Here is a 72,089-nt window from a genome sequence, read left to right as displayed (position 1 = left end):
TTAGTTCCAACTGTATTTCTTAGAGGTCTCCCTTCAGGGGTTAGTGTTCTCAGCATTGTCTGAACATACTCTGATGCTCTTCAGTCTGTTGGAAAACATTCATTTTGCCTTGAATGTCCTCTACTAAAAATTGCCTAATAGATGTAGCCTACCTAGCTCTCAGTAGGTAGAACTGAGATTTTTTTATACTGTCTAATTATGAAGCACATTTAATTCTCTATAACCATTGACCCCTATGCAATGTATCTGTGTTTATATCTATCTCCTGGTCTAAACTGTAACCCAGAGAAGGAAGGGCCAATTTTCAATTATCTTTTTATATTTCCCAAGCATCTTATTCAATGCCAATCACCTAGTTGGTTTTTAGAAAGTATTTGTAGGATTATTTCAAGTGGAATCAATAGATAATATCAATAACTTAGTCTTAGTAATAAAAAATAAGAAATATGTCTTACTAGTTATTTGCTTCTAAAATAAAACACCTATATGCATTTGCTATGAATTTAGATTGCTATTTATAGCTCGTCCAGTGCCTCTAGCTTTAGAAATAAGTTAACATTAGAAAAGATTTCATGGACATTCAGGGTCATTTTCCTGGAAAAATGATCTCGTGATGACCTTAGGAGGTATTATTTGAGAACTCTCTAGTTATGTGTTTTTATATCTCAATTATTTTATTTTATCTTAACTCAGATGGAAAGCCCTCAGGGAAGTAACTGAGTCATATTTTGTGAGTTATGAGGCACAAAAGACACCCATGGAAATTCACACATAAATAAGTCATCATTATCATAGTTGCCCCTGACGAGTCTGTTACATTTCAGTAACAACATAAAAATTCATGTTATTTGCAATGATGGCTTTATGAAGTTCCCCTTTAGCCTAGTTTTATCTTTCATGGAGCTTCATACAAATCTGAGAATTCTCTCCCTTGAAAATCCACAGTAAAGTAGAGTAGAAATGTGGCTCCCTTAGGCTTTATCGACAATATATTCCCTAAGGTTTTAAGTCTCCGGAGCTGTTCAGATGGAAAATAAAATACCAGTGGGACATATTTTGTAAAAATTTGTTTTTAAAGATTTTATTTATTTATTTTAGAGAGAGAGGGAGTGCACCTGAGTGGAGGGAGGGGCAGAGGGAGAGAATCTCAAGCAGATTCCCTACCAAGCCAGTAATAGACGACCTGGAACTTGATCTCAGAACCCATGAGATTATAACCTGAGCTGAAACCAAGAGTCTTCACTCAGCTGACTGAGCCACTGAGGCACCCCACTTAGTACAAATTTCTATAATACTTCTTTTTAGCAATTAATTAGCTGGTGTTCTCAATCTCTCAGTAACTTTACATTTTTATAGATGATATAAAACTTTATAATTTACATTGTAGTTTCACATATCAATAAATTCTCATTTTAGATGTAACCCTTTACATTTCACACTGTTATCTAACTTTTAAGTGAATGCCATTGTAGCTTATGTAATACTCATACAAACTTAAAACATAGACAGTACACAAAATATTTCTTTTATCAACAGTGATGATGAAGATGGCAACAGTAATGGTGATGACCTGGTGGCAATGATGCCAGCTAATACATTTTCACATGTTAATTGCCATACAATGAATTAAATGCTTTCATAAATTAGCTTATTTAATCTCCTCAGTCAGTCCAGGCAGTAACTAATAGCATACCACATTCTAAAATTAAGAAACTAAGCTTTAGAGATGTTAACAGATTTGTCCAAAATAGCTTGTAGCAGACAGAGCATTGAAGCTAATTGAGACTGACTCCAAAGCCAAAAAGGCTAATGATAGCATATTTGAATTTTTATTTTCCTCAAATGTCAAGATACGTGTTTAATTAATTTGAGTTAATAAAGCAGAATTCCTTGTAGAATTCTCCCATGCAAACATTAGGTTTTTAGGCCACTGGTTTGAACACATTTAAAAATTATCCTTTATAACATCAAGATATATTTTATGTGAAACATTTTGTTTTTAAAGAACTGCTTCTTATGGGCACCTTGGTGGCTTAGTCAGATAAGCGGCTATCTTTGACTCAGGTCATGATGCCAGGGTCCTGGGATCCAGCTCTGCATTAGGCTCCCTGCTCAGTGCAGAGCCTGCTTCTCCTTTTCCCTCTGCCCTCCTGCTTGTGTTTTCTCTCTCTCTCAAATAAATTAAATAATAATAATAATAATAATAATAATGAAGGACTGTTTCTTAATACACATAAAATAACAACCAGTCTACATTATTAGTTCCTTTTTTAAATTTAGTTTAATGGCCTATTACCTTAACCCTCACATTCTTTTCTGAATCTAAAATCTACTTTGGTTAATAATATGTATAATTGAAAAATAATTTTTCAGACTAGCTGTTGTACTTAGAGATAAAGGTGACAAAAGGAGGATAAAGCTAAGCATCAATGAAAATAAAATATATATTTTTTGAAAATGTAATTAGAAGAATTATTCATTAGTGAGTTTTTTCTTACTATCTCAAAGCCCTTGTTTCCATCTGTGAAATGATTATAATAATATTCATCTCATTTAATAGCAAAAGGAGTAACAGTTTTATAATAACTATTATTGACTGAATTATCTCCCTTCAGAGTTCTTTGTTGAAGGCCCAACCCTCAGTATCTCAGAAGGATATAAAAGGTACCTATTAAGGAATTTATTAATTATTTAAGGTATATTATAAAAACTTCCAGAGCAGTAATCCTTACTGGGTTACTATAGTAGCTGGCACAGAATTGAACAGAGAATGGACACTAATTGTATTACAGAATTCTTGTTTCTCTAATGGGAATCTATCTAGTTTGAAAGTTATTTTAAGTCAAGTTTATTGAGGTATAATTTAAGACAGTAAAAAGGTTGGTATGTGAGGTGACAGATGTGTTATTTAACTGAATTGTGGGAATCATTTTACAGTGTATACATATATTAAATCATCCGATTTTGCACTTTAAATATCTTATAATTTTGTCAATTATACCTCAATAAAGCTGGGGGAAAAAAGAATTGAATGCATATATAGTTTCCTCTAAGCTTTAGTTTCAATCCTAAAAATTTTTTCTGTTTATATTAATTCAAATATATTATAACTTCTCTTTAATTTTTTAAAAAGATTTACATATTTATTTGAGAGAGAGAGAGAGTGCATGGGGGGTGCAGAGGGAGTGGAGAAGCAGCAGGAAGCCTAACACAGGGCCTGATCCCATGACCCTGAGATCATGACCTGAGCCAAAACCAAGAGTTGGATGCTTAATCAGCTGAGCCATCCAGGTGCTCCCCTTTTTAAATGTTGTATGTGAATATAGTTGACATGCAATGTTACATTAGTTTCAAGTGTACAACACAGTGATTCAACAACTCTTACATTATTTTATGCTCACAAGTGTAGCTACCATCTGTCACCATACAATGCTATTACTGTTATCTTTTATATTCTACAAGTATTGGTGAGGATATGAAGAAAAATAAACCTCATGCACTATTGCTGGGAATGTAAATTGGTGCAGTCACTATGGCAAACAGTATGGAGGTTCCTCAAAAAATTACAAATAGATATATCATAGGATTCAATAATTTCACCAAAGGGCATTTACTGAAAGAAAACAAAACACTAATTAAAAAATATTTATGTACCCTATGTATATTGCAGCATTATTTACAATAGCCAAGATAAAAAAGCTACCCAGTGTCTATTGATAGATAAATGGAAAAGAAAGATGTTATATATATAATACACACACACAAACACACACACACAATGAAATATTACACAGTCGTAAAGAAGGTGAGATCTAATTTCCCTTTTGATTTTTTCTTTGTCTCACTGATTGCTTGAAAATATGTTTTTATTAATTTCCAAAAATTTGGGATATTTACAGATATCTTTCTGCTACTGATACTCATTTAATTTTATTACACTCACAGAATATTTAAATATTTTTAATTTATTGAGACTGTTTTTATGGTGTAGTACATGATCCATATTGGTTATTCTCTATACATACTTTTAAAAGAATGTATATTCTGGATTCAGTTACCTATAAATATTAATTAGTTCAAGTTGGCTTATAATGTTATTCAGGTATTCTATATCATTACTTCCTTGAGCTTACTAATTTCATCAGTAACTGAGAGAAGTGTTGAAGTCTCAGTTTACAATTGTTAATTTTGTTTTGACTTTCAATTCTCTCAATTTTTGGTTTCAGTAAGATGAGGCTCTGTTGTTAAATACAGACGAATTTCAGATTGTTACGTATTCTTGAATTGACACACTAATCATTATAAAATGTGCCCCCCTTCATCCCTTCCTTGTTCTGAGATCTAACTGTCTGATATTAATATGGCACCTCCAGCTTTGGTTTTCTCAAAATTTCACAGTTCATCTTTTTTGTCCTTTTGCTTTAGACCCACTTGTGTCTTTATGTGTAATGTAGGTTTTTTATAGGCAGCATGTCTTCGGATCTTGCTTGTAAATCTGACAAACTATCTTTTAATTGGTTCATTTGAACCATTTGCTTTCAATATAATTATTGATATTGTTGGATTTAAGAATACAATTTTTTCTATATATTTTTCTACTTTTTTTTTCTCCTCCTACCCCTTTCCTGAATTCTTTAAGAGTATTTTTTTTTTTAATCTAATTTCACTCCACTATTGGCTTTGTAGCTCCACATCCTTAAAAAGTTAGCAGTTTCTCTAAATTTTTAAAGACATGCCATTAACCTGTTACATCTCCTTCAAAAATAGTAGCATACCACAAAACATATGTAAAAAATTACACCAGGTTATCCATGTGTTATTCTTCACACATTACTTATTTAAATGCTACAAATCCAACAATTTATTTTATTACTTGGCTTTTAGACAGTTGATTATTTTTAAAAGAGGTTAAATATAAGAAAGAAATGCCTTTATTTGTACCATCTCTGGCACTCATTATTTATATCTAGGTCTTAAGTTTCCCTCAATTCTCATACCCCTGACTGAACGGATGTTTTCAAACATTTTTTCTGGTATAAGTCTATTGGTAAGATTTCCCTCAACTCCTTCCTCTTTTCCCCAAAACTCTTCATTTTAGCTTAATTTTTTGAAATTTTTTTACTCAATAAAAAGTTTCTGGTTGACAGAATTTTAAATTCTTTTCTGACTTTGAAAGATGTGACTCCATTGAATTCTTACATAGCTTAAGCCAAGAAGTGGGTTGCAATTCTTATCTTTGTTTCTGTGTATATTTCTTTTTTCTTCTTCTGTCACAATTTCCTTTTTATCTTTTTTTGTTTGGTTGGTTGGTTTTTTAGCAGTTTTACCAAGAAGTATCTAGGGGTGTGTATGTGTGTATATTTGATTGGATTCTCTTGAGTTTCTTGCATCTGAGTCTTGTTATCTTTCATTAATTTTGTAAATGCTATATTTTCCTACCAAATACTTTTTTTCCTTCCTATTCTTTTGTTTCCTTTCCTTATTCTTTCTCCATCTGAGATTCCATTGACACTTATATTAAACCATATAATATTGTCCTCCATGTTGTGGAAATTCTGGTGTTTGTTTTGATTTGGTTTTTAGCACCTTTTTTTAAATGATTTTTTTTTTTTTTTTTTTTTGACAAAGAGAGACACAGCGGGAGAGGGAACACAAGCAGGGGAGTGGGAAGGGGAGAAGCAGGCTTACCGCTGAGCAGGGAGCCCAATGCGGGGCTCCATCCCAGGATGCTGAGATCAGGACCTGAGCTGAAGGCAGACGCTTAACAACTGAGCCACCCAGGCGCCCCAGCACTTTTTTTTTTGAAGATTTTATTTATTTACTTGAAAGAGAGTGAGAGAGAAAGAGCACAAGAAGGGGGAAAGTCAGAGGGAGAAGCAGACTCCCTGCCAAGCAGGTAGCACAAAATGGGGCTTGATTTCAGGACCCTGAGATCATGACCCAAGCCAAAGACAGACATTTAACCAACTGAACCACCCAGGCACCCCTGGTTTTTAGCACTTTTTGTTCTTCTGGTTTCTGTTTGAATTATTTCTATTAATCTTTCTTTTAAGTTTAGTAGTTCTTTATTCTTTTATAGCTAGTATGCTGATAAGTCTCTAAAAAGAACTGTTCACCTCTGATACCATTTTTTTAATTTGTGGCATTTCTATTGGACTTTTTCTTATAGTTCTATTTGCTGAAATCTATATGCATATTTTACATCCTTTCTACTATTATCTTTCCACTTAACAGTCATAGTCATTTTAAATTCACAGATCTCTGTATCTAGTTCTGTTGCCTCTTTATCTGCTAACAATGGGGTGCTTATTCTTGCTCTTTTGTGTATCTAATTATGTCAGCCATTAGTATGGGGATGGAGCCAAACATAATCATTTGTTGAGTTGGTTTCAAGACTTAATGTTGCTAGAACTTCTTCGGAACACCACAAGCTCCCAGTTTTCCCAGCACCTGGCTGCTGGTGTCCTGTGCTTAGCGCTACACCTATTGTCAAAGATGTCTCTCAGAGTTCTTGCTCCACCCTCGGTTTTCAGTGGGACCTGCATACCTGAAACACAGAGATTCTCTCCACAAATTTTTCGCTTCCTCATTGGTTGACTACTGTGACATCTCATCTGGTAAACTTCTGGTGGGAGCAAAGGATGACAGTTCTTTGTTCTCCTGGCCCAGTCTTGGTCTTGGTCACATGCTGTGTACCGGGTCATAAAAACCTCGTTGTTTTCCTTACTTCATCCAAATGCTTCCTTGTAGTGTTTTGAGACAAAATTTTCTATCTCTTTCTCAGTCATAGAAGAACTGGTTATTATCAGTGCAACATTCTTGGTCCAAACTCTGTCCTCTGGATGAGACAGCTTATGCTATTCCCTTGGTGGCAATGAACCTTTGCCTGAGACCCTGCTCTGAAGGATTTCTTAGTCTTTCCACAACTGTTGATTACTGTTTCTTCCTATTCACTGCATGGCTTGTGGTGGGCCATAGGGCTTTCTCTACATCTCTCAAGAGGAGACAGGTTTTGTTTCTATTCCTCCTGCAAAACAGATGACTTGCTTCTAACTTTCCCCTATGAATAACAGATCTTTCCTGGGTTCAGGTCTCAAGTTGCTTGAAGATTTTGCTTCATATAATGGAAAGGCTCAAAACATGGGCAAGATTTTTTTGCCCAGGTACTACTGAGGGTAGCTCTTTCCTGCCCTGCCCCTAATCTTTCTCAAGTATCCAGTGGAAGCCTATGAAAAAGCGATGGAAAGTGAATGCACACCCCCCATTAGGTCTGGAGTTCCCAGAGGTTCTAAACTTTCATGTTAGCCCCAACCTAGCCTTTAACAGTATATTAAACTGTGACTATTTTCTCTTTACTTGATTTTATAGTGGCTGTCTCTTCATCTTATGTCCTGCCAAAGAGGAAATAATTCGTGTCATCATTCCTCAGAAGGGCCTACCACTCTGGAATTTAGTCTACCAGCTTACCTTGAGACCTCAGCTCCGATAATTTTTAAAAATTGCTTTAATTTTGAAGATTAGCCTTTTCTTCTTATTAAGGAGTAACATTCCTTGCAGATTTTTATATCCCAAGTAGAAGTACTAATTCCTATTGAAGATCTTTTGAGGAGTTTCCAAATACAGTATGAGTACCTGGTATATTGAGATAGTTAAATGTAGAAGTAGGAAAAAAAAAGGTAGTTTTCATGGATAAATTCCGTAAATCTATTTAATATAGGTTATATCTTATACTTGAAATTTATAATTCTTTATGTTATATCTCTCAATGATTATGTTAAAAGTCCTTTTAAAAGATAGAAAAATATAAGTTTTAAAACTATTTTTACTTGATCTAGAATCATTTATTTCATTGTCATACTTCTGGTACAAACTCATCATATTACAAATTGAGTTTGCATTATAAGGAGACATCAGAGAATCAAGACTTAAGTTTTTTAATGTAAGAATATGTAAGAATAAGATTTCTAATCCCAAGAGTGTCTCCAATACACTCTGAAATTTACCAGATAGCCAGAAGGAAGATATAGCATCACACTTCTAAAACTACAAACAGAAAATGGAATAAATTCCATTGCACAATTAGATGTATAACCCTAGAGAATACATTTTTTAAAAACCATAGTGTTAAAGGAATAGAATTTGGCACCCTGAATGTTAGATCTATAAACCTATTGTATCCCTCTCCTAGAGAAATACATAATGAGGAAATCAAACAACAAAAGCATCAATTTCTCAAGCAAGAGCAAGTCTGAGGAAAGGAGGAAATCCGGCATATACGTAACAAGGAGTTACTAGTAGTTTGAGAAATTTCAGGAAGCCAATGTAAAGAATGTTCTCTTACCAAACTTTACACTGAAAATGTTCCTATGGGAAGATCAAGGATAGGTGATTACTGCATATTTTAAAATCTCAATGCAAGGACTGACCATCTGCTCTCCCAAGCAGTCCTTTTTGGTTCACTAGGGGTTGGCATGATTGCAATAAAGTATTATGTTACAATACCAAAAAAAGAAGATCTGGGATCCAGGGGGATAGAAAATGTCAGATTGTTCAGAATGCACTAATTTCCTGGAATTTTTATGAAAGCTTCCAAATATCTTCACAACAACTCTTTAATATGACTTTTCAGTAACATGTGTATAACCACAAATCAACAAATATGTTAGTATTATCATGTTGCTAAATATTCCTAATTCAGTCTTTCTTAAAATGAGGATAGGAGAATAGGAAATTTATATTCCTCCAACTTCTTTGCCACCTCATGAATTTCAGTAAGATAGAAATCAGACTTTTCTGGACACATTTTAGGGAAAACTAGCCTTTCTTCTATAGTCCATTCTGACAACATGAAAAAAAAAAACCAAAAGAAAATGAAAAACACCTACTTTCTCTCTTACTCTAATGATACTACCAAAGGTCAATTTACTTACAAGAACATAATACTAATGGTAAACTGCAAAAGGTAACTAGACCCCTAAGATAAGCAACTATTACATAGCTCATTGCTCTGCTATTGTGTGTCTGGGTGCATAATCTCTGTTCAGTTCCATTTTGTGATCTCCCCAGTCAGCTGCTAGTGATGTCATAGTTGTTTCATTATAAAAAGGTAGATAGAGGATTTCAACCATATAATCATATTGACACTTAACAATCCTTTTTCATAAATACAATATAGTCTCTAGCCTGGATTGATTCCAAACCTTAAGTGTTTGAGAGGAGAATGTGTTTGGAAAGAATGGATTTTCTTTAATAGTCTTAACAGCCACAGTTCTATTTCTCAAGCCCTAGACACTGTGGTTGTGTGTGCCTCTTAAGGACTTCCCTCACCAGGTACAGTGTTAAAATAGGTACTATAGAACATTTCATGTAAAATGAAATTATCCCTGAGAAGGATAAATCCAATATTATTCAATCCAATTTGGAATATTTTTAGAAGACTCATATATGACCGTAAGTTTTGTCCATTAGGCACTGGTTGCATGCTATTTTGATATATCACTGAAGAGATAATTTGATTCTATATTAAAATATCAGTTCAGTTTTTTGTTTTGTTTTGGGAAAGAGACTATGTGTGCACAAGGTGTGCATGAGTGTGTGAGCAGTGGGGGGAGTAGGGTGGGTGCAGGGGCAGGAAGGAGCAGAGGGAGAAAGAATCTCAAGCAGGCTCCATGCTCAGTTCAAAGCCCTATACAGGTCTTGACCTCACAGTCCTGAGATCATGACCTGAGCCAAAAATCAAGAGTCAGACACTCAACTAACTGAGCAACCCAGGTGCGAGCTCAGGATTTAAATAATAGTTTACATTTGTGCAACAAGTATTTTCTTTTTTCTAAATTTGGAGAGGTATTAAGAATAAATGGAGCAAAGTTGGTGTAGTATATCCACACTTTTTTGTGCCCTTTTAATTATATATGCATAGTAGCAATGAGTAAAACATGAAAGGGAAAAGCAAAAGAACAAACTATACTATAGTAAGATAAACTTTTTTGTAAATTGGAAATGAATTAAGTACAAAGCAGTGAGGAGAATGAAGCCAAAGTCTTACTAAATCTCAGGTTGAAGTAAAAGTAGTAGTAGACTGAAACATACTTACAGGGGGTTAACAGGGACCAGAAGAGCCTTTCGTATTCCTGAGGTCTCACTTGAAAAAGAAGCTAAGATCAACTGCTGCTGATGGCCACCCGTGGCTAGGGCTCAAAGAAACATGTGGGCTGAAGCAATAGGAGGATATAAACTCCATTTCATAAATAATAAATAAATCAGGTCTGGCTCTGTAACAAGCTGGATTCACAATATCAACAAGGTAAAAAAAAATGATAAACCTGATTTAGATGCTGATTCTTATGAAACATGGCATTAGAGAAAAATCACATAGTAGGACGAAGGGGGGGGTGGGTAGAGAGAGAAAGAGAGAATCCTTTCCAATCAAAATGAACCTACAGGGGCACCTGGGTGGCTCAGTCAGTTAAATGTCTGTCTTCAGCTTAGGTCATGGTCCCAGGGTTCTGGGATGGAGCCCCACATCTGGGTCCCTGCTCCATGAGAAGACTTTTCTCCCTCTCCCACTCCCCCCACTTGTGTTCCTTCTCTCACTGTGAATCTGTCAAATAAATAAATAAAATCTTTAAAACAAACAAAAAAAATGAACCTACAGACCAAAATTTTAAATTGTTGGAAGAAAGATGCACACATCAGTAAAAAAGCAATGGAAAATCCACAGCTGGAACATAAATTCAATGTACATGAAGTCAAATTATAGGTGTTGATTGGCGGCTCTAATACAGTGAAGAAACTATAAGTATTAAATAGAAAACAATGAGAAACTATTCATTGTGTCTGGAAAGATGGGGATCAATGATTCACAACCATTGACAAAACATAAGCCTTTAATAACTGGAAAGATAGAAAGTGTCCCCAATGAACTAACAGGTCTGGCCAAAAAAATATGCAAGCATAATGTTGAAATTGACAACTGGCTTTCTGTGTCTGTCTATGATAAATATGGGATGAGAGTGAGCTAAAGAGAGAAAAATTCACCTGGCAAGCAGAATTTAAAGGAAATATAAAGAATTTAGACATGCTGGATTACAAATAAAACCATTTCATATTTCTATACTTTCCAGCTCTGGTCTTACAATAAAGATCAAATCAAGTGTGTGGCTGTAAGATCTTTAGTTAAGAGCACAGAGAGATTTATGGGAGTGCCCAGTAAACCTTTATAGGAAGACAAGGACATTCTAAGAATCTTAAGAGTACTATCTAAAAACAACCTCCCATATAGCTCAAAGTAAATAGAGGTCTGTTTCTAAAGAATTATGGATGTGGCTTTTGGTACATTAAGGACATCTCAATTAGATTTATAAACAGTCCAAAATATTTTTAAGGAAGTTATAACAGGCCCAACTATGAAGAATAGAGATAGTTCAAAATAAAAAGAAGCCTCCAGGATCTCAAATTTCTATAGTCAGTAAGTTGACCAAGAATGCCTTTCAGAAAAGCATTTGACAAAATCCAGCATCCGTTCCTGATGAAAACGCTTCAAAGTATAGGGATAGAGGGAACATTCCTGAACTTCATAAAATCTATCTATGAAAGACCCACAGCAAATATCATCCTCAATGGGAAAAAGCTTGCAGCCTTCCCGTTGAGATCAGGAACACGACAAGGATGCCCACTCTCACCACTCTTGTTCAAAATAGTATTAGAAGTTCTAGCAAAGGCAATCAGACAACAAAGAGAAATAAAAGGTATCCAAATTGGCAAGGAAGAAGTCAAACTCTCTCTCTTCGCAGATGACATGATTCTTTATATGGAAAACCCCAAAGACTCCACCCCCAAACTACTAGAACTCATACAGCAATTCAGTAATGTGGCAGGATACAAAGTCAATGTATATAAATCAGTGGCTTTCTTATACACTAACAATGAAAATACAGAAAGGGATATTAGAGAATCGATTCCATTTACTATAGCACCAAGAACCATAAGATACCTGGGAATAAACCTAACCAAAGAGGTAAAGGACCTGTACTCGAGGAACTACAGAACACTCATGAAAGAAATTGAAGAAGACACAAAGAGATGGAAGACCATTCCATGCTCTTGGATTGGAAGAATAAACATTGTTAAAATGTCTATACTGCCTAGAGCAATCTATACTTTTAGTGCCATTCCGATCAAAATTCCACCAGTATTTTTCAAAGAGCTGGAGCAAATAATCCTAAAATTTGTATGGAATCAGAAGAGACCCCAAATTGCTAAGGAAATGTTGAAAAACAGAAACAAAACTGGCGGCATCACGTTACCCGATTTCAAGCTTTACTACAAAGCTGTGATCACCAAGACAGTGTCGTACTGGCAGAAAAACAGACACATAGACCAGTGGAATAGAGTGGAGAGCCCAGATATGGACCCTCAACTCTATGGTGAAATAATCTTCGACAAAACAGGAAAAAATATTTAATGGAAAAAAGACAGTCTCTTCAATAAATGGTGCTGAGAAAACTGGACAGCGATATGTAGAAGAATGAAACTCAACCATTCTCTTACACCGTACACAAAGATAAACTCAAAATGGATAAAAGACCTCAACATGAGACAGGAATCAGAATCCTAGAGAACATAGGTAGTAACCTCTTCGATATCAGCTACAGCAACTTCTTTCAAGATATGTCTCCAAAGGCCAAGGAAACAAAAGCAAAATAAACTTTTGGGACTTCATCAAGATCAAAAGTTTCTGCACAGCAAAGGAAACAGTCAACAAAACAAAAAGGCAACCCACGGAATGGGAGAAGATATTTGCAAATGACAGTACAGACAAAAGGTTGATATCCAGGATCTATAAAGAACTTCTCAAACTCAACACACACAAAACAGATAATCATATTGAAAAATGGGCAGAAGATATGAACAGACACTTCTCCAATGAAGACATACAAATGGCTATCAGACACATGAAAAAATGTTCATCATCACTAGCCATCAGGGAGATTCAAATTAAAACAACATTGAGATACCACCTGACACCACTTAGAATGGCCAAAATTAGCAAGACAGGAAACAACGTGTGTTGGAGAGGATGTGGAGAAAGGGGAACCCTCTTCCACTGTTGGTGGGAATGCAAGTTAGTGCAGCCACTTTGGAGAACAGTGTGGAGACTCCTGAAGAAATTAAGAATAGAGCTTCCCTATGACCCTGCAATTGCACTGCTGGGTATTTACCCCAAAGATACAGATGTAGTGAAAAGAAGGGCCATCTGTATCCCAATGTTTATTGCAGCAATGGCTACGGTCACCAAACTGTGGAAAGAACCAAGATGCCCTTCAACGGATGAATGGATAAGGAAGATGTGGTACATATACACAATGGAGTATTATGCCTCCATCAGAAAGGATGAATACCCAACTTTTGTAGCAACATGGACGGGACTGGAAGAAATTATGCTGAGCGAAATAAGTCAAGCAGAGAGAGTCAAGTATCATATGGTCTCACTTATTTGTGGAGCATAACAAATAACGTGGAGGACATGGGGAGATGGAGAGGAGAGGGAGTTGAGGGAAACTGGAAGGGGAGATGAACCATGAGAGACTATGGACTCTGAAAAACAACCAGAGGGTTTTGAAGGGATGGGGCGGTGGTGGGGGGGGGGGTGGGAGGCTGAGGAACCAGGTGGTGGGTAATAGGGAGGGCACGTACTGCATGGAGCACTGGGTGTGATGCAAAACAATGAACACTGTTATGCTGTAAATAAACAAATAAACGAATAAAAAAAATGAGAAAAAAAAAAAAAAGAATGCCTTTCAGAGAATAACTGGACCCTTACTTAGGTTCATGTCCTTACTTTGGAAAAGGAGACTCTGACAACACATGTTTGGCTGGATTTCAGAATTGTTGTAAACTAGTGATTACTATATGCCCCATCCCATTTTTCCCTTTTTTGATTCGGTTTGGCTATTGTAATTATTCTGTCCTTGTCTTAATATTTTATGTTCAGTGTATAGTGTATGAGGAACTAGTCTTTTTTCTTTATAAGTCTCTGGATCATAAGTGGCTCTACCTGAAGAGCTATATATGAGGAATCTCAGTTATCACCTAACTTGTTGCAGATAATAATGTCATGATCAGATAATATTGTGAGATAAGAGGGAGAGACTAAGCATATTTTGCATGTGGGAAAATATGAGCTATTTGGTCTAATTGACAGGTACTACAAGAGACTGCTTCCAAATGACACTTGTCTCTCTCTCCACACTCTTCTGAAATATCTTTGTAACTTCTCCCATTTACATGTGGAATCTAGTTTTCCACCACCCTGATTCTGGGCTGGCTCTGTTCTTTCTTAACTAATAAACTGTGGGGGAAATTGTATAAATTTGAAGTCTAGGCCTTAAGAGACCTGCAACTTCTGCTTTCAACCTTTTCAACTGATTGCTACATATATGGGCAAGTCAAACATAACCTAGTAGAGGATGAGAGGCTACATAGCTGAAGAACAGGGCACCCAACAACAGTCATCAACTACCAGAAAGATCAATGAGAGGCACTGAGGCACACTTCCCAGCTGGACCAACAGAACGTGCAAGAATGAGTCCAGGTAAGATTAGTGGAAGAATCACCCAGTGAAGTACAAGCCAAACTGAAGGATCATGAAGAAGTAAGTGATGGTTTTCATCATAAAGTTTGGGGGACAAAGGAATGGATAAATGCTTCCTAAAATTATTAGATAAACTAAAATCTAGCCAGAACCCAAAGTGAATTAGTGAATGGAAACACAACGCAGGACATTCATTCAGTACAAATCACAAAGAGATAAGTAATTGTTTTTAATATGAGAGAAGTATAAGATGTGTAAATCAGTTTGCGAGAGGCATCCAATTGACTAATAGGGGTTCCAGAAGAAGATAATGAAGGGAATGGAAGAGCAGAAATATACAAAGAGATAACTTTTGAGAACCAAGTTATGAGACTAGACTCTGTGTACCAGGGGGGTATATAAACAAACCTAAACTTTGAGCACATTGCAGTAAGACTATAGCACATAAGTTTTAAAGAGAATGCATTTTTAAATGTCAGAAAGAAAAGACACATTACCTATAGAAGAACATCAAAACAACAAAAAACTCTTTTAACTACCACAATAGGTACCAAAAAATAATGAAGCAGTATCATCAAAATAGTCAAGAAAAATAATTTCAGTATAGAATTTAATATCCACCTAAATTATCTTTTAAGAATTAAGGCAAAATCAAGAAATGCTTCAGAAACACAAAATGTTAAAAGAGTTTACAACTCATAGAATATCACCAAACAAGTAAAGTATATATTTAATTTTATGTAAAGTTAATGTGGATGAAAGACATAAAATATAAGAATATCATGGTGTACAGAAATAAATCATTTAAATAACTACAAAGTAAAAATTAGCTGAATTTTGCCATTTCTATGAGAATGCAAGTCCTATGATGATTTTGTTTATCTCTGGGATGTAAGCTTTAGTGTTTGTAACGTAGTAAGGTTCAATAAGTATTTATTAAATAAGGACTATAGGTCCTTAGTCATGGCAATAAAAGGTACAGCATAGGGAATATATCAATGGCATTATAATAGCATTGTATGGTGACAGATGGTGGCTATAATCTGTGGTGAGCAAAAGGTATGAACTTATCAAATCACTATGTTGTTCATTTGAAACTAATATAACATATGTGTTAACTAAACTTCAATAGAAAAGAGGATATCCTTGAAGAGGATAAAACTATTCAAAATCTAGACTTAGCAGAGAAAACAGATAGCTATGCATTTAAATAATTAAAAATTCGACTAAAAATATAAATAAAACCTACAGAGTTCAATAGAAGGCAGAAAAGGAAGGGGAAATGCAAAAAAAAATGTTAGTAAAGAGAAACATTAAATTCAAGCAGTAGAATTAAAATATATCAATTACCATAATTAATGAAAATATTTGAAACTCATCAACTATATGATCAAGATTATAAAATTAGAGGAAATGAACAACAGTCTGATGTTTGTTACAAGAAAAATAACTAAAACCAGTATATAAGAAAGTTGAAAATAAAAAAAAAACATAGAAAATATGACATCAATAGGTAACCAAAACAAAAATTAATAAAATAGTATTTAAAAAACCATTAGTATCAGTAAAGCAGTAGAATATGTAGCAGCCATTCATTTTCAACCTCTTTGTGCTTTGCTGCAAATCAGTAACATCTACCTTCCTTGGTGGCTTGCCTTTGATGACTGTAGCAATTAACTTTTTTTTTTTAATTTGTTTATTTACAGCATAACAGTGTTCGTTGTTTTGGCATCACACCCAGTGCTCCATGCAGTAGCAATTAACTTTTACAGAGAATCAGAAGTGGTTGGTGGTATGTGTTCTACCCCAAGGATGCCTTCAGCTAGTGCTCAACTGTTATTAGACTATTAAAAACTGTTATTAGACTATTTGCCATAAATCAGTATGCCCACTAAACTACAATTTATGCTACAGAGTTCAACAAATGATCAAGCTGAGATGTCACCAAAATTGTATCATTTCTGGGCTTCTTCCTTTTCCTGTTTCCTCCATATTCCTACTTGTTCTTTCTGCAGGTACTTAGGAAATCACCTGTATTTGAATCTTTGGCTCATTCTCCACATCTGCAGAAACCTAACCTAGGACAACTATAGAATATTAGTTTAAGAAGTAACTGGAGATTCACTTATGCCTATGATGTGGAAAGTTGGAAAAAATATTGTTCCCACACTAATAAGATGAAAATGCCAGATAAACTATAAAGTCATGACTTATCTTGAACCTGTCAGAGATCTCAGGGCAACCAATTATCTTGGAATCTCAGGAAAGATGTCTCCACACAGAGAGGGCATAGGGACTAAAACACACATGGCAGAGACATGAGAAAAAGAGACACCAGTGCCATACAAGTGGCTAAAAATAACTTAACTATTTTTAAAATGAATTTATAAAATCTGAGTATGGGCTAGCATTAAAGTATAGAACCCCTGGGAGCCACAGACACAGGGGCATTCATACTACTTACAGGCTGTCCTCCACAGACCTCTGCTAGGGCTCAAAGAAGAAATGGGGCATGTTGGGAATAAGAGAAACTCTCTCATGATTGTGCAGGTTTAGGTAAGGAGAGTATCCAACACTAGAGGAAAGGCATAAATTCCCGTTTAAAACTTTCTCCTCTGCAGAACAAAAGACTTAAGTTGCTGGGAAGTTGTAGCACAAATCACCACTCCAGGCACTCTTAAAGATGAAGCTGGGGAGCACCTGGGTGGCTCAGTGGGTTAAGCCTCTGCCTTCAGCTCAGGTCATGATCCCAGGATCCTGGGATCAAGCCCCTCATCAGGCTCTCTGCTCGACGGGGAGCCTGTTTCCCACTCTCTCTCTGCCTGTCTCTCTGCCTACTTGTGATCTCTTTCTGTCAAATAAATAAATAAAATCTTAAAAAAAAAAAAAAAGATGATGCTGGGGAAATGTTCTGGAGTAGGAATAGGAAATTGTCTTGAGACCAGACCATTAAAGGTCTCCTACCACTAGGGGAGGGGCAGGAAACTCTCATACGAGACCTACTAATGATCCATAGCAGAGTTTGGCTTACATGGGTAGCAAAGCAGATTACTAAGGAAATCCTAAATTTGAGACCAAGCTCACCGAAATTTTAGACTGGACCAAAACAAGAGAAAATTTCCCTGCCCCATAAATCAGGATAACAACACAAAGTAATAAATACTGACAATCTACCACTGGAGAGAACAAGGACATAGGAAGACCCCGTATCAGGTACAAGAGCAAAAGGGAAGGATAAAACCTGAGGATGGATAAGGAGAATTAAGAAAAACACTTTGGTTCACCAGAGTGTTTTTTTTTTTCTTAATTCTCCTTATCCACTAAAATTTTTATGGAATCACGGAAGATTCCAAACCACCAAAGTAGTTCTGAGAAAGAACAAAGCTGGAGGTATCACAATCCCAGAATTCAAGATAGACTACAAAGCTGTAGTAAACAGAACAGTATGGTGCTGGTGCAAAAAGGGACACATAGATCAATGGAATAGAACAGAGAGCCCAGAAATAAATCCATAATTATATGACCAATTAATCTATGACAAAAGAGGCCAGAATATACAATGGAGAAAAGACAGTCTCTTCAATAAATGGTGCTGGGAAAACTGGACAACTACATGCAAAAGAACAAAACTGAGCCACTTTCTAACACCATACACAAAAATAAACTAAAAATGGATTAAAGACCTAACTGTGAGACCTGGAACCACGAAAATCCTAAAAGAGGAGACATGGAGTGATTTCTCTGAGATTGGCTGTTGTAGCATTTTTCTAGATACATCTCCTAAGGCAAAGGAAAAAAAGCAAACTTAAAGTATTGGGGCTACATTGAAACAAAAAGCTTCTGCACAGCAAAGAAACCATCAACAAAACAAAAAGGCAATATACCGAATGGGAGAAAATATTTGTAAATAATATACCCAATTAGAGGTTGATATCCAAAATATATAAAGAACTTATTCAATTCAACATCAAAAAACCCACAAATAATCCAATTTAAAATGCGGAGAGGCACTGAACAAACATTTTTTTCCAAAATGACATGTAGACAGCCAACAGACACATGAAAAGAGGCTCAACATCACTAATTGTCAGGAAAATGCAAATCAAAACCACAATAAGATCAATTTACACCTGCTAGAATCACTAAAATCAAAATGCTAATAAATAACAAGTGTTGGCAAGGATCTGAGCAAAAGAAACCCTTGTGCACTGTTGGTGGGAATACAAATTGGTATAGCCACTATGGAAAATAATACGGAGGTTCCTCAAAAAATTAAAAATAGAAATACCATATGATTCAATAACTCTACTACTGGGTATTTACCCAAAGAAAACAAAAACAATTTACATATATATAATACATATGTATATAAATATATGTATATACATACACACACACACAATTATAGACATTGGGCAAAACGGATGAAGCAGTATGGAAGATACAGGTTTCCACTTATGGGATGAGTAAGTCATGGGAATAAAAGCCACTGCATAAAGAATATAGTCAATAATATTGTAATAGCAATGTAACAGGACAAGATGGTAGCTACACTTGCAGTAAACACAGCATAATGTACAAACTTGTCAGATCACTAAGTTGTACACATAAAACTAACGTAGCATTGTGTGTCAAATACACTCAAATTAAAAAAAAAAAATTAAAGAAAAACACTATGACATCCAGGCTACCCTAAGGTATTTCTAGAAGAATGTAGAAGTGGTGAAACACTGATGATAACCATAGCAACAACATAACCCCACCTAAACCCATGACTAGATTGACACAAGTCTCCACATTAACAGTCTGGCAGAAGAGATACACACACTTCTATGCAAAAATGGCTATTTACCTCAATCTGTATTGTGCTGCCTTGAATGTCCAGAATCAATAAAAATAAAATTTTAAATTCTAAGTGTAGTTTCCTCATCTTCAAAATGGAGAGTTTATTTTGTTTTTGCTTTTGTTTTCCATTTTGTGGTTTTTTGTTTTGTTTTGTTTTTTTAAATGTTTTTTTTTTTTTTATTTTACTTATTTATTTGACAGAGAGAGAGACAGATCACAGGTAGGCAGGGAGGCAGAGAGAGGAGGAAGCAGGATCTCCGAGGAGCAGAGAGCCCGATGTGGGGCTCGATCCCAGGACCCTGGGATCATGACCTGAGCCGAAGGCAGAGGCTTTAACCCACTGAGCCACCCAGGTGCCCCCGTTTTGTGTTTTTTTAATGAACACATACCATTACCTCTATAATCCATTGGTTAGAGCATCACGAGGCTCCTCCACTCAACTGAAGGTGGTGTGTGTGTGGAGGGGGCAGGAGGTGTCAGGACTAATCATTTTCCCATGTGTCTGGAAATGGAGAAAGACTGAGAAGGGTGAGCACTAGCAGTTTTTGCCATAGATGGTGATAAAAAAAAATGTCCTTTAAAAATATATTTCTTGGGGCACCTGGGTGGTTCAGTGGATTAAAGCCTCTGCCTTCGGCTCAGGTCATGATCCCGGGGTCCTGGGATCGATCCCCGCATCGGGCTCCCTGCTCAGCAGGGAGCCTCCTTCCTCCTCTCTCTCTGCCTGCCTCTCTGCCTACTTGTGATCTCTGTCAAATAAATAAATAAAATCTTAATTATATATATATATATATTTCTTAAAGAAAAATGAAGTCATTTGAAGAAAACATGACTTTAAAGAGCAGCATAGAGGGCTTATGCTTTTGGCAAAAATAGGGAAGGTGGTGCAAGAGCAGATTCTCCAGCCTGCAAATCCGTCATCCTATGCTCCTATGAATTGTCAGATTTGGTAACAAAGGCCACAGGTCTCTTCCGGCAGAGATGTGTAGGATTCATATGGGTTTTGTGCAGATTTAAGGAGATAATGGTATTAGGTGCATATTCAACAAACTTCCCAACATAGAGCAAGGATTTAGTAAAAAGAGAGTAGTTGTCATCACTATTACCTTAGACACTTAATTAAAAGTTTTTTAGGTTTGTTGCAAAGATTCCTAAGAATATGTATAAGCCTTACCTTTCCCACTCCAAGCTGATGACCACCACCCTCTTGCTTCTTTTTTTACAGGTTTTTCATCAGGAAGGTGAGATCAAATTGCAGCTATTGGTAACTCTCCCACTTCTCTACTCAGAAACACTGAGAAGCCTTTCCCTCACAAAAAAGTCAGAAACCCCACTGTAGTTTATATCTGTGTTTTCATCATAGAACTCAAAATTCAATTTTCTACTTTTTATCTTATTTCTATTTGTCCCTACCATAAAACCAAATAGGCTAGATAGCATCACATACCAATTTAAAATATTATTTGCAATACACCTTGAATCTTTCCCTTGAAATCTATATCGCTTTTACAAGTGAATTTCAATTAAAAGTCTGTTTTCATACTAATCAGAGATACCCACTTGCAATGATGAATATTGTGCCTAAAAATTCAAGACTATTATTCAACAGGCAGAATCCCCATATTACAGAATCAACTTTCTTCCACCAATACTTTCAGAATTTATAGCTCTCTTTTATTTTTATACTGCTTGAGTTCTCTTGATAGATAGTATCCCTTGAATATAGTCTTCAATTAGGAAAATATATAGGATTCAAGCAACTGAATGTGTCCATTTGCGCTAACCTTAGATTCTCGCTATTGTAAGCAGACAGCATGTATTATGTGATGTCATTCACCAGCTATTGGTAACAGCAGAGATGCTGAGTATTTCTAACATATGGCACCTTCATAGTTGCTGTGGTTCTTTCAAAGATGATTTATCAAAATTAAAGTTATGCACATATACTCAATTTTCCCTAGCTACTTTACTCTGGTCTCCTCTTTAAATTAGGATGACTTTTTGAAAGAATAATTATTTCAAGAAGGCTAAACCCAGAACTGTTGATATCATACAGTTCACTGCCCTCATTTAAAGAGAGTAAGTGACCTCCCTGCATCAATGGCAAAAGTAGGATTGCAAACCCAGGTCATGGGACTTGAGTCTAGACAATTCTCCCATGCTGCCTTCTCAATATTCTCCAGGTAGACAACTCTGCCACGAATTGGATGACCTTGGAAAGCCACTTAATTTCTCCAACACATAGCTTCCTCACATGGAAAATGGGACTAATAATAGTGGCTCTCTCACAGTGTCATTGTGAGAATTAAATGAGTTGCTATTTCAAAGCACGTACAACAGTGCTTGACACACTGTAAGTACCATAAATGTGCTGGCTAAAATAAATTCTGTTACTCTGAAAACCACCCTTGAGTTATCTTACTGACATCACTTAACATTTTGATAAGGTAGCTTTAAAATTCCTAGTGCAAATTATAGTTAAGTAAAAGAATAATTAGTCTAGGACTGGAGTATATTAGAACACTGCCATGAAATCCCCTTGCAGTTGTCTGATCACTTGCCTGAAAATACCAAATAAGCACACAGCTACTCAAATCCTTGTAAAAGAAAACATATTCATTATTCAGTGACATTAATTATGATAGCTAGTATTTACTGGACATTTACTAGGCACTATTTTAAGTATTAATTATTAATTCTAATTGCCAGAATAACCCTATGGAATAGGTATCTCTGTTATGCCCATTTTACAGAACAGGTGCAGAAAAGTAGTTTTTACAAGTTCACACAGCTAAAAACTGGTAAAGCTGAGATGGAAGAAATGGTCTTGTCCTGAGCACTTCCCAGCTTAGTCAGTCCTCCATTCTTCCCTTGCCCCAGAGTGGCAGAATTCCGCTGAGAAATATAAACAAAGAATATATAAAGGAAATAAATATATATAGTTTCTAAAATGTAGTCTCCTCACTGCCTGGTGGTAAGACATTATAAATGGACAGTTCTATTGAAAGTGACCAAGTTCAGGAAGTGACTGAACCTTAGTTGCTTCCTCAACCTCAGTGAAAAGCCTGAGATTGTTTATGGTACTGAGGTTTCCCTGGGTATGAGAGAGCTGAGGGTTTTGAACAGAGCAAAGATAAAGAAGTTGAGTGTGTAATCTGCAAAAAGGATGACACCTTATGAAAGCATTAGCCAATCTTGTAAGTTAAGAGCATTAACCAATCTTATCAACCAATTTTAACATGTGGTTAAGAGTTACCACCCTCTTTGCCATCCAACCACTTCTAAATTTTTCTGCTTCTAGAGGAAAAGAGCTATGTATTCTGAGCGGGCGGAGGGAGGGCAGTTCCTAAGAAAGTATCTAGAATCTAGAAAATAATTTTATGGATCAATGATGTGCACATGATTACAAAACATGGTGACTCTGAATGTATTTGTAGATGTGAGTTGAACAAACTTGTCCAACAACCCAGGCTTTGTCTACCAGAGAGGGTGTGTGGCCCACATGTACTTTACAGTTGGGAAGAACTGATCATGGAGACATAGTCAGCTCCTTTCCACTTTTAAGAGTCATAAATGGAGGAAATGGAGAGAATTTTGGCCACTGGCTCCATGTTGTTTGCCCCAGTATTTTGTATTCCCCAACATTTTCTATTATACTGGCAATATGATTTTTTAAAGAATCCTCACACATTTTTCTCTAAACAGGCAAACAGACTATGGCAACGTGTTTTTAAGGGTATGGATGGGTTATAAATAGGCAGACAGCAGCATTCTTCCCCAGAGGAATGAGGCCTTGGCAAGAACTTTAGGGAGAAATGGTAAGATGAAAGATGCCAGGATAGGCAGACTTCGATAAATTGCTGATGAGCAGGCTTTCGCATGATTGGGTTGGAGACCCATCTACTTATCCCAGGTGATAAAAAGAGGAATGTCTCCAGTTGGTGGAAGAAATGATGTAGGGTATAGAGAAGTTAGTGGAATACATACCTTTACACTACCAGGATACCACTCTACAACCCTTGCATGGACAAATGGAAAAACAGAGGCCTTGACACTGTCCTTTTCAAGACTGTGTATTGAAAATAAATAGGTATTTATTGAGAATTCATAATATGCTAGGCATGGCTCATACACTGGTCAACTAGAAAGATAGTTTCCTGTCCCCAAGGAGCTGATAGAGTAGAGGGGAATAATTGCCAATTAATTATTACTGTAATGAGCATACAAAGAAGTATAGATCATTATGGGAACCCATAATAGAAAACCTAACCTTAGTCAAACAAACCATAAGAGGCATTTAAGCCGAGGACTCAAGAATGGATAAGCTTCAGCTTTTCTATGGGGGGATGATAGGGAGAAGTGGATGAGGAGATTTTAGACAAGGGAAAAAAGAAACATAACTCTGATGGCTCAGTCACAAGGCTGAATTTATGCTTTAAAATATTTATCTTTTTCGATCCAGAACCAGGTAAGAATTGAGGAAGGCAGAATGAGAATATAAAAAGCATACATATGATATGTTTTTTATGGGCCTCCAAAATGCTAAGTCCTTCCTGTTTGATACCTTATTTCCTCCAAGCAGCAGCCCTATGAGGAAAGTGCTATCATTCTTTCCATTTTATACAGGACAAAATGAAAGATCAAAGAGTTTATACTGAATATAAATTTAAAGCCAGGAATTTAAATACAGGTCTCCCTGACACACACCCTAAACTCTTTCCACAACATCTCTGCACATTTGTTAGAGGGAAACAGAAACAAAAAAGTCATACTCAGCTCAAGCAGAAAATATCCTGAGGAAGAAGAATGAGGGGAGGAATGCTCCTGTCTGCCTATTTGTAATCTATCTATATCCTCAAAAACACATTCCCAGAGTCTATTTGCCTGTTTAGAGAAAAATGCTTGGAGATTCTTCAAGAATCAGTACCAGGAGGCACCACTGGGCGGCCTGTTACAGATAACCAAGATTTACTACAGAGTCTGACTCTTCTGTTCTCTCTGTTCTCTCGTATGGTGTCTGTCTACTCAAAGTGCAATGTACTTCATTTCCAACATAAAGGACATTTTTCCAAGGTGAAGTTGAAGGTGATCCTTCTCAAAATACATGTCATATAGGAGACATCTAGCTTTCTCTTGAGTGATGTTATATCACTGCTTCCAATAGTCATATTGTACAAAACAGTTCTCTTAAAGTCCAAAGTTGTTTTTATGTTTGGAAAGGAAAGAGAGAGAAAAAGAGTGGGGCAGGGGGAAGGAAAGGGGGAAAAGGGACTATTAAAGAGGAAAAAGTTTCATAAAGATCAAAACATAACACACAATACTATCAGTAAATTTCAGTGAAAAGAAAGCTTCAAAATTCACACAAAAACATCAAATGATCATACTGTCAGAACACTTAACTTCTATTATATCACTCAAGGAGACAGGACTGATGATTCTCAGAATGTACTATTCACAGAAAAGAAGCCCACGAATTCACTCTTCTTAAGAGTTGTCAACTTTGTGTTTTAAAACTCATTTCAAACACATAAAAATAAGGCATTTTCTGCATCTTTTAGTAAGTCAAAAGAAAGACAAACAAATCAATACATGTTTTTCCAAACCAAAAAATATGTTTTCATTACTGAGAAAAGTTAAAAAAAAAAAATCTTCTAACAGTAATAGTGATATTAAACTGCAACACCTCTCTTTTTCATTTATTGGTAAAATATTTTTTCTTACATACCATATAAAATGTTTACAGGAGTTTTTTTCCATTTTTACTAAGTCTTCATAATAATCTCCCTGGGACTGAGTTCTAAACTCTCTAGAAACTACTGATATATTAATTGGCTTTTCAAATTCTCTTAAAATTATAAATTTCACTTAATTGCCACATATGGCTTTTCCTTTAAATATTAATGACTCTTCAACAAGAAATATCTACAAATAAAGTGAGACTTTAGAAGCTGTCTCTCATAGGGGAATGAAAATCTGGTAGATTTTGCTTATCTGCCATAGCTGAAAAACCAGTGCAGAGTTGAGGAAATGTCATTTTGTTCTAGAGAGTATAAATAAACAGAACAAAGTGGATGTGTGCTTCGGCGGTCACTGCTAAAAAAACAGCACAGAGGAGAGAAAACAAGGTCAAATAATCTTGTCTCCAATTCAGAAGCTAGGAAAAGACCAATGGTTGTCATTAGAAGGAGAAACTGTTCTAAGAGTTGAGGGAGAGGGACGAACAAAAACTAGCCTAGTCCTCTCACTTAAGTGATACAGAAGCAGAAGAATGGAAGGTCACGTTATACAACCAGGCAGATAAACATAGATATTTAGCATTCTGCTCTTCTTAAAGCCTTTCTGTTTTATTCCATAGGTAGCATCATCCCAAATTCACAGATAAAACAAAAACAGGGACACTAAATGACTTCACTGAGACCTCACAAGCAAATGAGTAGAATGGCACTAAAACTTGGGACCAGTGTTTACAGTAAGTCTCCTGGATGAGGTCTTGAGTTGTATAGTACACATTTATGGAACTCTAACTTCTTCCATCCATCTGTCCATCCATCCATCCATCCATCCATCCATCCATCCATCCATCCATTTATACTGTTCTGCGTTTCAGATTGAAAGCTCCCAGGTGTGTTCCTTCAGGGTATTTGCATCATAAAGAGGACTTTGATCTTCAATTACCAGTATGACCAAAGTTATTTACAGGGGTCAATGAGTCATTGATTATTCAATAACTAAATGGGGGGAAAAGCCACAACTTAAATTCCCTGAATATAACATTTTCTGAATATAAATTGGAAACACTGTTACTCTAGCAAGAATAATTCAGTAAAAGCAAGTAGATAAATTATAAACTTTGTCCAAATATGAATATGAGACTGACTAGTCTGTTAAGTGGCTTTCCAGTAACACAACAGGATAAATTCTATCATGCTGGATAAGCAAGTGTTAAGAAAGTCAGATTTAGTGTTGTCTGTTCTATTCTGGCCAAACCTGACTCCATCATTAATTTCTAATAATTTCAATGATCTCTCACCTCCCACGTAAACAATGAGGTGTCATCCCAGTCCACAACATATCTCAGGTTCATTTACACCCATCACAAACTCTCAATAAACATGAGTGTGGCTTTTTTTTGCTATATCTTTCACTTAACAGATTTCTGTATCTTTCAACTCCATTAGTTCCATGTGTAGTCATAAATCACGGCTAAAATGTTTATTTTTTTCTTGCCTACATATTTCTCCCATACTCTATTACTTTTGTTACTCTGCTATTAAATGATAGATTAGGGATGGAAAAAATATGGTGAAAATACATAAAAAGGGTTTTGTACAGATCTTTATGAAAATACTCTAAAATTGGAGTTTCAGTGAGTATGGGTACATCTTGTAACTTTCAGATAAGTAACTAAAATAAAGATTTAAAAAAGTTTTTGAAAATTTCACAAATATTAAGATTTTTAAAGTACTATAGACCAAATTGTTTGGGTTTTATACAAAAAAGGCTTAACGAACTAAAAAATATTTTATTTAACAAAAAGATTTCAAATATAAGTTAATTTCTCCTTTCTTCCATGTTCTCATTCTCCCCCCATTCTGATTCCTAGTTTTAATTCTAGTTTTATAAATTTATCCCATTCATGATTTATAACTGGAAATGAACCTCATTGAACACTATGCACTTTTGTGTTCCTGCTGCATTCTTTATACCGCATTCAGGATAACATCCTGAAATATGTGTTCATATTCACCAGCTCCTCTTTCTCACCTGTCATGCACCCAATCCCTTTAATCAACCTTTTATCCCCACCATTCCACAGATACAAGTGAATTTACTTCTTTATCAGATAGAGAAGAGACAGAGCACAATTAGGGGGAGAGGCAGGCAGAGGGGGAAGCAGGCTCCCCACTGAGCAAGGAACCCAAAGTGGGACTTGATCCCATGACCCTGGGATCATGACCTGAGCCAAAGACAGATGTTAACCAACTGAGCCACCCAGGCATCCCTAGGCTTTACTTTTTTAGACAATGTTAGGTTCAAAGCAAAATTGAGGGGAACATGCAGACATTTCCCGTATACATCCTATTCCCACAAGTGTATAACCTCCTCTATTATCAACACGTTCCCACCAGAATGGTATATTTATGATTGGTGAACCTACACTGACACATCATAATCACTGAAAGGCCATAGTTTACATTATGATTCACTCTTGGTGTTGTATATTCTATGGGTTTGGACAAATGTATAATGACACATCTACCCTTACAGTAACACAGAGTGCATTTTCACTGGGCTAAAAATCTTCTGAGATATCTCTAGTCATCCCTTTCTTCCCAACCCCTGGCAATCACTAATCTCTTTATTGTCTCCATAGTTTTGCCTTTTCCAGAATATCACAAACTGTATGTTGAAATCATACAGTATGTAGACTTTTCAAATTGGCTCCTTTCACTAGTAATATGCATTTAAGATTCTCAATGTGTATTCATGGCTTGATAGTTCTTTTCTTTTTAGCACCAGCATTTCCCTGTTGTCCTTGTTCCAGGTTCTGGCCATTCTAATATGTTTGAGTGGCATCTCATTGTTGTTTAACTTCCATTTCCTTCATGAGATAGGACATTGAACATCTTTTCATGTGCTTATTTGCCATCTTTATCTCTTCTTTGGTGAGATGTCTATTAAGGTCTTTGGACCATTTTTTAAATCAGATTGTTTTCTTATTGCTGGGTTTTAAAAGCTTTTTATGTATTTTGTATGATGGTCTTTTTTTTTTTCCTTTTCAAGATTTATTTAATTCCTAGTTAGTGGGGCACCTGGATGACTCAGTCAGTTGACTCTGACTCTTTATTTCAGCTCAGGTATAATCTCAGGGTCCTGAGATGGAGTCCCAGGGAGTCTGCTTCCTCTCTGCACCACCACCTCCCATTCATATGTACTCTCTCTCTCAAATAAATAAATCTTTTAAAAAATTCTAGTTGATTACCATATAAGGTAGTATTAGTTTCAGAGGTAGAATTTAGTGATTCACCCTTCCATATAACACCCTATGCTCATCCCAGCAAGTGCCTTCCTTAATACCTCCCCCTTTACCCCATCCTTCCACTTACCTCCTCTCCAGCAACCCTGTTTGTTCTCTGTTGTTAAGAGTCTCTTGTGGTTTGCCTCCCTCTCTGTTTTTACCTTATTTTTCCTTCCCTTCCCCTCTGTTCATCTGTTTTGAAGTCTCCTCACAGATGAGTGATGGCTTAGTAATATTCCATTATATACACGTTTGAAGATGTGGTATATTTTGAATAACAGCCCTTTATCTGATGGCTTTTGCAAATATTTTCTCCCAGGCTGCAGCTTGCCATTTTATTCTCGTGACCATTTCTCAAAGAGCAAAAGTTTATTTTAATTAAATCCAGCTTATCAGTTCTTTCTTTCATGATCTTGCTTTTTGGCATATTATCTAAAAAGGTAACACCAGTCCCAGGACATCTAGTTCTACCCTTTTCTTACCCCGTCTCTTAACAGCTTGCAACACAGTTGACCAGTTTCTCATGCCCTCTTTATTGAAACACTCCCATTTTTGCTTCTTTGTCCTACTCACTGCTTGCTGTAGTCACTTTGCTCACTGTGTCTCCTTTGTTTGAGCTTCAAATGTTAGAGTGTATCTCCATTCACCTCTAACTTTCCTCTCATCTGGTCCCATAGCCTTACATTTCATTTTTATTCCTGCTATTCTACATGTGTATCATGACCCTCTTGTTGACCTTCAGACTACTAAAACCAGTTGCATACTTGACCTCTCCACACAGATATTCAATAGTCATGGAAAACATGGTCACATTAGAATTATTGATCTCCTAGATTCATTCCTGTCTAGTCAGCTGTATCTCAGTAAATGGAAAACCACCCATTCAGTGGCTTAAACCAAGAACTAAAAGGTCCTCCCTGGGGTGCCTAAGTGGCTCAGTTGGTTAAGCATCTAACTCTTGATTTCAGCTCAGATCATGGGATCGAGCCTCACATAGGACTACACACTCAGTACACAGTCTGTTTATCCCTGCCCCTGCTCCCCCCATTCACGTGCTCACTCTTTCTCAAAAAAATCCTTGATTTTTTCCTCAGATCATTCATTCAAGCTCCAGAATTCTATAATTCTACATCTAAAATCTCTCTTGAATCCGTCTTTTTTCCATTTTTTTTTCATTTTCAGTCCTAATACCCCAGTTTTACCATCAGTATCTCGTTACTGAACTACTGTGATCATCTCGGAACTTCTTCCTGTCTCCCTCCCTATAATCCATTACCCACAGAATAACCTAAATGATTTCATAAAATGTAAACCATATCATGCCTAAACCTCCAACGGTTTCCTTTTGTATATAGTACAAAATCCAAATCCTTTAATATGTCTCACAAGGCCTTTTATCATTTAAATCCCGACTCCTCCGTGGATGTCCCTCCTTGCCACTATACTTCTTAGTCACCTGATAGTTATCTTTATTGTCTTTTATTTCCTTAGACATACCCAACCTCAATCCTGCTTTAGTTTCTTAATTCTTGTTCTTCCTTCTACCAAAAATGCTCTGAAGATTTTCTCACAACTGTTTATTTGTTATTAAACTCTGATTTCAAATGTAATCTCCTCAGAGAGGTCTCCCACATCATCCACCCCACCCAGAAGCACAGTGATTCTTTTTTTGCATAACCTTTGTTTTCTTCATAGCTCTTACAATGATCTAAAATGATCTTAATTAGTGCTATTGTTATTATTTATTGTCTGTCTCTGTGCCTCTACTACAATGTGAGTTCCAGAGGGACAAGTACTTCATCTGACTTGTCTTATTATGGTTGTTTGTCTGGCTTCGGGAATAGTGTTTGGCACATTATGGGGACTCAACATTATTATTTTTTAAATGAATAAATGAATTCACTGAATAGGCAAATTGGTAAGGGGCCACAAACTCTATGATCCTTGTGTTTGTAGTGAATCAGATCTAGCTGAGTTGCATAGGGTCATAAATCAAAGCATCTGAAAGATCTTTATGTCTGTTTGCACACAGATTTGACTTTTTATAGAATTTACAGCCTTAATTAAACTGTGAGACAACAGATACTAGGAAATTGTATTTACTTGATTTTGCAAATGAGCATATTGACATCTATAGTGAGAAGAGAGAACTCTTTAATGAAGTCAGATTTCTGAAGTGCTAACAGTGTTGTGCTACTATGCTTTTTCTAGAATGTGGCCATATCCACTGAAATGACACCCATCTCAGTGCAATATCCAGGAACTATAATCAAAAGCTAAGTTACTGATACATAAGATAGTCCAGGAGTATAGGCTAAATTAGAAGAAGATATATCATTATTTCTAAAACATTGCTTTGATTTTATTATTCCCTCCTCCTCAATCCACAGCAGAATCTACTGACCTCCCTGACTTTGTCAACTGGCATATGCAGGAATTAAGGTTTATAAAAAGTAGTTATTTAATAGATATTTGTAAACAATTTGTAAAAGATTATGACAACATTTATAACTCTATCCCATCTTCAGTTCCAAACACAAGGTGAAAATTAAAAATGTTGAACAAATTAATTTCGGCTTGGCAATGCTTTTCAATGACTGAAACAATTCTGAACTATAAATAAGTGTTTTCCATGTCTTACAATTTTTTTTCTAACTAGAACACATTTCAAAAAAATTATTAGTGTTCTTCACACATTCCTAGAGCATACTATATAGAATTGATCATCTCAGAAACAACCCAGTGAATATTAGCATCTGGAAATTCCATTATCTGCCCTTAAGACTTATTATTAATCATGGTGACACAGGTGCTTGCTAAGAAATGCAAACACTTGGGGGAAAAAAAGTAGGTCTAGAGAATTAGTTGTATCACAGGGAGAAAACAGAGTGTGCTTTAGTGTTCTCAGTTGAAAACATTGAGGGAATGACATCTGGTGCTTACCACCAGGAACAACAGTTCCAGGATGTCAACCCACTGCATGGTTTGCTAGTGTTAGGGTCACCAAGAAGACATGACTCATACAGGTGGGTGGAACACCACTTTTCTCACACAGAAGAGAGGCAGAGCAAGCACCCCATGGTCAGCAAATCTCATTCCACAGCTGATATGGGGAGAAGGTCTGCATGCATCTTTCTTGTCCTGAAGGTGAAGGGCATTTTCCCTCCCCTACAAAACTGAAAGAACAACCGTATCAACACACACTTAAGCTGAGCAGAAAACTACACAACAGACCTGAACAGGGAAAGATAATTCCAACCAAAGACAAATTTACAGGTTGTGCTATAAGGGCTTTTTATCTTTCTGCAAGGCAATATTCTGGGCCCAAGGCCACTCTTCTGCAGCTATGTTAGGGATTGAAAGACTACTCACTCATGAGTCCCCAACAGAAAATGTATTGGTCTAACTCAATGTTATGTTATGATGCCTGAAGACAAGAAAGTTAACTGAAGCTTCTTTCTCAAACTCTACCCCCATATATCTTTTCCCCTACTATTTTTCTCCTTTACCATTTAGGAAGCAATAGTGCCTTTCCATACATCTGTTCCTTGGGAAGATTGATATAGTTAGAGAAAAAATACAGGATGTTGCCTTTCTCTATTTTTCTTTTGGAGTTGGCTCCAAACATTGTTTCTGCCATATTCCCACAGCACTTCCAAAGTGTGTACTTTAAAGAGGTTTTATTTTAAATCAGACCCTCATATACAGACCCTACAAAGTTAGTGGAAATGTTTGGACATTTTCTCATGGTGGTAAGAGAGATAGAGAGTTAGTTATTTTTCAACAGATTCACTCAAGTTAATATCCACACAGCCTCCATCACACAATAGCCCATTCCATTTGTATACCTTGAAAACTCCACGTCTTTTCTCTGACCACAGTGATCTTTATTATCCCTTCCAAACCTCACTTTCCTCAACATTGAGCCTTCCTATCCCCAGTGATAGGTTTCATTCTCAAACTGACCTGTCTTGTACAGAAAATATATTTGTAAGAAACACCATTTAACAGACTTTATCATTTCTCTGGGAATTAGTTATAAATCCTTACTAAATATCCTTGAAGGCAAAAGCATTTTACATGTCTTTTTTAAATCTTCAAAACAGTTGGTATATTGCTAAGTTTATATCATCTGGCATACTAATCAAGTCACACAAAAAAGTGAAACTGAGTGTGACTATGTCAGTATGTTACTGTGGCTCTTTTTGAAGAATAAAGATGGATCTCTAAAATAGGAACATATAGCTCATCAATACAATTACAACATTTCAAGCTTCTGTACAGAAAAATGGTCCTGCTAACCATGAAATGGTCTTTAATATCTAATTAAATGCCTTCTTTGATGAGAAAAAAAGTATGGCCTCAAATTTTATGATTTTTCCAGAATAAGTCTAGTGTAAAAAACAGATCAATGCAATACCATGCCTTTATTCCCTCTCTGCAGTGAGTAGAACTTGAATTTCATAGTTCCTTATTGTGTACAAAGTATATTTTCAGCCACAACTTAGTTTTTACATTTAGGCCGTTGACAGTAACTTCGTAGCACTTGTACAGATGATCACGCCTCTTGTAAAGGGGGACATCTTCTCTTCAGTTTGTACTGAGTTCCAAATTTCACAGTAAATGTCACTAAGACTTACTATTTCTCACAGATATTTTATGAGCTAGCTCCTATGTTTATCATCATCATTGCTTCCCAACAAATTTCTGCCAGTGGTTACTTCAAAGGAATAGTCCCTCTTCAAGGACAGGTAGTTTGGCACCAACTCAGCCACCAAGGTATTGATTCAAAAGACTTAACCAATCCGTGTAAACACTCTTCTCTTCACTGAGATATACACTGTTAGGGGATATAATTAGAATCCTGGCAGAGTTAGGGATCAGTCGGTTATATCAAAACTCATTTCAAACTCCTTAGGTGGAAGAATTTACTGATTTTAATTTAATTTAATTTAATTTAATTCTCTTCTCTGCTTCTTGCTATTATGGTGCCTTCATGCTCTCTGCTATCACAAGAATATGGCTGCAGCTCACTTTGGTACCAAGGTGAAAAATTCTAATGAAGTCCTCTTACTGACATTCCATAGATTAAATACTCGCTTTTTGCTGATGAAAGAATGACTGGGATGGCAGTAGTAGGTTAATGGCAGCACCCCTCATAAACACATTAGACTTGGAATAGGGGTGCATGAGCTTTATTTGACATGACAAGTAATAGAGGGTCACTGTTAGAACTTACAAAAACTTGCAACCAGCAATAAATGTCATTTATATACTGATACAAATGATAAAATGGTAGTTTTGCTTTGGTTTTGTACTCTAAAAATGTATTACTTAATTATTGAGTAGCACAGTTTTATAATTAGGTAATTCAAGGAACCAGGAATGAAAGATCACGTCATATCTATACAGTGTGATGGCTACATTTCTTAACCATTCTGTCTTCATGTTGTAAAGTCACTGATGAATAAAACAAAAATCATTTATAATTTTGTCTATTAAAAAAACTATTGCGGGGTGCCTGGGTGGCTCAGTGGGTTTAAGCCTCTACCTTTGGCTCAGGTCATGATCCCAGGGTCCTAGGATTGAGCTCTGCATCGCATCGGGGCTCTCCGCTGGGCAGGGAGCCTGCTTCCTCCTATCTCTCTCTGTCTGTCTTTCTGCCTACTCATGATCTCCTTCTGTCAAATAAATAAATAAAATCTTAAAAAAAAAAAGCTATTGAACTGAATAAAGAATTCATATCCTTTGATGGAAAGGTAATGTTAAGTTAAAATGGGCTCTCATATAGATAGCTATTTAGGAGATCAATAAAACAATGATCCAATGTAAGTAAAAAGCCAGCAAAAACCAATATTCATATTATAATTTTCATTGATGCTTAATTTACCTCAAAATTATTTTTCTGTTAAGGTCAATATATCCTTTCATTCTGGACAATTAGAAATGATTATCTTAAAATATTAATGTAATGAATAATATAATATATAAGGCTTTTGCCTTATATTATATATATTATATATATATTTCACCTTATATTATGTATTATACATATTATATATAATATAATGAATCACTGAATATCTGACAATATCTAATAATGATTACTATTATAAGAGAGTATTTATCTACACAACACTATAATATTTTTCTCCTTCACCTAACCAGAAAGAGATTTACTTCCCCATCAGAATTTCCATCAGCGTCTTCCAGGTTGTCCTCTCACCAAACACATTATTCACTATTGCTGATTACGCATATTTGCAAACATTTAATTTTAGAATATAGTAGATAATGAACATCTTCTTTATTCATCAAGAAATATTGCTGAGTTCTTAATCCCTGAAGGCTTGTCCCAACTGGAGGTAGAGGGGTGAATATGAAATAATCAATAAAGACAAGCAGTGTTCAGAGAAATAGGCTTACTAAACTTACTCTGCCTAAAAATCGAGGAAATCCCCCTTAGTGGTAAGCCCTTGCTGTGACTCATACTTAGTCAGAGCCACCAGAGAGCAGCCAGCAAAGGCCCTGCTGTGGTTGCTCTAGTCTACTGCCTTGAGAAGTCTATGAATAGCTCAGTGATATGCTTAATAAAAAGTGTGGACAATGAGGCTTATCTGTCTGCACCACCAAATAAATAATTACAAATTTCTCCTGTGAGTGGTGCAGAACTCACATATTACCCCAGGACAGGGAAACCAATTACAATGAGAAACTACAATCTGGGGTGCCCCACCAAGCTGGAGCTTGGGTGTTCCTCTAGACAAGAGTCCTCAGCTTTCCCATATTCTTTTTGAGAACTTCTGATGCGAAGGACAAGCAGAGAAATGGAGGAGGACCTTGTGGGAATATTGAACTTAGATTCACATATTTGCCTTTGTTTCTTTTCTTTTTCAGATGAGAGATACTGCAATATGTTTGCAGGATTCGTGGGAATTATCCAGAGATCGTGCTGAAGAAAGGGAAAACTGCAGAGCAAATCTCTGACAAGGTAAGAAAGGACAAGGGGCCCCAAAGCACAGGTGAAAGGTGAGGATGCAGAGGAGGGAGGGGCCTCTTCCCCAGAGCAAGGGAGGGCAGTGGCAGGGCAGGTGCTGGTACGATCCCCAACGTGGTAATGAGAGGGAGACAGAGCTCCCTTCCAATAGCTTCTATGTTCTTTTTCATTGAAGTAGAAGACAGCTCCATCTTCTGCAAGATAAGGAAGGTAAAGAGAGGTTCCAGAAGAGAGGAGAAGGTATGAAATAATCATTCAAGATAGTGTTTCTCAAATAATCCAAGGTAATAGACCATTTATTTTTATTTCCAATCCACCATGAACAAATACTTTTATAAAATAAAAATGAAATACTGGATTATTAAATTTTTAAAAAGTCAGACAAAACTGAAACAAGACTTGTCTAACATTAGATTCAGGAGCATTAAACTTATTCTTTGAAATTGCTCTAAAAGTTTGCAAATTCACTTTTCATGGACCCCTAATAAATGGCTTATAAAAGAGCACCAGTTTCTGGAAAATACTTTAAGAAGCACGGATCTGGAAAAGAGAGGCTTCAAAGCTTACTAGGAATGCATTGTAAAACTTCCTGCCGGTGGTACCCAAGTATTTAAGCTAGCTATCCTGAATTATGTTATTTTTCTGTGCAAAATTCAGCTGTTTAGGGTACAGACAAGAAAAAGCTGGATGACTGGATTCCATAGGACTTGGACTACCGCTGGCAGAGAACATCAGAGCTCAAAGATGGCAGCGCTTTTGCAAAGGCCAAATAGACCATGGGATATAAACTGAGCAAAGAGTAGAATGAGGTGTGAGGAGGAATGATGGTTAGTAAGAAAATTATGGGGTTAGTGGACTAGCAGCTTCAATATTGAGGAATCCTATCAGTGGAACTGGATGATACAGGGGTGTTGGGATGGAAAGCGAGATGTCTGAAATCACACTTTCAGAGTTTCTAGGAAAAGCAGTGGCTGAGAGGTCATTTCAGCAAGTAGCAGAAGAGAATTGGGATAAAATACCTTTGGAGGGACTCATTGACAGTAAGAATAGAATGGAGAAAGGGATTTTGAGTAAAAAACTAAAGACTTTAATGAAAGAAGGAAAATTCAGAAAAAGGGAGGCGATTTAATAGTTAAATATCATGAATATCAAAAGAATAGCGAAGTTTGGCAAGATAGAGTAGAAGAAATTACAAAAATTACAAGAACCAGCAATGTGAAGAAAAAAAAAAAAAAGAAAGAAAGAAAGCAATTCCACTTTCTGGTCACAGGTACCTGGAGAGTGAAACCAAAACAAAACAGAACAAGTCTTCATTCTGCAGACACAGCTCAGTCCTCAGAACCTTTTAAATAACAGAGTAAGAATTCCAGAGGGTACCATGGAAGTGTTTATATGTGCTTAGTTCCACAATCATGGCCAGCTAGATCCAAACACCCCGCCCTCTTTTTTTGCAATAGAATCAGCGATAAAGCAAAATATACTGCTGATATATATCTTTAAAAAATCAATGTCATGATATATGAGACTATTCTATAATGAAACACGTCAATAAAATGTTTGGATGCTAATAGACTAACAATATTTTATAAAGTTGAATTTCAATAACAAAGTAACTGAAAAAGATTAATCAAATAAATTATGGTCAAAGGTTGACATAGGAATTTCATATGCACTCAAATTCGTGTCTCAGCTAAATAAAGTATGCTTATTCTGACAAAATGGTAAGAGGAACCTTACCTGTATTAAGTTTTTCTGTTTATTATTTTACAAATTTTTTTTGTTAACAATAAAACATGATAAATATGACATCCTTTGTTTTATTATTTTAATCATTTCTCCATGAAACTATAAAAATAGAATATATATATGTGTGTGTGTATATATATATATATAACTGGAGCTTTATAAATGTACCTATAAAGCTTAACAATGATGAATCTCAAGTCCAATATAAAAAGTTAAAACAACTTTTCAAATATATGTTGGAAAGGAGTAGTTTCCTGATTTGAAAAGTAGTATAATAAAAGCATCAAACCTGTAAGATACACAGAGATTGAAATGAGACAATTATTGTTATGTATTGAATATTTGCATTCCCAAATCCCTCAAATTCATATTCATATATCTCCAATGTGATATTTTCGGAGGGATGGGCCTTTGGGAGGTAATTAGGTCTAGACGAGGTCCTGAGAGTGGGGTCGCCAATGATGGGACTAGTATTCTTTTAAGAAGACAAAAACAGTTCTGGCCAAAAGAGCTTTGACCCTCTGGCCAAAAAGAGCCCAGAGCTCTCCTGCTCTCTCTTCCATGTGATGAAAATGCAAAAAAAAAAAAAAAAAAAAAAAGAACAAAAAAAAGCCATCTAAGGTCAGGAAGAAGTCCCTTGACAGCAAGTGAATCTCCCAGCACCTTGATCTTGGACTTTCCAGACTCCAGAAGTATAAGAACTAAATGTCTGTTGTTTAAGCCACTCAATCTATGGAATTTTGTTATGGCACCCCAAGCAGATTAAGACAACCATGTAAAGAATGTAATGGCATGACTAGCATCCATTGGCCTATAAAATGTTACCATTGCATAAAAATTCAAAACTTTACAAAATATAGCATAAACCAAATTATTTGTACTATATAGTAATAGCAGAGAGTTATTGTACACTGGACATTAGAATAATAATAAAGTAAAAATATTAATAGCATTTGTAGTTACATAGCAGTGACCAAATGCCAAGCACCATTCAGATCACTTTACATATATAAAAGTGTTTAGTCTCATGATAGTGCTACGAAATGGTATGATTATCCTCACTTCATGCAAGAGGAAATTTAGGAACAAAGTTTCTAAATGTTTTACATGTATTAAGCCTTTAACTTTGCTAGCAATAATAAGATATGGGGAGTATTACTGTCCTCATTTTATAGATGAGAAAAGTAAGGAAGTGTTAGCTTACTTATCTATCCATGTTTTTCAACAAATAGATGATGGGAGTTGGAATCTGAGCTTACACCATCAGGCTCAGACCTATGTACCTAGTTATTACATGATATTATCAAAGGGATGATGGTCTGTTCAGGTATCTTACAAACAAATAAGAGGACATTAATACTTCTGAAAAATGAATTTGAATATATAATTCAGAAGTGCACACATATCTTCTCTTCTTTGAAATGCTCATCATGCCTATGGTTGATTGCCTGGATAGCTTTTTGTGCAGAAGCCTAACTCACTAAATACAGAAAAAAAAAAATACATTACAGTAAAAATTTGGGTAAAAATAGTAACCTCCAAGATGGGCAAAAGTACTAAAGGGAGTGTTAAAATCTCAGATTGCTCATCAAACTGAATGGAAATTTTAATTTATTAGACATACATACCATGTATAAGATTTTTATTCTTTTAAAATTACTGTTTCTTGTACAAACTCATTTCAATCACTTGAAAATGACTGTGTAGATCACGCTGGACATCACTGGTTAAAAATGACTGAAATGGCGAAGTCAAAATCTACCTTTCCTACCTTTTTACCCACACCATTGATCTTCCAATATGCTGGCATAATAAATGATTAATACACCATGAAAGCATCAAATAGTTTACACAGAGTAAAAGACAAAATTTAAATGTTATCTCTTTTAATATCAATCCTTTGAATTTTTATTTTGTAATTACTAAGGTGGATATTCACTATATTCTTACATTACTTTCAAATTATCTCTTATTGATGGGAAGACTATCAAACTTTTGTCATCAAAATAAAAATATTTTAAAATATGATTTCTCTGCTCCTGTCATTTTGACAGACAGCCACATCTTCTGGTGCATGTCCCTGAGATGTGAAGGTGACGGCTGGAGTAAATGGATTTGGCCATATAGAGTGTCTGGTCACCAGGGCTATTTGAACTCTAGCAAAGTAGATACTGTCACCATTGATGACCCAACCCACGGCAAAGTCCACAGCACAGGCGAACTTGTCATCAATGGAAAGTCCATCTCCATCTTCAAGGAGGGAGATCCTGCCAACATCAAATGGGGTGATACTGGTGCTGAGTATTTTGTGGAGTCCACTGAAGTCTTCACCACCATGGAGAAGGTTGGGGTTCACTTGAAGGGTGGGGCCAAAAGGGTCAACATCTCAGCCCTTTCTGTTGATGCACCCATGTCTGTGATGGGTGTGAGCCATGAGATGTATGACAACTCCCTCAAGATCATCAGCAATGCCTCCTGCACCACCAACTGCTTGGCCCCTTGGGCCAAGGTCATCCATGACAAATCTGGTATCACAGAGGGATTCATGAACACAGTCCATACCATCACTGTCACCCAGAAGACCATGGACAATTCTTCCAGGAAGCTATGGTGTGATGGCTGAGAGGCTGCCCAGAACATCATCCCTGCTTCTATTGGCACCACCAAGGCTGTAGTAGGCAAGGTCATCCCTCAGCTGAATGGGAAGCTCACTGGCATGAACTTCTGTGTCCTCACCCCCAATTTTAATTTATTAGAAACACAAACCATTTATATATTTTATTCTTTTAAAATTATTGTTTTATTGTCCAAACACTACAGGTCAGTCGTGGATCTAACCTGCTACCTGGAGAAACTTACCAAATACAATGACATTTAGAAGGTGATGAAGCAGGCACCAGAGGGCTTCTTCAAGGGCATCTCAGGCTACACTGAATACAAAGTTGTCTCCTGAACCTTAACAGTAACACTCACTCTTCCACTTTCAATGCTGAGGCTGGCATTGCTCTCATTGACTATCTTGTCAAGATTGTTTCCTAATATGATGATGAACTTGGCTACAGCAACCAGGTTCCTTGTAAATAGGGGTGCTAGTAGAATATTTTCTCCTACAATTCAGTCTTTTACTCCAGTTCCTGATACAGAGATCCTTAATCCTTTGGAACTTCTTGGGTAATAATAGTAGTGTCTTTTTTCTAAAGAGGTAGTTCTTGGATGGGGGCTGGTCACCAGAAAGACCAAGCCACGATTGGAAGCTTGCGATTTTCAGTTCCACATCCCATTCTTCAAAGATGGGAGAGGGACTAGGAGTGGATTTAATAATTGATCATGCCTGTGTGATTGAGCCTCCATAAAAATCACAGTATATCTTTCATCCTTACCAGCCAATAAAATTGTTTTTTATCAATATAACCAGTTACCTCATCTTTTTAGATGTAATGGTCAATGTAATGCCTTTTTCTAAATGGAACTCTTATAAGATTTGAAGTGAGGGCGCCTGGGTGGCTCAGGGGGTTAAGCTGCTGCCTTCGGCTCAGGTCATGATCTCAGGGTCCTGGGATCGAGTCCCGCATCGGGCTCTCTGCTCGGCAGCGAGCCTGCTTCCCTCTCTCTCTCTCAGCCTGCCTCTCTGTCTGCTTGTGATCTCTCTCTGTCAAATAAATAAATAAAATCTTTAAAAAAAAAAAGATTTGAAGTGAGATATAATTTTCTTTTAAAAAATATTTATTAAAATATAATATACATATCAAAAACCTGACCATTTAAAACATACAATTCAATTATTTTAGCATATTCACAATGCTACATAACCATTACCACATGGTCACATTACCACATGCTACATAACCATTACCACAGTCAATATAAGAATATTTTTATTATTCCTAAAAGAAATCCCCTAGCTATTAGGAGTCATACACCACCCCACCCTGGCCCCAGGTAAGCACTAATCACTAATCTCCTTTTTGTTAGTATAAATTTGTTATTCTTAACATTTCATATAATAGAGAATCAGGGGTACCTGCATGGCTCAGTTGGTTAAGCATCTGCCTTCTGCTCAGGTGGGACCAAGTCCCATGTCCAGCTCCCTGCTCAGTGGGGAGCCTGCTTCTACCTCTCTCTCTACCTCTCCCTCCCCCAACTCATTCTCTCTCATAAATAAATAAAATATTTTAAAAATATATAAAGAGAATCATACAATATGGGCAGTTTGCAACTTGTTTTTTTAACTTAGCATAAAGTTTTCCATATGATGTTGTAATATGTATCACTATGTCATTAATTTCTTAGTCTGGTAATATTCCATTGAACCAGTTAGCTTTTTACATATAATCAACTAATTTTGCCTCCAAAATCATTTGTCTCTCCTTTTTGCCAAAAATGGAAAAGAAAAGATAAATGTTAAGGAAAAAGCACATGGAAATAAATTAACGGGATAATCAGCTTCTGAATCATTGATTCTAATTGACATCTTTAGGCTCTAGGTGAATTCACATCTGGAATAGATCACTGAAATATTTTGGAAATCCGCCCCCTCCTTTTTTCTACCTTTGTACGTACTCACAACTATAAGGAAATAATATTTATTTGGTGCTTTACTCACAAGTGGTAACTTTAAATTGTTGAATAATTAAATATATTTCTCTATCACTAAAAAAAATTAGAGTTTTCAATCTTGTTTACTTACCCAACATGTAAAAATTCCTTTCCCTTTACCATTTTATGCATAGAAACTCAGCTTTTCTGATAAGAGTTGTGGTTTTGTCTTTTCACAGAAGTATCTATTTACTAATTCATACCGTGTAACTACTTCATTTTCTCACTCTATATTTGGTTATAATTAGCTAATATTTCAACAGTGATAAATACCTCTCCTCCAATTTCCTTTCTAACTTTCCAATTTACTTTTACTTTAGATTTTGTGTTGCTTTTTGATGATTATGAATTAAAAAATGAATCACTGAATACTGAACTGAATTTGATATTTCAACATAGTTAGCAATATTCACTGGAATATTCCCTAAAGTGTATTATTCAATCTAAGATATATAGACATTTATGAAGACACGATTTCCTGAGAAAAAAACAATTAAGTTGGTACTGAGACATTCACATAAAGTTACCTCATTTCGGAACCCAAAATGAAAATTCTATTGTGAGAATTATTTGAATAATGTTTACCATCTACTTCACAATTAACAGCTAATTCTTAATACCAGTGACTGACTACTAACCCATTACACTGATATTCATGTTTCTTTCAAAATCAATACAAAAAGCACTATTTTACAAATTGGTACTTTAATAATTAACTGTCAACAAAAAGGTCACTTTTTTTTCTATAGAGTCTATAATAAAGTTCTGAGTTACATTAAAAACCTCAAGGAAATTATCTTTTCTATTGATTAATTCCATTTTTAAAAATTGAGAACTATTATTTAACACACTACAGTAAAGGTTTTCTTCTCATTTTTCCTCACACTTGGAGAAAAGCTAATTATATTCTTTTGTTCTTACTTTAAAATGTATTTAGGGGCACCTGGGTGGCTCAGTCAGTTAAGTAGCTGCCTTTGGCTCTGGTCATAATCTTGGAACTCAAGCCCCAAGGCTGGCTCCCTGCCCAATGGGGAGCTTGCTTCTCTCCTCTCTGTGTGCACCCCCCTAATTCATGCTCTCTTTCTCTTGCTCTTGCTTGCAGTCTCAAACAAATGAATATTTTTTCTTTTTTATTTTTTAAAAAAATTATTTATTTGATTTTTTGACCCTGGTCATGACCTGAGCTGACCTGAGCCTGCTTCTTCCTCTCTCTCTCTCTCTCTCTGCCCACCCCCCGAACTCATGCTCTCTCTTACTTGTAGTCTCAAATAAATAAATAAAAATCTTTTCTTTTTTCTATTTATTTTATTTTCCTTTTGGTAGTAAAACTTTATAGCTACCTTCTTTTAAAAATATTATAAAGATTTTATCTGAGTTATGTTATATTCTGTATTTTTTATATTCTGTATTTTTTAAAAAGATTTTATTTATTTATTTGACAGAGAGAGAGATCACAAGTAGGCAGAGAGAGAGAGAGGAGGAAGCAGGCTCTCCACCAAGCAGGGAGCCCGATGCAAAACCTAATTCTAAGCACCTGATAATATGTGTTGCTGTAAATTCACTTAGTGCCTTGTGTTTATCTGTTTCAACTGCCTTCTTCAGTCATGAATCCTGTAACATAAATACCAATCTTTCTTTCAGAAGTTGCCTACAAACTACCAAATATATCTATGAATTGCACAGATTGACTCTACTGACTGTATCCACAAAGCCATCTATTTGGGACCTCCAAATTTTGGAATTGGGTATCTATGTTTAAATGTGACAGCTATAAAATTCCCTTTTAATTATCCTATGTGTACCTTGAATTCACTTATGTAGAATCAAGAATGTGGATAAAAAACATTCAAATATCTCCATTTACCTATCTAAGAGAGGATAGTCAATAAGAATTATTGGGGGAGAGGGGTTAGGAAATTAGAACCACAAGTCTCTGTTCCAGGGCCACCTTTGACTTTTAAGAGTGAATTAGTCTTGGGCAAGCCACATGATTCTGAGATTTTTATTTCTTCCTCCACACAACAAGGATAGTGAACAAGAAAGTCTTTGAGGTCCCTTTAAATTTAAGTTATCTTTAATTATACTGTGAAATTGGATAAAGGAAAACTCATGGGTTATGGACATTGGAGAAGGTATGTGCTATGGTGAGTGCTGTGAAGTGTGTAAACCTGGCAATTCACAGACCTGTACCCCTGGGGCTAATAGTACATTATATGTTAATAAAAAATTAAAAATTAAAAAAATAAAATAAGAGTTAGAAGGCCAGAAGTGGGAGCTCTCACACACTACCATTCATCATCAGTCCCAGACCCTAAAGGAAGAGAGATGCCTTGCATTTCCAACAAGAAACCTAAACTTTACTGCTCCAGCAAGGAGTTAGAAAGATTTCCTCCTCACCCAGCAACAGCCCATCCGATGACACACTGTCACAACTCAGCCAATGAAAAGCCACTACACATTTTTTTTTAAAATTTATTTATTTGACAGAGAGAGAGATCACAAGTAGGCAGAGAGGCAGGCAGAGAGAGAGGAGGAAGCAGGCTCCCTGCAGAGCAGAGAGCCCGATGCGTGGCTCGATCCCAGAACCCTGAGATCATGACCTGAGCCGAAGGCAGCGGCTTAATCCACTGAGCCACCCAGGCGCCCCGCCACTACACATTTTGAATTCTCAATTTACTCCAATGAATTTCTTTGTAACAGCCCCTCCCAAATCCTCCCTTTCCTCTATAAAAGAATATTTTTCTCCTTTGTTCTCCAGACTTGCTACAGTTTTGCCATAGTTTGCATTTCCTGAATTGCAATTTTTTTGTTATTCCCAAATAATCCATTTTGCTGATAAAATAACTGGCTATTTTATTTTTAAGGTTAACAAAACACTGTTAAGTTAATTAAATAAAGAGGCCATTAGACTGATTTGTCTCTAATGCCATGGTGGCCTACATAAAAAAACCAAAATCTAATCCTGTAATTGCCTCAGGGTTATGAAACCAAAGTGCTGTAAGGACAACCAATCATACACAGCTAACTAGACTTTAAGGTTGAGCCAATTAATAATCTCCTTACTTTGCATCCATCTTCTCTTTATAAATGTCTCTGTGAAGGAATGCTCCTAACCACTTCTAGTTTGGTGTTGTCCAATTCAAATTAATTTTTTCTCAGAAAAACCCTTACTTTTTTTTTATTTCTTTTTTTTAATTAATTTTTTTTCAGCATTCCAAAATTCATTGTTTATGCACCATACCCAGCACTCCATGCAATCGTGCCCTCCATAATACCCACCACCAGGCTCACCCAACCCCCACCCCTCCCCTCCAAAACCCTCAGTTTGTTTCTCAGAGTCCACAGTCTCTCATGGTTCATCTCCCTCTCCGATTTCCCCCAAGTCCCTTCTCCTCTCCTTCATCTAGTGTCCTCCATGTTATTCCTTATGCTCCACAACTAAGTGAAACCATATGATAATTGACTCTCTTTGCTTGACTTATCTCACTCAGCATAATCTCCTCCAGTCCTGTACATGTTGATACAAAAGTTGGGTATTCATCCTTTCTGATGGAGGCATAATATTCCATTGTATATATGGACCATATCTTCTTTATCCATTCATCTGTTGAAGGGCATCTTGGCTCTTTCCACAGTTTGGTGACTGTGGTCATTGCTGCTATGAACACTGGGGTATAGATGGCCCTTCTTTTCACTACATCTGTATCTTTTGGGTAAATACCCAGTAGTGCAATTGCAGAAACCCTTACATTTTTAATATGCCTCAGTTTATCTTTAAACAAAACTCAACTATCTGAGCAAGAAAGTCTTAAGTGGTAAAAATTTGTCTCAACAGAGAAGAACATCAATGTAACAGAAAATGAATACAAAGTAATATTTTGTTGAATAGTGGGTGAAGACTAAGAAGAGTTCTAGAAGTTTTTCCATTCACCAAATAATTTTAACAAATCCTCTCACTGACATGATCATAAGGGAGAAGAACTTATAAAAGGATACACTAGCAACTTTTGCAGCAATTTGAAAAACATACCATCATAGTGAAGTTTCTGATTCTTTAGGTTTACACATTACACTGTCTGTGTCATAGCTAATAGAAAATGAAACAGAAAAGACTATAGAAAAATAATGAATGAAAACTCATTCTGAATCAGGGGAGTTGGTCATATGCAGAAAGAGCAAATAAGAATTCTCTGCTTTTAGAATACAAAAGTTAAGACAAGCGACAATTCTAGCTTCTTTCTGCGCAATGTGGTCAATCTAGGTGGGTTCTGCAGGGAGCCCATGGGCTATGCAGATTCTAGTCTTATAACGATGAATTCACACATAGGTAATTTAATCTCATGGAAGCATGAGAACTGACAGGACCACACTTAGAGTGTATATTTACATAAACAGTACTCATGGTCTACAATATATACACATTTAATCTTATTCATCTATAAATAATAATAATTCATGCCATTAACCTTCTCAAATTTTTTTTTAAAAAGATTTTATTTATTTATTTATTTGTCAGAAAGAAAGAGAAGAAGAAGAGGGAGAAGCAAGCCCCCCACTGAGCAAGGAGCCTGATGTGGGATTCAATTCCAGGACCCTGGGATCATGACCTCAGCAGAAGGCAGACTCTTAACTGACTAAGCCAACCAGGTGTCTCTCAACTAAACTTTTTTTTTTTTAAAGATTTTATTCATTTATTCAGGAAAAAGAACAGAGGAGAGGGACAAGCAGACTTCACACAGAGCCAGGCCTGGGACTCAATCTCACAACCCTGAGATCATGACCTGAGCCAAAGTTAAGAATCGGATGCTTAACCCAGGCGCCCCTCAACTAAATTATTTTTCATTGCACTTAAACAAGGAAGCCATAAGACTGAGGTGGCTCTAATGCCAGACAGCCTATCTAAGCAAACTAAAATCTAAGCCTATAAATGCCTCAAGTTTACAAAATCAAGACAGTAGAAGCAACCAATCACAAACAGCTAATTGGGCTTAAAGTTGAAGCCAATCAAATAATTTCCTTTCCTTGCTTTTGAACATTCTCCATAAGTCTTTCCCTCTAGCTCCTGGGAGCAAACACTCCTAAAACAGTTCTGGTTTGTCATGCCCAATTCAGATCAATGTTCGCTCAAATAAACTTACATTTTTAATATGCCTTGGTTTATCTTTTAACGCTTCAATGTCTCCCAAAGTTAAACTGGAACCTTTTGGTTATTTTCAGAACAATGCACATAAAGAGGAGGTACCTATCTTAGAACTACAATATGATTCTGTTTTCCAGAATGTGAAGACTGATGTAAACTTCCCCCCACCGACACACACACACACAAAGTGCAGTCTGAGTGGGCTACTCCCAAGACAGAAGTTTCTCTCCAAAGACCTGAGTATGTCAAAAATATGTAAGTCTGTATTTTTGCTTATATAGAAAAATAAATGGCCTACTAAGAGACTTACAATTTTAAATAGGACAATAATATGCACAACTGATATAAAAGCCTTATTTATGTGGTGGCTTAGAAACATTTTTGTTCTTTAAAGGACCAAACAAAAATAGCTTGCTTCACAGACATATCTCCCATGGCTCTCAGAGAAAGGTTTTAGAGAAAAATGGTTGTTTGCATAAAGAGAATTCATTTATTTCTGTTCTAGTATAATAATAAAAATTAATCATTTATATTTATTCATACATTTGGATCTTTTAAACAAAAACCATCAGTTTGAAGCTTGCTTTCTCAGTTCAGATTAAAAGCTATGGAGTGTTGGAGGAATTCATGTAGTTCGTAAATATTTGCTTTTGGAGACAAATGATAGTAATTAAACTGCTGTGTGTTTTACTGAATGAGCAATGCAAGAACATTTACACATGTAGATTCAAAGGATAAATCTCTTCATTTTAAAAGTTTTTTATTATTCTACATTTCTAATGAAAGTCTTAATTCTGGGTGATGTACTGTCACCAATTTACACTCAGGTTAAATTAGTTAACCAGATTTTCTTAACCAATCAAATTAGTAACAACTATTAAGCATACTATGCCCGATACATCTCTCATAAAGAAAAACTGCCAGAAGAATAATGAAGTTCTGAGTATAAAGTCAAACATCATTTGGCTCCAGGGGGTATAACCCGCTATTGGATATTAATGGGGGTGGGTGTATGTGTGTATCTTCCTTCAAGTGGAAAGAGCGTGACTTTCTTTTTGGACATCTTTGGATCTGAATTTAAGAATGAGCATTCTTGACTGTGTGAAATTATGTAGTTACAGGCTCTTGAAACCTCAGTTTTGGTTTTGTTTTAATCTATAAAGAAAGGAAATACAGACACAGAGTACATACAGTTCATAATCCTAAAGATGAAATTACATATTCTCATTCCAAAGTTCCCTGTCCCTTTATGTCTTCTATTCATCTGTCAACATGTTTTCTTCCTCCTCATTGTTCTTCCACACTCTCCTTTACTATTGCTTGTCATTTCTCTGTGGCAGAGCCTGAAAGATCTTCTACCACAAAACAGAACTCTTTCCCATTTCCCGCTGAGCTCACAACTCTACTACACCTCTCAGCCCCCCTGGGAGTTAGGTGCAGGCCTGGAAGGTAGGCAGAGGTGGAAGGCACTCCTTCCAGGTCTGACCCCCAGATGCCTTGATGTCTTCGTCTGCTCTCTTTTTCCACTCACTGGCTGAACGTACAGGACCCAGAGGAAAGGAGGAGGGCAAACTCAAAACTGTAGATGAGAGGTGCCTGAGTCCTGCAATACTCTGTGATACCACCATTGAACTGCATGTAATCAAAATAGAGATCTTTTATATCAAGCCGCTGAGAATAGGAATTACTTTTACATACACTCGCGTGACTTTAATTTGTGCACAAATCGGCACCTTGAACCGAGATGCTGTGGTTGTACCACCCTAGTGATCATGTGGCTGTGGAAGAGAGAAACCCAGAGAGCCACACTGTGCTATGGGGTAAAAATGCCACCTGCATTAACATGATAGAAAACCCTAGGCCTGGAACTCTAGAGAAAAGAGGCTGGAAAACAAACTGCTAGGTTTTCTACTGGCTAGTGTTAGCAATACAGAAGGAAGAGATAATCCCAGGCAAACAAGGAGCAATATGCAAGTTAAAAAAGAAAAAAAAGAAAGAATCCAGAAATCTGAGATCTCACAGAGTTAAACAAACACACAGTTTTTATACCTCAGACAGCATAAAATAAGACTAAGAAAGCTTTTAGTAACAAAACCACATAAAGAATCAGCCATGTAGCAAAATTCAAACTAATGCTTCTCTACCTAAACACATTGAATCATATAGAGCCCTGAAGTAGCCACCATTAACTAGAGAGAGAGAAACACATGTGAAAGGCTAAAAAAAAAAAAGTAACCAGTCTTAAGAATTACACTTAATAACGAATGTTGAGTATAGTTTATAGTTACTGGCACAACAGCACATAGAAGAGCTTAGAAATCTACAAATATCTGATCCAACTATGTAAGGAATTTTTGAGGGAATTATATTGCCCATGAAACCATAAACCTGGATAAAAACAAACAAACAATTTGGCTATGTGGATATTTAAATAACATTCAGGACTCCCCACGTGGCATGAACAGAATGTGTTGTTAAAGCTATAAAACCATGTAACAGACAAAGCATAATTCCCATTACTTACGTGAGATTTGGCCAAGGAGGAGAATGAACATGAAAGTTGCTCTCAGAACACCAGATCAGGGAGTGCCTCCCTGCTACCAGAAAAGCAGAATCAGGGTCTAATCAAAGCTCATTAGAAAGGACTGTGCAGATGTAGAGGCAGGTAGAATGAAAAGATCCTATTAAGTCTGAGTCTTGAACTCTTGAAGGTCACCTACTGCATATCTTCAAGAAACAGTTACACGAGCAAGAAATAGAAGTGCTATTCAATTTGAAGTTGTGTCAGCGCCCCCCCCCCCACCCCGAGGCTTGTTAAAATACAGCCTGCTGTGCTGCACCCCCTGAATTCTGATTCAGGCATTCTGAGCTGGGACCCAAGAGTCTGCAAGTCTAACAAGCTCCCAGGTGCTACTGATGCTTCTCCTATGGAGATCTTTTTGAAAACTACTGATGCAGACGTGGGTTTCTCAAAGAAATCTGAAATTTCTTGTCAGTCACAATAGCTTGTCAGTCACACTAGCCAGTCTCAGGGTAACGGGTACAAAGCATACATTTTGCCTTCCTTCAAATCCTCTATCTCTTCACATTTGTATTACTTTATTTTTGCCTCTATTACTTAGAACCCCTCCCCGATGCTCTTCTTTCTTTCTCCATTCTCCGACTTTCTCATTTTGTAAGGGTCTGTTCAGCCAGAGCGGCCCCACCCCAGTTGAACTGCCATTATGTTGTTTATGCAGTAAAACTAAATTGACCCTGCCCCCCCAACCAGGGGAATTTACTTTTTTTTTAATATTTTATTAATTTGACAGAAATCACAACTAGGCAGAGAGGCAGGCAGAGAGAGAGGAGGAAGCAGGTTCCCCGCGGAGCAGAGAGCCCAATGCAGGGCTCGATCCCAGGACCCTGAGATCATGACCTGAGCTGAAGGCAGAGGCCCTAACCCACTGAGCCACCCAGGTGCCCCCAGCAGAACTTAAAAAACAAGTCAGGGAAACCAGTCCCAGGTAACAAAGCCCAAATACAAGGGTGGGTCAGGTCAGGTGGAGATAACGCCAGAATGCAGGGATGAGTCGGGTCAGGTGGAGACATCCAATCAGTGGGGGCACATACTGTTTCCCTAGCTACCAAGGAGTATGGGCCCCACCCTTGGGGTGACTTTTGACTAAGGTGATAGGCTAGTTTTGACTAAGGTGATAGGCCCATTTTGACTAAGGTGATAGGCTAGTTCAAATAGTTGCTATGGGGTGAATTGTAGTTCAATTGGCCACCGGTGTGTGACCTAGCATGACCATGCAGCTTTCTCTGTGTGTTGCAATCTCATTGGCCACCTGTGAGTGGCCAAGCTCAACCACAGGGCCTTTGCTCTATAAAAGTCTGTGAGGAAGGGAGGGGTCGCATTCTCTGTAAGAGAGGTGTGGCCCTGACTGGTGGGTTTGCTTCTCCATGCGTGGCCAGAAATAAATCTCTGCTTGACCTTTGCTTTGTATCAGTCTCCCTCCTTAATCACGGACCCAACATTGGGGACTCAACAATTTCTACTCTTTTTTCCTTTGACCTATCCTCCTTAGAAAGATTCTCAGTGGAATAATTTAAAATGTATGTCCCAAAGTAAAAATTTCCAAGAATCTGGGAGTTTATTTTAAATATCCTTCTTAAAAGAAAATTATCACTAGCTACTTAAAGCTGGTATGTACTTTTTTAAAGTGGTGCTCTATTTCCTACTAGATATATCGCCAGAAGCAAGGAAAATAAAAGCAAAAATGAACTAGTGGGACTTCATCAAGAGAAAAAGCTCCTGCACAGTGAAGGAAACAACCAACAAAACTAAAAGGCAGCCTACAGAATGGGAGAAGATATTTGCAAACGACATATCTGATAAAAGGTTAGTATCCAAAATCTGTCAGGAATTTATCAACCTCAACACCCAAAAAACCAAATAATCCAGTTAAGAAATGGGCAGAAGACATCAAAAGAAGATATGCAGATGGCTAAGAGACACATAAAAAGATGCTCAACATCACTCATCATCAGGGAAATGCAAATCAAAACTAGGAAGAGATACGCCTCACACCTGTCAGAATGGCTAAAATTAACAACACAAGAAACAACACGCCTTGGCGAAGACGCAGAGAAAGGGGAACAGTTTTGCCCTGTTGGTGGGAATGCAAACTGGAGCAGTCACTCTGGAGAACAGCATGGAGGTTCCTCAAAAAATTAAAAATAGAACTACCCTATGACCCAGTAATTGCACTATTAGGTATTTACCCAAAAGATACAAAAATACAGATTCGAGGGTATCCATGCACCCCAATGGTTACTGATGGGCCGGCTGGGAAACTGGCGCTCCAAAATGGCGGATCTTCCCGCTAACCCTCTCCAAGATGGCAGACTTTCCCCGCCACCCTCACTGCAGCCTCCACATCACCGTCAGGAAACTGAAGCTCTCCACCCAGAAACTTCCTAATTGGGAACTACCCATCATGGACTTCCCCCGCCTCATACCCTCCGATCACCACATACCTTGCCATATATAGACTCGACCCATGCCTTACCTTGGTCCGACACACTTCCCCCACCCCATATTCTCTGATCACCACATACCTTTCTATATATGGACGTGAGCCCATACCCTACCTTGACCCGATGAAAGGCCCTCGCCAACTCCCTCCCAACTCCTTCCCAGCACGACTTCCCCCACTCACTCCCTCTCTCTCTTTTTCTGTGAGTCCCGGAACCTCGCCCGAGAGTGCTTGCAATAAAGTTCATCTCTCGGATCCATTTGCCTCCTAGCCTTTCTTACTGTCGCCATCTGGAGCAACCTAACATTTGGTGCCGAAACCCGGGAGGAGATTGAAGCCCCCATCCCGGTGAAGTGGCTCTCTCCTCTCCCTAGCCAGACCTGGAGCTGCCTTTCTGAACTCCACTTCCGAAGCCATGGTGAGTATCCCTCGATTCCACGCCTCCCTCCGGAAAGCCCTGCCCTAATCGCGGCTACATCAGGGCAGGCCCCGCCGGTCACCAGGTGACCTCCGTGACTCTGAGAGGCTGGGAGACGTCCTGACCTCTAAGGCAGTTGACACAGTTTTTCCACAACCCAGTGGTGGATGAGGGGACGCCTTCCTCTAGCCATCAGATAATTATGGGGCCCTCCCAATCCAAATTCGACTCTAAAACACCCCTGGGGGGGCGCCTGGGTGGCTCAGTGGGTTAAAGCCTCTGCCTTTGGCTCAGGTCATGATCCCAGGGTCCTGGGATCGAGCCCCACATCGGGCTCTCTGCTCCGTGGGGAGCCTGCTTCCTCCTCTCTCTCTCTCTGCCTGACTCTCTGTCTAGTTGTGATTTCTCTCTGTCAAATAAATAAAAGAAAAAATAAAAATAAAAAAATTTTAAAACACCCCTGGGGGGCCTGTTGGCCAATCTTAAAACCCTGGAACTGGACCAGGACCTGCGAAGGCGACGTCTTATACATTATTGTACCATCACTTGGCCACAATACCAATTAGACAATCAGTCCAGTGGCCTCCGGAAGGCACATTTGACTACCAGATTCTCATGGATCTAGGCAATCTCTGCAAACGCCAAGGCAAATGGGCTGAGGTCCGTTATGTCCAGGCTTTCTGGACTCTGCGCTCTCCCCCCTCCCTCTGCTCTCACTGCTCCACTTCAGAGGTCCTCTTGTCCCACTCCCCTCCCCCTACCTGGCCACGCACTGCTCCCAAAGACCCAGACCTCTCCTCCCCATTTCCCCTCTCTGAACCCCTGGAGAGCTTCACCCACCTACCAATAAGAGGGCCCCTGGATCCTCTTCCTCCTCCTACTTACCATGATCCCATATCCCAAGGTCCCTCTCTCTCTACGCCCCTTAGTCCCCCTACTCCAACAACCCCCATTTCGGTCCATTCCACCCCTATCCCTGTCTCATCCCCTAAACCCCCAAAACCTGAGTCTGCTCCTGGTGCGGCCCCCACCGAACCCCCCTCACATCTCCTCCAGCCTCCCCTCCCATCTCCACCGGAAGGAGGGCTCCAAAACCCTCCCCCTATTTAGTCTGCCCCCTAAGGGCAGTTGCCAGAGTTGAGGGAGTTGTTCAGGTTCATGCGCCCTTCCCTCTACAAGACCTTTCCCAAATTGAGAAACATTTGGGCTCTTTTTCAGCCAAGCCTGATAATTACATAAAGGAATTCCAATATCTGGCCCAGGCCTATGACCTCACCTGGCATAACCTACCACCCTCACCACAGAGGAGAGGGAGCGCATTCAGGCCGCAGCCCGAGAACATGCTGACCAGGTCCATCTTACTGACGCCACCATGCCGCCGGTTGGCGCACAGGCGGTCCCCAGCCATGGAGCCTGAATGGGACTACCAAGATGGCCAAGATGGTCGCCGGCACCATGACTGCATGGTCCAGTGCCTTATTGCCAGTATGCAGGCTGCCTCTAATAAGGCAGTCAACTATGATAAATTTAGGGAGGTCATTCAGGAACCCAATGAAAACCCAGTCATGTTTCTCAACCGACTTACCGAGGCGCTGACTCAATACACTCGCCTAGACCCGGCCTCTCTGGCAGGGGTGACTGTTTTAGCTACTCACTTTATTTCTCAGTCAGCTGCTGACATTCGGAAAAATTAAAGAAAGCAGAGGAGGGCCCTCAAACTCCCATTTCTGATCTGGTGAAAATGGCATTTAAAGTCTTTAACTCCCGAGAGGAGGCAGCAGAACTTAAGCGCCAAGCCGTACTCCAACAGAAGGTCCAACTGCAGACCCAAGCCCAGGTAGCAGCCCTGAGGCCAGCAGGTTCTGGGGGTCAACAGAAGGAAGCACCTAACCGTGCCCCTCCGGGGGCCTGTTTCAAGTGCGGAGCCGAGGGACACTGGGCTCATCAATGCCCCAATCCAAAAGTGCCCACTAGGCCGTGCCCTCAATGCCACATGATGGGCCACTGGAAATTGGACTGTCCCAGCCTTGGATTCCCGGCACCTCCACGCTGGGGAATCCCTGAGATGGTAAGTCCTGCCTTCCAACTTCTCGGATTGGAGGATGACTGATAGGGCCCAGACTCGGACACCCCTCTCACCCATGCGGAGCCCAGGGTCATGCTCCAGGTAGCGGGTAAGTCCATTTTCTTTCTGTTGGACACGGGGGCTACCTATTCTGTCCTGCCTTCCTACTCGGGTCTTACTCGTCCCTCCCAAGTTGCAGTTATGGGAATTGATGGTACTTCCTCCACTCCAAAGGCCACCCCACCCCTTACATGCAGCCTGGATGGGTTCCCCTTCTCACACTCCTTCCTCATTATCCCTTCCTGCCCTGTTCCCCTACTAGGCAGGGACATCCTCCACAAACTTCAGGCTACCATTCATCTCTCTCCCTCTCCCTCGACTTTTGCTCACCTCATCCTCCCTCTACTCCCCTCTGACTCGTCCCCTATTCCGGACTATCTCCCCTCTGTAGACCCGCAGATATGGGACATTTCCAGACCTGTAGTAGCAACCGACTACACCGCAGTCAGGATATGACTCAAGGACAAGTCTACATTTCCATCCCGCCCACAGTTCCCTATCTCGATGACCCACCAGCGAGGACTCAAGCCCATCATCGACCACCTCCAGCAACAGGGTCTCCTTAGCCCCATTAACTCTCCATGCAACACCCCCATTCTCCCGTTAAAAAGCCCTCAGGAGCCTATCACCTGGTACAGGACCTGAGACTTATTAACGAGGCAGTAGTCCCACTCCATCCAGTAGTTCCCAATCCCTACACTCTCCTTTCCAATGTTCCCTCACACATTACCCACTTCTCTGTCCTGGATCTCAAGGACACATTCTTCACTGTCCCCCTGGCAGGGCCCCTCTGCATACTCCTGTTAATCTCAATCGCTCCCTGCCTTATACGCTGCTTACAGGAGCGTCTGCAAGAAATGACCAGGATATCAGTCAACCAACTCCTCCTACAGCCCTACTCGCCCCTGCCCACTTCCAGTTGCCTCTACGACAACGTCCCACCATCAGCAGGAAGGAGCCAGAGCAGAGTCCACGCCCCTGACACCAATATATATATATATATATATATATATATATATATATATATATATATATATATATATATAAAGAGGTCGGAATGATGGGCAGGCTGGGAAACCAGGACTCCAAAATGGTGGATCTTCCTGCCAACCCTCTCTAAGATGGCAGACTTTCCCCGCCACCCTCACTGTGGCCTCCACATCACCATCAGGAAACTGAAGCTCTCCACCCAGGAACTTCCTAATTGGGAACTGCCCATCACGGACTTCCCCCACCCCATATTCACTCTCTGATCACCACATACCTTGCCATATATAGACTCGACCCATGCCTTACCTTGGTCCGACACACTTCCCCCACCCCATATTCTCTGATCACCACATACCTTTCTATATATGGATGTGAGCCCATACCCTACCTTGACCCGATGAAAGGCCCTCGCCAACTCCCTCCCAGCGCGACTTCCCCCACTCACTCCCTCTCTCTCTTTCTGTGAGTCGTGGAACCTTGCCCGAGAGTGCTTGCAATAAAGTTCATCTCTCGGATCCATTTGCCTCATAGCCTTTCTTACTATCACCGGCGGGAGCAACCTAACAGTTATAGCAGCATTATCAACAATATTCAAAGTATGGAGAGAACACAAGTATCCAGCAACTGATGAATGGATAAAGAAGATGTGGTATATATACACACACAGTGCAATATCACTCAGTCATCAAGAAAGGAAATCTTCCCATTTGCAACAATGTGGATAGAGCTAGAGTATATTATGCTAAATTAAATAAGTCAGTCAGAGAAAGACAAATACCATATGACCTCATTCATATGTGAAATTTAAGAAAGAAAACATAAACATATGGGAAGAAAAAAAGAAAAAAGGAGAGAGGGAAAGAATTCATCAGACTCTTAATGATTGAGAACAATCAGGGTTGATGGAGGGAGGCGGGTGGGGGATGGGATAGATGGGTGCTGGGTACTAACGAGGGCACTTGTGATGAGCACTGGGTGTTATATGTGAGTGATGAGTCACCAAATTCTACTCCAGAAACCAATACTGCACTGTATGTTAACTAACTGGAATTTAAATTTAAAAAATAATAAAAAAGTGCTGTTCTGTATACAGCTAACGTTCAAAGATGACTCTTTAATGTATCATCTATTGCTTTACTAATCAAACTCTAAGAACTTCCAGTTTTCTTGGAGGGAGCTAGCATGAACTCACAAATGAAATAAATAGTAAATGATTTTTGTCCTGCAAAATGATAGTTGCTTGTACTATTCTCTCTTGAAAATGATAGTGATGAGGAAAACAAAGGCAAGAGAAATGTAGCTTAAATTAAATCTTACAGTTTGCAGCCCACTGACAGATACCTGAAACATTCAGAGTGTTACATTCCTTAGGGAACTCACGGCTGCCTTAGTGCCTTAATGTTTATGTTTTATTTTTTAAAGATTTATTCGTTTATTTGACAGAAAGCACAAGCAGCAGGGAGAAGGGGAGTGACAGGGAGAGGGAGAGGCAGGCTCTCCACTGAGCGGGGAGCTCTATGCAGGGCTCAATCCCAGGACCCCGGGATCATGACCTGAGCCAAAGGCAGATGCTTAACTGACTGAGTCACCCAGGTGCCCCAGTGTTTATATTTTATTAAAGATTAAAAGTAACCTGGGGCAGCTGGGCAGTATAGCCGGTTGGGTGTCCGACATTTGGTTCAAGTCATGATCTCAGGGTGGTGAGATCGAGACCCACATCTGGCTCCATGCTCAGTTCAGACCCTGCTTGAGTTTTACTCTCCCTCTCCCTCTGCCCATCCTGCTTCCTCCTGTGGACGTATGCACTCTCTCTCTTAATAAAATAAAATAAGAAATATTCAGAGACTGAAAGTAACCTTTACATAAGCAGCTAGCCCCTCAAGGTTCTGAAAGCCTTGTTTCCAAGTTCCTTAGAGACTTAGGCTATTCCCTAACCCCTACTAACTAAAAAGTATATGACCTGTCACTTCTCACAATCCCAGTGCAGCTCTTTCTGCCCACATGTCCTGTCCCCCTGCTATAATAAAATCACCTTTTTGCACCATAAAGCATCTCAAGAATTCTTTCTTGACTGTTGGGCTTGATGACCCAGTATCAATAGGAGCAGCATTTTTAACTATATATTGGAACATTTATATTAATTTTTAAAAACTTCCTCTTTGAGAGTCCAAGTAAATGTGTTCATCAATCTCTAATGTGTGTAATCATTTTTCTTGTATCTATCCCAAAGCTCTTGTTTCAGTTATCAACCTTAAAAAATAAAATAGCCAGTTACTATGTTAGCAAAATGAGTTTATTCAAGAATGGCAGAGTAACTGCAGTTTAGGATGTTAGGTAGAGGCTAGACAGGAGCAGCAGGAGGAACGCCCAGAGGCAGAGTCCCAAGTCCTTGAAGGGGAATGGGAAAGACATGAGTTGGAGGCAAGGACAGTGATAAAAACTAAACAAAACAAAACTACATATTGGAAACTCAGGAGCTCAGCATCCTTACCTTGGGGCTTCTGATCTTGGTCCTGACAAACCAAGAGCCACAGGTGCAGAGCATGCATTCTCCCTTTCCACCTCTGCCCCAAGGTAATTCATTGTAATGCATTTGTATTGCAGGAACAGCCACCTGATGGAGAAAGGCTGGCATAAGGATTCTGACAGAAACCTTGCAAGGTCAAAAGTTCCCCAACCCACCTGTGGGAGGAGTCCCCCAAATGACTGGAAACAGCTTCCATTACAGATTACCCCACTGTACATCACAAATCCTCCCAGCCCACAAAGACCCAGTAATATCCAATCCCAAAACAACCTAGGGACACCTACCCTCTCTCCCACCTTGAGAGTGTACTTTCGCTTTAACAAACTGCTTTGTGGGGCGCCTGGGTGGCTCAGTGGGTTAAGCCGCTGCCTTCAGCTCAGGTCATGATCTCAGGGTCCTGGGGTCGAGTTCCGCATCGGGCTCTCTGCTCAGCAGCGAGCCTGCTTCCCTCTCTCTCTCTCTACCTGCCTCTCTGTCTGCTTGTGATCTCTCTCTGTCAAGTAAATAAATAAAATCTTAAAAAAAAAAAAAAAAACCTGCTTTGTGCTTACTACTTTCCCTCTGGCTGTCTTAATTCTGAGGCCAGATCCTCCTATAAACCTTTTGGTGGGGAATCCAAGGTTCTAGACCTCCATTCACACAAAGCAGACCGTCTCTCACTCTTAACAACCACGAGCAAACTATGGTGAACTATAAGCAAGTTTAGAAAACAAAGGAAAAAAACAGAAAAAAGGGGGGAGTTGGGACAGGTTTCTCAAAAGTCCAGTGGAGGAAAAATGAGAGTTCCAAGTGGGGCAGCTTCTCACTGGCTGCAGGCAAGGACACCTTGCTGTTGCTGGGCTGGGAGGAAATCTTCCTTCTTTGTGCTGAACTATGCAAGCTGTAACAAGTGTGTGACAGCTCCTCTATCAGGGCCTGCCAACTGCATTTTAAGTGAGGTTTCTTTTATTAATTTTCACACAGGGGAAGCACATTTCTTTTCATTCTCTTTTCACTGAAGATATAGATTAGGAGGTTATCATCCTCTTCAGATAGCTTTCAAATATATAAAGACAACACATTTTTTTAAAGTATGCTCCACACCCAGCATGGAGCCCCATGCAGGGCTTGAACTCAGGACCTTGAGATCAAGACCTGAGCTGAGATCAAGAGTTGGATGCTTAACTGACTGAGCCACCCAGGTGCCTCTAAAAAGAACTCTTTTGATGTATATCTCATGTTCAAAATACAGCAATCTCACAAAGTTCTAGACTGTGATAACTTTTGAAGCTTTTAAACAAAACTATTAAAGGTCAAAGTTATTCATGCCGGCATGGGCATTTATCTAATATTTTAAGGACTAAAATTTCTAGGCTCTGAAAGGTTCTGTCTTCATTAGAGCTTGTCAAAGATGTTTTAATGCATTTCCAAATTTTCACTATAATTTAAAGCTCTTATTTTATATTTCTATATAACCCGGATGTTTAAAAAATGTTCATTACATATCTTACTTGTAAATAATCTATTATTGTTGTATGTCAATCTTTTTTTAGAAGTTTTTATTTAAATTCTAGTTAGTTAACATATAGTGTAATATTGGTTTCAGGAGTAGAATTTAGTGATTCATCACTTGCATATAACAGCCAGTGCTCATTACAAGTGCCCTCCTTAATGCCCCTTACCCATTTAGCTTCTCCCTCACCCATGCTGTATGTCAGTCTACTAGGATAATGTAACTCCTACTTACGCAAAGCTTAATCTTTCAGGTCTTCATTTCCCCAAATCCCTTTCTGTGACTCAGATCTCATTTACAATCATCAGACCTCCTATTTTGTACTTACCCCTCAGATTATCTTTACTCCAGCCAAGCTACTTGGTCATTTTTTTTTCTGAAATAAGTCTTTCTGCATTCCCTCCTATGCTATGTATCTCTTCTGAAAGGTCAATCAATTTCCTTCTACTAGATTCATGGAAATTTTATTTCAACAATAAATTCCAGTCTTCTCTAACTCTGTTATTTTTAGAGTAGGATTGTATTGAAATTTGGGGTTCTCCCAAGTATTTTCTTAAAAGGTGATAATAACAAATGTGGTAGTTAAGTAAGATTTATGGAGAAAAGAAGAAAAAGGAACAAAACTAGAGTTCTAGGATGACAGGCGTTTTATCATGTTCACCATGTTATCACCAATGTCTGGCATAGAGTAAATATTTAACAAAGAGTAAAACTTTTTTTCTTAATCTGACACAAATACATTTAATCTATACTGTACATTGTTTTTTTATGAATTTCTATTCAACAAATAATTATTGTATATTTGTTATGTGTTAAATACTGTACTAGCCAGCTGGCAGAAAAGGACGACAACAGTATCTGTGTTCAAGGACTTTGAGTTTCCATGGGAGTCTGAACAGATAAATTGGAAATAACAATCTAATTCTATTAGGGTTATGATAAAAGAGGTACAGTTTTTTATGGGAGCATTTAAGAGAGAGAACCTTAGTTTTTAGACTGGGGCCGTGGAAGAAAAGGAGAAATTTACAAGAAAAGTGAAAAGGATATTATTTCCAGGAAAGAAGCAGCAGGTACAAAAGCCTACAGGCAAGAGAAGATGTAAAGTGTGGGTAACAACAAATAGTTTAAAATGGCAGCCTTCAGCACATGAGGAGAGTAATGATTTGATAATCTTGGATAGAAATTTTTTCTTTTTTTAAATTTATTCACTGAAGAGAGAGCACAAGCAGAAGGCGAAAAAGAGGAAGGGACAGAAGCAGAGGGAGAAGTAGCCTCCCTGATGAGCAAGAAGCCCTATGCAGGACTCAATTCCAGGAACCTGGCATCATGACCTGAGCCCAAGGCAGACGCTTAACTGCTTAACCTTAACCGACTAACCCACCGAGATGCCCCGCAGCTACCCATTTCTTTAAAAAGACTATTTTTTTGGATCAGTTTTGGGTTTGCCACAAAAATGAGAGGAAAGTACAGAGATTACCCAAATAGTCCCTGCTCCCACATGTGCATAGCCTTCTCCATTATCAACATCCCCCACCAGAGTGATAACATTTGTTACCACTGATGAATCTACACTGATATATCATCATCACCCCAGGTCCCTATTTTAACATTACCTTTCCCTCTTTTTTTTTTTTTTTAATGATGTTATGTTAGTCACTATACAGTACATCATTAGTTTTTGGTGTAGCGTTCCATAATCATGCCCTCCTTAGTACCTATCGCTGGGTTAACACATCCCTCTACCGCCCTCCCCTCTAAAACCCTCTGTTTGTTTCTGGAGTCCATAGGAGAAGGAAGGGAAAAATGAAGGGGAGGTGGAACTGGAAGGGGAATGAACCATGAGAGACTATGGACTTTGAGAAACCATTTCCTCTTGGTGTGGTACATTCTATGGATTTGGACAAATGTATAATGACATGTATCCATCATAATATCACAGAATATTTCCACTGCCCTAAAAACTGTCTGTGCTTCTCTTACTCATTTCTCTCTTCCTCTGATTCCTGGCAATCGCTGACTTTTTTACCATCTTCACAGTTTTGGCTTTTCCAGAACATCATATAGTTGGATCATACAGTAAGTGACCCTTCAGATTGGGTATATCTTACTTAGTCATGCACATTCAATTTTCTTCTATGTATTTTCATGGCTTGATAGCTCATTTCTTTTTAATGTAGAATGATATTCCAAGGTCTGGATGCTCCACACTTCATTTATCTGTTCACCTACTGAAGGGCATCTTGGTTGCTTCAAGCTGTAACAATTATGAATAAAGCAGCTATAAACAATTGTGTGAGAGGTTTTGTGAGGATGTAAGTTTTCAACTTCTAAGAGTCATCTCATTTCCTCTATACTCTTTTTTCCTATCCCCATTATGATTTCAGAACAAAGCATGAAAACTTTACATTTTTGTCTTTATGGATATTCATTTACTTTTTTTTTTTTTTTTTTTTTTTTTGTCCCATTAGACCTGCAAAACAACCAAAAGCTCTGTTTAGCTTCTCAGCTTCCATGGGGGAAAAAAAGGTGGCTTCCCGCCCCCCTGAAATTAACAGACAATATAGGGTGAAAGCAGACCCAAATGCCAAGTTTCCTTCTCTCTATTTCTTTCTTCTAAATGATCTTAGCCATATAATTTTTTACTGCATTATTGGTTCTCCAATGTTCTCAAGCAGAATGTTTTAAATATAATTTTTTTTTCAGAGTTTCTCTTTGTCCCAATCAGGACGATGGGCCTGAAAAATCTGATCTGCCTTTGCTGGACACTGAAGTTAAGGAATGCAGACTTTTTATTGCAGAATTCAAGTCTGTATTCTTTTATCTTAATATTAAAGTCCTTAGGAAATATCCAATTGTATTTATAATAGAAGCAAAGTTTTATACTTTAAAAGCTTGCAAGGTTGAGCAGTGTTCCCATCTGTCTAGTGACTTAAAACTTTCAAGGTCCTTCTTATACGTAGCACTGCTGTGATCCTTACAACAGCAAACCAAGGCAAATCAGATATTTCTTCAGTTTTTACAAGAGGAATTGGACTTGCTCAAGGTCACACAGCTTAACAAAACTTTGAAGTACCACATAGAATATTCAGTGTTATAACCCCGATCTGAAGTCTTGCTCTACGCTGCCAACTCACCCATGAACACACAGAAAAGACCCACTGAGAATTAAACAACAAATTGCTAGAAAAAAAAATACTGACAAACACTTCTCATATGGGTTTTTAAACAAACATTTATTTCTTCTCTACAATTATAAAATCAATTATACCTACCCATAAGTACCTTGACCATATTTTATTCAATAAATGTACCCTTTTCATACTTGCATTTTAATCAGCTAAGAGCAATATTGCTACTCACAAAAGAATAGTTAAAATGTTTCTCCCAGATTAAAATTATAAGAAGTTAATGCCTACTAATTTACTTAAACACTTACAACCTACTTTAGTAATCTATTCTCTAAACATAGGTAGAATTCATGGTAGAACTCCACAGCACACAATTCATGATGGACATTTTATAAAGTACATGTAAGTAAAGGGTATAAAATTAGGATTCACTTCTTAATTTTGCAATGCATAAAAATAACATTAACATGTTTATATGTCTTTACTATTAGAAGGTTCCACAAATAATATGATAATAGTTAACACTTATTGAACACTCAGTGCTATAGCAGCATAGTTCTGAATACTTTAATCATATAATCACATATAATTGTCCTAAATGCACTATGAAAGGTATATGATTAATATAACCATTTGAAAGATTAGAAAATGCAGGTACATACTAGTTTAGTAACTTGTGCAAGGTAACAGAGCCAATACATGACAGAGCAGGGATGTAAGCCCAAGCAGTGTGACTTTAGAGTCTATACTTCCCACTGTTATACTAAATCACTTAGATATGGGTGTTAAGATAAAGAAAACAATATTATACAAATGTTTCATAACTTTAGCCTATCATGTAACAATATATTATGATCATATTTCCACAGCACTTAAGGACTCTTGTCATTAGGACTGCTTTGAAAGCTTTTCCCAAAAGTACCTCAGAACTTCTTGCCGCAAGGCTTTGCACATGAGATTCTCTGTCAGGAATGCTGTTTTATATCCAACTATAAAATTCAAATTGTCTGACAAAGAGATGATTGAAGAATCATTTAGATCCAAAACTCAAAGTTCTTTAATTCAATGACTGAATCAAATAAGCTACTTCTTTAGAAATATGAAGGTAAAGTGTACTCAATTGTTTTAGTGTATAGATTTAGCCATATAATTTTATTAATCTAATTTCAAATAATCTATGTGAATGCATGTTCTAGAAAAGTCATAATACTTCCATCCTCAGCCATTCTTTCCATAATACATAAAATAAGTTCATTTTTTCTTTTATCTTTTTACACTTACATCATAAACCAAAAAATAACTTGGGGCAAATGTTCTGATTTTGAACCAAAGAGAAAAGTCATATAACACTAAATATTTAAATATTTTGCACTTTTTAAAAATATAGTATTGCATGAGAAATTAAATTATTTTGTGTAATTATTATATGATTTCATGTATCCTTGTGAGAATTTTATCCTTTCAAAGAAAACATGATTTCAACATTAAAATTAATATAAAATGTATTAAAATATATTAATGACACTGAAGTATTATATTACAAAATTAAGTACATTAATTTGGAGCACAATATATCCCTCATAGTCTTGTAAAAGATAAAATAGATATGGTAAATGTGCCTTCTCAGCACTAAGCCAAATTTAATGAACTCACTTTGCATTTACTGCTAGATGAACTGATGAAGTCATGAGCTCTTTAGAATTGTTCAAAGATATGACATAATTATATGTTCAGAGTATAATTCAAGATTGGTATTTTAATGTACCAATGTACATGTACAATGTATTTTAATGTAGCAGTTGTCTTTTATTAATAACTTCTACATAAATGATCTAAGTTATTAAAACAAAAAAACTTGATAGCATATATCTTAACTCCAGACCAAGATGATAACATAGGAGGCCCCTGAATTACCCTCCTCCTATGGAGTCCTAGGAGGAAGTGTAAAAATGTAAAAATGTAGAACTTTCATATGCATTTGGAGTTGTTTTCAGTTTAAGCCATTTTTTAAAAAAGATTTTATTTATTTGACAGAGAGAGAACTCACAAGTAGTCAGAGAGGCAGAGAGAGTGGGGAGAAGGCTCCCTGCTGAGCAGAAAGCCAGGTGTGGGGCTCCATCCTGGAGTTGTTTTCAGTTTAAAATGGCCTGTTTACAACTATGGATTTGTTTACATAAACCTCAGGATAATCACAAACCAAAACCCTATACTAGATACACAAAAGAGGAAGAGCAGGAAATCAGCATAGTATCAGGCAAAATCATCAAATCTCAAAGAAAGAGAGCAAGAAAGGAAGAAAGGAACAATAAAACAACCAGAAAACAATGAACAAAATGGCAACAGTAAGTCCATAGGTATCACCAGTTACTTTAAATGTAAATGAACTAAATTCTACAATCAAAAAACAGACTGATTAAATGGATAAAAACAAGACCCAACTATATGCTGCTTACAAGAACTCACTTCAGCTTTAAGGACACAGAGTAAAAATGAAAGGTGGAAAAAGATATCTCGTGTAAACGCAAACCAAAAGAAAGCTGGATAGGTATACTCATATGAGACAAAATAGACCATAAGCCAAAAATTATGAGGCAAAAATGTTATTATATAAAGATAAGGGGGTCAATTCATCAAGGATATTACAATTACAAATATTTATGCACCCAACACTGGAGCACCTAAATATATTAAGCAAATAAAAACAGATCTAAAGGAAGAAATAAACCACAATAAAATAATACTGAGGGACTTCAATACCAGACTTTCATCAATGGCTAGATATCCACAGAAAAATCAATAAGCAAATGATGGACTTAAACTTCGCATTAGACCAGATAGACCTAACAGACACATACAGAACATTCCATCAAATAGCAGCAGAATACACATTGTTTTCAAGAGCACAAGGAACATTCTCCAGGATAGATCCTATGTTAGGCAACAAAACAAGTCTTAACAAACTTAAGAAATTGAAACTATATCAAGCATCTTTTTCAACTATGATAGTATGAAAGTGGAAATCAATTACAAGAAAAATAGAAAATTCACAAATATGTGGAGCTTAAATAAAATGCTCCTGAAGAATCAGTAAGTCAAAGAAGAAATCAAAAGAAAAATCCCAAAACATCTTGAGACAAATAAAATGATAATACAACATATCAAAACTTAGGGGTAGAGCAAAAACAATTCTAAGAAGGAAGTTTATAGGAATAAATACCCACATTAAGACAAAAGATCTTAAGTAAGCAAACTATTACTCCTCAAGGAACTAGAAAAAGAAGAACAAAATAAGCCCAGAGTCAGTAGAAGGAGAGAAATAAGAAAGACCAGAATAGAAATAAATGAAATGGAGACTAAATCATAATAGAAAAGATTGGAAAAAAAATAAAAAAACAACTAAGAGCTTGTTTTTTGAAAAGATAAATTGACAAACTTTAGCTACATTAAGAAAAAGAGAGAGAAGACTCAAAATCATAACGAAAGAAGAGCATTATTATTGTTACACAGCAATACTAAGGAACATGAGAAACTATTCTGAACAATTATATTCTGAACAATCTGGATAACCTTGAAGAAATGGATAAATGCCAAGAAACATACACCCTACCAGGACTAAAACATGGAGAAATAGAAAATCTAAACAAATTACTAGAAGATTGAATCAATTATCAAAACCTTTCCAACAAACAAAAGTCTAGGGCCAGAAGGCTTCATTGGTAAATTCTAGCAAATGTTAAAAAAACAATTAACACTAAAACACTAATCCTTTTCAAACTCTTCTAAAAAATAGATGAGGGAATACTTCCCAATTCGTTTTAGGAGGCCAAAAATACCCTGATACCAAAACCACATAAGGACACTAGGAGAAAAGAAAATTACAGGCTAATATCTCTGACAAACATAGATGGAGAAAGCCTCAAAAACTATTGGCAAACCAGTGGCGCCTGGATGGCTCAGTGGGTTAAGCCTCTGCCTTCGGCTCAGGTCATGATATCAGGGACCTGGGATGGAGCCCCACATTGGGCTCTCTTCTCAGCAGGGAGCCTGCTTCCACCCTTTCTCTCTGCCTGCCTCTTTGCCTACTTGTGATCTCTCTCTTTATCAAATAAATAAATAAAACCTTAAAAAAATATTAGCAAACCAAATTCAACACTACATTGAAAGCATCATACACCATTATCAAGTGGGATTTATTCTAGGGATGCAAGGATAGTTCAACATATGCAAACCTATAACTGTGACACATAAACAAAATGAAAGATAAAAATCATATTATCATCTCAATAGATGCAGAAAAATCATCTAAGAAAAATCAGCATCCATTCATGATAAAAACTCTCAACACAGTGGACATAGAGGCCCTCAACATAACAAAGGCCATATCGACAGGCTCACAGCTAAAATCATACTTAATGATAAAAAGATGAAAGTATTTCCTCTAAGGTCAGTAAAAAGACAGATGCCCATTCTCCATTTTCATTCAACATAGTAAGGAAGTCCTTGCCTGAAAATTCGGGGAAAAAAAGAGGGAAAACTCATCCAAACTGGAAAGGAGGAAGTACAATTGTCTGTTTACAGATGCCACGATCTATATAGAAAACTCAGACTCCATCAAAAAATTGTTAGAACTAATAAATGAATTCAGAAAAGTTGCAAGATATAAAATCAACACACAAAAATCAGTTTTATTTCTATTCACTAACAGAACTTGACAGAACTATCAGAAAGAGGAATTAAGAAAACAATCCCATTTACAACTCCATCAAAAAATACTTGGGAATCAACTTAAATAGGTAAGCAGTCTGCGTTGAAAATTATAAGGCAGTAATAAAATAAACTGAAGAAGAAACAAATAAATGGAAAGTTATTCCATATTTATAGACTGGAAAAATTAATATTATTAAAATATCCATACAACTCAGAGCAATCTACAGATTCAATGCAATCCCTACCAAATTGCAATGCAATTGCAATGCAATCAATGCAATCCCATACCGAATGCCAAAAAATTGGCATTTTTTTCACAGAAATAGAAAAATCAACCCTAAAATTTGTATGAAACCAAACAGACCCTGAATTGCCGATGAAACCTTGAGAAAGAACAGTGCAGGAGGCGCCATGCCTTCTGATTTCCAACTACATTACAAAGCCATAGTAATCAAACAGTATGGTATTGGAATAAATACTGAAATTACATAGATCAACGGAACAGAAAAGAGAGTTTAGATTTACCCATTCATACAAAGTCAACTAATTTCCAATGTAGGAGCCAATAATACACAATGAAGAAAGAACAGTCCTTTCAATAGTTGGTGTAGGAAAAACTGGGCATTAACATACAAAAGAATGAAATGGGGCCCCTATCTTACCCCATATGCAAAAATCAATTACAAATGGACTTAAGACCTGAAACTATAAAACTCCAAGAAGAAAAAATAGGTAGTAAGCTCCTTGACCTTGACCTTGGCAATTAATTTTTGGATTTGACACCAAAAGCAAATGTAGCCAAAGCAAAATAATAAGTGAGACTACATCACAATAAGAAGCTTCTGCACAGCGGGCACCTGGGTAGCTCAGTGGGTTAAGCCTCTGCCTTCCACTCAGGTCATTATCTCAGGGTCCTGGGATCGAGTCCTGCATCCGGCTCTCTGCTTGGCAGGGAGCTTGCTTCCTCCTCTCTCTCTCTGCCTGCCTCTTTGCCTGCTTGTGATCTCTCTCTGTCAAATAAATAAATAAAATCTTAAAAAAAAGAAGAAGAAGAAGAAGAAGTTTCTGCACAGCAAAACAAACCATCAACAAAATGAAAAGGCAACCTATGGAATGGGAGAAAATACTTGCAATGCACATATTCAATAGGGTTAATGTCAATATAAGACACAAGGAACCCACACAACTCAATAACAAAAAAACAAATAACAAATTTTAAAAATGAATAAGAAACCATTGAATAGACATTTTTCCTGAATAGACCTACAAAAGGCCAACAGGTCTATGAAAATGCTCTGGACAACACTAAAAACCAGGGAAATGCAAATCAAAACCACAATGAGATATCATCTCACACCCATTAGAATGGCTATTCTCAAAAACTCTAGAAATAACAAGTGTCGGTGAGAAGGTGGAGAAAGGGAAAGCCTTGTGCACTGCAGATGGGGATGTAAATCAGTGCAACCACTGTGGAAACATATGGAAAGTTCTCAAAAGAATAAATATACAACTAAAAAAATGGAAAGAAGCAAAATAAATGTTCATAATTCCCAAATTGGTATCATTGACATTAATTGTCCCTGATTGCTCCCTGAAATTTACAACTTATATATCCAAATGACCAAGACAGGCCAGTAATCTTAAACTGTACATGTTCAAACCAGAATGTCTGACACCCCTTCCTCTTTCTTTTATAGCTTTCTCCATTTTGGCTAAAGGAAGCTCCTTATTTTCAGTTATTCAGGTCTCAGGCCTTTTGAGTTTCACTTGCTCCTCTTTTTCTCTTGATGGTCAAGCTTTCAATACATTCAATAGGTTCTCTCTTAAGAATATTTCCAGAATCCACATGCTCTCATTGCTGCATTGCTGTTCCTCTTAAAATATGTTTCCTCATTCCTTGGTGATGAAGAAATAGAAGATTGTTTTAGGGTTTGATCATCTAACCCTGAGAAAAAGTCATTCTTAGTAAGGACCTCTGCAATCTGCCTGTTCTTCCTCATGCTCCTCTAGGACTCCCACTGCTCACCTCCATGACTCCTTTACTCCTTTCCCTCCTGGCCACTCCAATCCTAGCCCAACCACATCCCACATGAGGTCCACGCCCACCCAGAGTCTTCAGGCTTGCCCTTCCCTCTGCCTGAATGCACTTTCTGTATGTCTACACATCATGCTTCAAGTCTTTTACTCTAGTGTCTCCTTTGCATTCAGGACTCTTCTGACCACATAAAAATGCTGTCTTTCTGGTTCCTATTTTCCTCCTCTTCTACTTTTTGCCATAAATCACCAAGACATATTTTTAACTTGTTTATTAAACTTACAAGGATTTCTGACTGCTCTAACCACTGATATGCTCCTAACACCGTTTGGCATATTGTGGGTATGCAATAAATATAGTTCCTAAAATGCCGTATTCAAAGTCCTGAGGAAGAGCTAGGAGACCTGGGTAAAGCAGAGGATCATTTCTTGTTGAAAATAGGAAAGGCTCCAAAAGACAAGTTGCATGTCAACCGAGATTAGATGATGAGTTAGGTTTGGGTGTGTGGACACGGGGTGGTAGCTGCAGGGGGAGGTGACTGTGTACACTAATTCAAAACTCCTGGGAAATAATGGAGGCAATGAGATAGTTATTCAATTTGACTGGAGTGCAGAATACATGAAAAGGACAGTGAGGTAACTGAGGGCATGTAAGGTAAGCAAAAAACCTATCTAAGTCTTTGAAGTGAGCAATGTTGCTCTTCCTTCCCTAGATCTTTGCCATGTTGCATTTAGATATGAAACCTGCACTAAAAAGTTAGGTAGAGTTGCAATATCTTCCTCTTCCAGAATTCTGCTAGTGACAGTCTTTCGGCTCTTCATGCTGGCTGAGGGAAAACTGAGCCAATAAACCTCATTTCTTATTGAGGTGGACCAAATATTTTTTCATGGTTACTCAGGGAATATGAATTTCAGTCCTGTAATTTTCAAACTACACACTATTCTAAGTAAGCCAGATAATAATTATAAGCACATAGAAATAAAATATTTACCTCCAAAAGATTTACATAGAAGTGTTTCTCTGGAATTGCTCTTCTATACTTAGGACCTGAATTTGAGTTTGGGGAAAGCAATCCATCAACTTATATAATGAGGTTTAAGAGGAAACAGTGAACCAAGAAGTTCCTCTCATGGGCAACAATCTCTCTACTTTCCAATCTTCACTTCTTTATTTCTGCTTGGCTAGAAGCAGAAAAATTCTCGCCTTAATTCTCCAGGACCCCTGAAGGCAGTCTTCTCTAACAAGATTACTTTTTCCTTTGTACTCATCTTTCCTAGCTGTTATAAAATCAGCAACTACTCCTTCCATCACTTCCTGAATTTACCCTCTCTCACCATTTTTTTTAAACCAGTGATAAATAGTGAATCATAAAAGCATAAGTAAAAAAACAAAAAACAACCAACCAACCAACCAACCAACAAAAACCACTGGTAACATGGTCAAGTAAAATGAAAATACCAAATGGAGGTGCTTCAAAATAACATTCTGGGCCTATATATCTGATTAGCTGAAGTTTTTTTTTTATTTGAGAATAATCTGTTTATCAAAATGTAATTCACCTGGCATATGTCGACAGGTCATAGACATCATCAGATTAATAACCCTACATCAAAGATATGAATAGTAATTATTATTATAAGATATTACATATTTATTGAGCACAGCAGACATTTTGTATGAATTATCTGATGTACTATCCCCTCAACAGCCCTCTGAGATAGGATACAGTACAGCCCCCAATTCACAGATGAAAGAAGTGAGGCAAAGCAAGGTTAAGTGACTTAACTCAAGATCACAAAGCAAATGAGATGGCAGACCCAGAATTCAAAAGCCATCTGATCAATACAGAGCACACACTTTTAACTATTCTACAATTCTGCTTGCTTTCTGTAATATACCATTTCTTCAGTTATTACAAAGTAGAAGTGACAGCTAGCATTAATTAAGCTCCTATATGTGAGATATTTCACACTATTCCCTCTAAACTTTACAACAATTATACAAACTGGACATTTTTCAGGCTAGGGAAGGAAGGCTGAGGTCGGTTTACTTCTCATTCCTGAGACTGGAGTCCTACTTTGCTTAAAAAATATTGGAAGACTAGACCAGTAATATTCAGCAAGCATAATTCTGCAAAATCACAAAGCTCATTGTATTTTCTGGGCGAAAACTATGACCAAATTAAGAAAGAGATAATAAAAACATATTCTATTATCTCCCCCACTTTCCAGGTCCAGCTCAAATGCCAATCCCTTCATTAAGCTTTCTTTAGTTTCTTGATCCCCAAACCTCACTAATCTTATATTTCAGTTCAATTAAGGATAAGCAATTCTAACAGATTGGGAACAGATATGCAAACTGTTAAGCCACTGTTGCTTACAGTGGGAGTCAGACCTGTTACACCATCATTTGTAAAACCCCTGCCCCTTAAAATCTGACTCATGACACAGATTCTGCTTAAGAGTAGCACTATCATTGTACTTGCCTTAACCTCTATTCCAGATTTTAAGCAATTAAGAGCAAAGGCTCTTAATTGCTTAAAATTTTATCCTCATCCATTTTTTATCATCTACAATATTCAATACAGTGTCTGGTGTATTGTATTTGCTTGATAGCGGTTGTAATCTTGGTTGTGATGAAGAATTCAATCACCTTATCTTCGATTATCAATTATTTAATAGCCTTTCAATGCTTAGAATGAATAACTCCA

The 72,089-nt window shown here is 37.5% G+C and overlaps 1 pseudogene; it reads left to right on the top strand.

Annotated features, from left to right (window-relative positions):
- Window positions 1-36,382: 36,382 nt before the first annotated feature.
- LOC123942131 lies at window positions 36,383-40,078 on the top strand (annotated as a pseudogene).
- Window positions 40,079-72,089: the final 32,011 nt, after the last annotated feature.

Source organism: Meles meles, chromosome 5 (genome assembly GCF_922984935.1).
Source record: "Meles meles chromosome 5, mMelMel3.1 paternal haplotype, whole genome shotgun sequence".
Classification (NCBI taxonomy): domain Eukaryota; kingdom Metazoa; phylum Chordata; class Mammalia; order Carnivora; family Mustelidae; genus Meles; species Meles meles.
The sequence above is the reverse complement of the archived record's forward strand: the minus strand, read 5'-3'. Positions and strand labels throughout refer to the sequence as shown.